At 43.5% G+C, this 71,848-nt stretch overlaps 1 protein-coding gene across 3 annotated transcripts; it reads left to right on the top strand.

Moving 5' to 3' along the window:
• Nucleotides 1-29,987: 29,987 nt before the first annotated feature.
• On the top strand, nt 29,988-59,912 carry CXCL12 (C-X-C motif chemokine ligand 12). 3 transcript variants are annotated; one of them, XM_061358842.1, is made up of 5 exons: nt 29,999-30,298; nt 35,262-35,379; nt 38,776-38,862; nt 42,486-42,583; nt 44,424-48,402. In XM_061358842.1, the coding sequence occupies exons 1-5, from the start codon at nt 30,238-30,240 to the stop codon at nt 44,453-44,455; spliced, it is 396 nt and encodes a 131-aa protein (XP_061214826.1). In that variant the 5' UTR covers nt 29,999-30,237; the 3' UTR covers nt 44,456-48,402. The 3 variants fall into 3 exon arrangements, with proteins under 3 accessions (XP_061214827.1, XP_061214826.1, XP_061214828.1); XM_061358843.1 differs by lacking the exons at nt 42,486-42,583; nt 44,424-48,402 and adding an exon at nt 59,595-59,912 and having other exon boundaries at nt 29,988-30,298; XM_061358844.1 differs by lacking the exon at nt 42,486-42,583 and having other exon boundaries at nt 30,040-30,298.
• Nucleotides 59,913-71,848: the final 11,936 nt, after the last annotated feature.

Below are 71,848 nucleotides of genomic sequence, written 5' to 3'. Positions count from 1 at the left end.
TAAAGAGATAGCTAACCAGCAAAGTTTTGTGATGATTCACTGCCAAATGCTGACAGAGCCACTGAGCTAAGCCTGTTTGACAGGAGAGTAACAGGGCAATAGTGAAAGGACGACAGGTGCCAGAAGTCACAGTAGATGTGATTTTATTTGTAGGGTAATCTCACTCTAAATAGATCCAAGAAGCCTAGAGAAGCTGTGTGTTTGACTGCCTTGACCCTCAAGGAGTCTTTGGAGTGGGAGTCATGCTCTCAGCCTCATGCTCATGAAAGGAAAGAGGATGCTTACACACAGTTTCTTCGTACTGTGTCATAATTTCCTTCCCATGTTGTTCTCAAGGTCTGACTTGAACGTTGCTCTTAAACAAGTAATCACCTTTCACAGATACGCTGTCCAGTATGAAAGCCATCATCTTTGTCTTGCTCCACTTTCTGTCTAAGCTATGAAGGCTATAGAGTTAGCAACCCACATCACATTTCCAGTATGCTGTACCCAATTTGCTTCATGTTCCTGTGCAACTCTGGTCAAGGTGCTATGAGTTTGTGTATATAACATGAGAAGATGTTTTCATCTCATGGCTCATCTAGCCCATCCTGCTGCCCTAAACCAAGATTAATTGTACCCATCCTTTTCCACAAACGTATTTATCAATCCATTTCCAAACATCTGGAACAATGAAAACTTTGAACTTCTTCAGGCTGTATATTCCAGTTTGGGTTTTTTGTTTGTTTGTTGGGTTTTTTGTTTGTTTGGTTTTTTGTTGGTTTTTGTTTGTTTGTGGTTTTTTTTTATTATAGCTATTGCAGATTTTTTTCTTGTTTTCGTTTTATTATTTTGAAGACTTGTGGCCTTCAGGTTTTCCTTCCAAAGGTTAAATACTAGTTTTAGAATTCTTCCCCTCGTGTAAGGGCTAGGGTTTAGGTTTGATGTGGTTGGTGGGTTTGGTTTCTTGGTTTCTTCTTCTTTTTTTTTTTTTTTTTAGTTTTTAGTCCTCTGATTATTATCACTGTTTTTAGAGAAATCTCCCAAATTAATTCAGATGGCCTGAATCTGCAGTCCATATTCCAGTTAAGACCTTGCCATTACCAAACAGATAGGAAGACTTTATTGCACAGACTTTCATAGGGCAATTCTCTTTATTTCAAGCTGACTTTTCTCACAGCAGGGTGGAATGTTGGCAGACTTCCACATTTTTATCCACTGCAATCCCTAAAACACTTTCTGCAGACCCATTGTTTTCTTGGTCATCTACCATCTCTTGATTTTTATGCAGCTAGTTGTTTCTACCTAAACATAGTATTTGGCCTTTGTCAATGCAGACTTGCAAACAGCTGATCCCCAAATTTTCTTTCCAATAATTCTTTCAACTGGTCAAATTTTGGCAGTGATTTTTCCGCTTTTTTTTCTTGCCTTCCTTAAATACAATGTCCATCCTTTATTCCCTCTGCTCCGTCTCTTATATGCCTGAATATGATGCCAAAGTATCATATTCAGGCTTTATAAAGGTAATCCCTATTCTATTGCCAAAATCATTAGCAGAAATGATGAGTAGTGCCAGAGCTAGAACAGACCCTTGAGTAATCCCTTGCAATATATCTTTCTAGGGTGAGTCTAAGCAATTGATAACTGTTCTCTAAATTATTTTTTGTGGAGATCATTTTGGCATCAAGTCTTGAAAAGCTTCGTTTAGACTGTGTTTCCCTCACTGTTTATGAAAATATCACATGGGATGTTGTCATAACCCTTGCTGAACTCAAGATATATGTCATCTCTTGCTTCTTGCTTCACCCTCAAGGCCTCAGAAAAGAACAAGAGGCAAGAAGATCGGGCATCACAGGAGATCTAGCCCAACCTAGTATCATGTCTGGGGGACAATAGGAGCATGAAGCATGTGAAATACAGCTCCCAGGAGGTCCTGCAGGGCCTCTGTGACAGAGCTGTTATGGTATCTAGCCAAATATTTTCAGGTTTCGAAATTTTACCATTTAAAGAAAGCGTATAAAGGATATTTTCTAAATGGCTGTAATGAGCTCCTAGACTCTGTGTGTACATGTTAAATAACAACATGCTTTATACTAGACTGAGAATTTAACTAGCACTCTCTGATACACTTGTTCCTTGGGGTCTGATAAGTGAAGTGCACACTAACACCGAAACCTCTGGTGAGAACTTGGCTGTAGCACAACAGGAGATGACAGAGGTGTGGTCAGCATTTTCCTCGATATTAAACTGCATACATTTTATGATCACTTCTGGCCATATTCAGGGCCCAGTCTTCTGATCTTGTAGTAGACTATCAAATGGAAATATATCCTTAAGTCCCCCACATCCTTATTTGATGAATACGGGTGACTCTTAAAGGATGTTGTCCTGTCACCACAAAGAAGAAAGCCTACCCTATAGGGAGCCAATTCTGACCAGCAAGCAGCTAAATGGCTCTTCAGAAGTACAGCAAAAGTTCTGGTCATCAGATGTGCTCCTGTTATTCTTGTTCAGTCTCTCGATTTTGTAATACTTTTGGGACACTGTCAGTCCCTCAGTCCTGAGTTTAATTTGGAGGAAGCTCAACATATCCTGGAGTTTTTCATATTCAGGGAAAGGAATAGGGGCAGGAAATAGTCCTCTCAGCTTGAACGCTGTATTTCTAGTTAAACAAAACATCTAAGGAAGGACAAATTTGAAAGCTCCCTATCAATGTTGCAACACAATATTTCCCATCTTCCATCTACTTGCCTTTAAGGTGACACAGATATGAATGCCAGGAAAAGAAAATAATTTTATCCCCATCAACAGTTTCATTTGTCGCTTGGATGGGAGAAACACTGGCTTAAGGAGGAGTAGGATTCATATGAGAGCTTTCATAGATGATGTCCTGTATTTAACTAGTGGCCTTTCAAGGTGGCTTCTTGTAACACGTGAAGGTGCAGAAAGAAACAGCTTGAAGACTAGGGCTTTTGACTATTGTGTTTGTTTTGACTGTGTGGGAACAAAACCACTGGTTGGAGAAGGTGTGGATCTCTGTATTGCTCAAGAATGGACAACTGCTCAGTTCAGACTGAAGCCTGGCATTTCTTATTGTTCAAATAAACTTGCAAGGGAAATGACCTGCATTGAGAACACAAGTGGAGAGGGATGCTTCCATCTGAGTTTATTTTGCTTAGCGGGTAAGATCAGAAGATGCCTAAACAAGGCTCTTTATTTTCAGCAACACTGATCCAGTGCTTTGAAGTAAGATCCAAAGAACACATACTCCCTCCTTTGTCCCAATTAAAAAGCAATAAAGGCTAGTTTCTTTTTTTTTATTTTTTTTTTTTAATATTGAAGGTAGGATATCTGCCAAGAAATCTCTTTTCCTTCACGGAGGGGCAGATATCAAATATTGTGAGGCCACATCCTCGTCTGGTGTCATCCAACATTGCTTCATTGAAGTTTGTCCAAGTGCTTGAGCTACACTGCCTAAACGCCTAGCTCCCCATCTGGCAGTGCCATTCAAAGATACAGCTCTGCAGAGGTCATGTGCAAGCACTGTATTTAGAGATAATGGCCCAACTCATTTCAGCAATTTTACCCAGCAAATGATATGACCTCCTGCTTTTTGGTGATCTCCTTTTCATCTTGAAGGCTCTAGCAGCACAAAAGCAATGCTCCGTACAAAGTAGGAATCAATTCCATAATAGGAAGGGGCAGTCATTCCTCAGTCAGGTCACTTTAACCTTTTCTTGGTGCTTGCACGGTTGAGAAGGAGAAACATCCTATCTGCAGCTAAAATAGGGCAGCTCATGGAGGCAAAAAAAAGGCAGTTTTCCACAGTGGAATCTAAGAAATCAAAACTGTCACCTGCTTTACAGAAATGTGTTTAAAGGTTCAGTTTTAGTTGGGAGCAACGGATCCAGTTAGTGATAGGCGCAACCTATCTTATTGTTATGGAAGACAAACCTTTTTTTCCTTTATTTTTTTCTAGTTTCTGTGACTTCATAATTAATCACAGATAGTTATATGGGACAGGCTTTACTAGGACTGGTTCTCAAAGCAAGTGAAGCACTCTCACACTATTTCTTCTTTTGCATCTTCTGCCCTCTCTTTCTGAAGGACTAAAAGAGTAATACAGCTGTTCACAGTGGGAGTGAGAAGGCTGTTAGCTCAGGGACGAGAATCAGTCAGACCACTTTGTTATTCTTAGAGGTCTGTAAATGCTCCTCCCACTTATCCTCATGTTTTTCAGTGACACACTCACTGGATTCAATGGAAGAGCACTGGGTTAAAGCCAGTAGAGGAGGAAAGGCAAAACAAAAATCCACTACTACAGTTTTAAATTGGTTCCTAACCAGAAACAAGACCCTGTCTGAACCTTAATCTAAAATCTGAAGTAGATTTGAATGTTTTCTGACTACCTATAGGCTTTCTGACAGAGACCTTGGATCATAATTTGCTGTTGCTCAGGTGTTTTGAACCCAGTGAAGAACCAATTCCTACAATAAAGTACTTGACATTTTATCACTTGTTGAACACATCTATGGGCAAATAAATACATAAATAAAGCTTCCAGTTTCTAGAATCCAAATCAAGCTCTGATCTTAGAGTTAGAGCCAGAAGCTGTCGTAGCAAAATACGATGGTTTTCAATAGCATTTTTAGCCTTTGTCAGGTTCAAGCAGTGTAAATGCAATTGTAGAATTACAGGCAAATTTAGATCAGAAGTCACCTCTGGGGCTTATCTAGTCTGCCTCCTCAAAGAAGGCTCAACTTCAACATTAGCTCAGGATCTCATCCAACAAAGTTCTGAAAATCTCCAGGGATGGATGTTCCATGTCATCTCTTGTCAGCTTGTTCCAATAATTAACTGCTCTCTCAGTGATGAATGTTTTCTGTACATCCAGTTGGAATTATCTTTGTTGCAGCTTGTTTCCGTTGTGTCTTATCCTTTCGCTGCGCACTTCTGAAAAGTGTCTGGTTCCACCTTCCGTACAAGACCCTTCAGGAAGTAGAAGATGCAAACAGCTCCTCCCCTCTCTAGTTTTCTCCTCCCCAAGTTAGAAAAACCCTGTTTCTTCAGCCTCTCCTTACATTTAGTGTGCTCTAGGTTCTTAACAGCATTTCTCGGGACTCTGGGTTGTCAGTATCACCCTTAGATAGGCTAGCACAAAAGTCAACTTCAATGTGTGTTAGATATTGATCCAAAGCAGACGGTCTCTAGATTTTGTAAGTTCCACCCATCACTTGCTGCATAAGGAAGTCTGCCAGATTGTTGTTTTCCTCATTTTACCTTATGTTCTTCTGATATTAAGACGTTGAGGAAACCTAGAAAAGATAATCTATGTGATTTTTAAGCTACTAGTGACCTCTGCACTGATAGCATCACCATCTTGCATATCTCTACTCCGTCTGGATGGGGATGAACCCTGGTGTTGCCCTAAGATAAGCAAGAAGAGTATCAGACCCATAAACTGCATGGGAGACCAGGAAGCTGTTTGGTCCACAAATTCCTTTTCCCCCCAGGCTACTTCTTTCAGAAGGAAGCCATTGATCTTCGGCAGGCGGACATAGTTGGGCATTCAGTCAATCTCATTGACAGGCTAACATAAAACAGTGGTAAACAGCCTCCAGTGATCTTGGGGAAGGGCTTCTTGGCTGGAGAAGCACAGATTCAGCATTCATTCAAACTAACTTTTGAGGAATTTTTTTTTTATTACAGGAAACAACAATGATAATAATCTGGGGAATCTCTGTCAAGAGAGCCTTTGGATAATCTCAAGACAAACACATCCAGGCAGGAAGTTCCACTTGGTTTTGTTCACTTAACAAGATCTTGCAGCTCTGCAGAAATAACCTTTTAATTTTTTTTTTTTTTCCTGAATGTAATTTATGGTGAAATAACAAACATTATTTAATTCAACTTTACATACATTTGAATGAGCACTCCCAGGACAGCCTGAATATCAGAGAAAACTGGAGATGATAGACAGCAAAGTCATCCTAGGATCTCTCTCATTCTGCCCTTGGAAGCTGAGTACAATTTGGTTTTTCTACTGCATATATATTTTTTAGCACTTTTTCCAATCTAGTTTTATGTATTTGAAGTTGCAGGGAAGACATTATTCCTCTGAGTAGTATCAGCAATTCCCTCCTGACAGTCATGCTGTTTGTAAGTCTCCTTTCTCTATCCCCTCTTATCTAGTCTTCTGGCACCTCAGTGAGTTTGTCTGTCCTCCATGGTACTTACACGCAGACTTTCAGTATCTGTAAACAACTGCAATGTCTCCACACCTTCCTTATATCATTTTATCAACCTAAGCAGTTCCAATTCCAGCAGAACACTACTACACATCATCATTGCAGCTTCACCAAAGCCAGTTTTAAAGGAGTACAAGATGAGTGGCTTTACTAGTTAATATGTACTGCTTCCTCCACTTCTTGGTCGCTTTTATGGAAATTCAGGTCTATCCTTCAGATGAACACATTGGCCAGGTGTATTATGCTGTGCATGTCCATACACTTGTCCCTTGCTCCCACAGCTTAGAACAGACTGCATGAAAAGAGACAACCTTTAGGGACCTATGCCTAGGTCTGGGTTCACAGGGTGAGGTTATGTGATATGCCTCCAGATGATACAGCACATGACTTCTTATCCCTGAGAGGGGTTGTGGGACAATGGTTTTAAACCACCTTTATGCCTTCCCAGCCACAGCCTACTCCAGGAGCTGGAAAGAACTGTGCCGTGATCAAGCCTGAAGTTAAGTCAGCCTGGCCAAACATCTGGACCAATGTGTAGCTTAAAAACTCCTCAGCACTGTAGGCAGAATTTACACACCAGAATATACCAATCATCCCCAACCTGAAATCCGACATAGCAGATCCTGAGAGGCAGCAGGTGGGCATGCTCCCACAACTGGGAATTTTGTCAACCAAGCCATACTGCTGTGATCCTCTGTAGGGTGTAGAGGTTATGACAGGAAGAGAAATCTCACTCAGAGTTACTCCTGCATTGGGCAGATGCTGGAAATTATCAGTACAGAGCCCACTCTGCCATAACCTGGATAAAACTGGTATTATTTACATTATCTACCCTCTCCCCTATAGCAGGTTTGCTGCCTTATTCCACTGAACTCTCCTTAGTTCTTTTGACTGGGAGAAGAGGCCGTAAACATTGTAAAGATAGGGTGGACCAAGGACATCTAAGGGATAATTGGTGTCTAGTGTTCATTTCTAAGCTTGCCAAACTCATCTGGGAGGTTTCTGTTGCAGGAGCAAAAAATTTTGGGGCTTAGTCTGGTTGTATGAGCAAGAACATAACAGAACTGGGTGTATGGTAGGACTTTCTGGGCTAGAAAGTAACTGTATTCTTGCAAAGAGCTGTGGCCACTGTAACACAGACCATATGGCATAGTATGAAGGGTTATGTAAGAATCTGAGCATCTGCACTAGCTTTTCCCTCAGCAAGCAAGGCCAGTAGTATGGAGGCTGAGGACTTCCCAATGTTCTCTCAGACAGCTCACTTAATTTGTGAACAGGATACAGACACTGCTTGGTGCATTGGTTAGTAGAAGGGCCCTCGCATTTTTGGTGATTTTTGAGGAATGGACTAATCAGGAAAGAGATTGTCAATGAATGCAGGATTTGGTCTGCTATTGGCAGTTTTAGCTGGTAATGCTACTAGGTGGTCATTTTGTGCGTTTGCATTTTTTCAGCTTTTAAATGATACAGTCTAGTCTGTGGACACAGGCACACATGTATGTATTGATTAATCATCTCTGTCCATGCAGACTGCACGCTTGATGAGTCTTCCCCACCAGTTCAGAGGCCAATGAATTGCCTGTGATCTAACATCAGAAAGAAAATGGTATCATGTTCTCATTGCATATTTGCAGGGGAGAAGCTGGTTACGTTACACAGACCTATGGGATCAGGCTCTTTGGAACATGATATGTGTGTGGGTGAACTTGGCCAATGAGGCAGCCAAGAACAAAATTTACTAGCCCACCCCTGAAGAACGTGATGGGACTCTAGGGGATGGAATCGGGGCCCCATACAAGTACTTAGAAGTTATTAACTTTTTTTTGTATTTCAGTGCTAGAATTTTAAGCCTCATATCAATTATCCTTCAGCAAAGAGTGTTTTACTGTGGAAAAACAATTACATGCATAGTGGGAGCCCTTCTAACTCTACACTGAAGCAGCAAGCGTGTTGAAATTTTAATGAAGACCTTCCTTTCATGCAGGGTTTCTCAGGTGTTGAGTTAAAGTACTACTAGTAAAAAGCAAACAAAACCAAACATAAAATACAAATACATGCCAAAACCTAAGTCAAACTTAATTTCAGCGTGAGTCTAAAGGTCAATGTCTTCCAATATAATGCCACCAATTCTGAAATATCCATGACATTCTAAGGTGGAAAAGGGACATTTGCAAAGATAGTAGAAAAGGGACACCTTTTATGTAACCAGGCAGGCAACAGCCAAGCTTCTACTCAGCCTAGTTGTCTTAATCCTTAGCTGATGTTAAGGGAGACTGACAGGGCCAAAAGGCAAGCTAATTTAAATGAGATAAATCCTTTTTAGAGTTGTGCCAGCCTCCCTCAGCTGTCACCATGCAGATACAGGCAACTTAGAAAAGGTGCTTCTATTGGATGCCTCATTTTTACACATCTAGATTTTGACTACTTGAGTCACAGACAAAGTGAGGTCTAGGCCTTTCATTCACCAACAGTTAACTTCTGTTGGAGCTTTGGCTTTGTTTTCAGCAGAGTTTAGGAAATATTGACTGCCCACGTTACCTCAGTACCACTCAGGATCTAGGACTGCAGGTCTTGCAAAAATATGCATTAGGCCCTACAGTGTCTGGTGAAGTCTTTCAACATCTGGGCTGGTGCACTGTTTTCAATGTCTTGAATTTCTTATTCAGAATTTGTGTTTCTGGCATATGATCCTGGTTTTCTTGAACAAAAAGGAATTTTCCCTTTTTTCTCCAGCGAGATCTGTATGTCATTTCCTACATAGAAACAAAACTGAGAAATAACTTTTTAAGTCAGAAAATCTTTCAGGTCTACTGTATCCATAATAAAGCAAGTATATGGTGAGGCTTTTTTCTTAGGTTGTTCCTAAGCAATGGAATTCGCTACTGTGCTTTAAAGATGTTAACCTGCTTCTGGTTAGAAAAGGTGGGTTCCAGGACACTGAAAGCTGCTATCCTTTTATCAAATACTCTTGGGCATCAAACCACTGAAGGGTCAAAGGAAAGAGCAGCATCTTTAGAGAAGGGTAATGCAGAAATAACTCACGGAAATCAATACTGTACTCGCACACTTCAGTGGGATTCAGACAGGGACTTTTCCCTTTCCATTTCCTCTCTAATCCTAAATGATGATTCATGTGAAAGTGAGGCCAGGGCTGCTGGTGGTATTTGTCAAACAAGTCTCCACAGTCTCTCCAGCCACTACATGCTCAATATTTTTAAGCTTTGCCATATCCAAAGAATATTGGGCCATTAAATCTAATTATGCACCTCTGGGAAATAATCCATACCTTGAGGCTTTTGAGGAAGGGAAAATTCCGCAGTTGCACCTGGTCAAATGGTTACACATGAAGGAAATGACCCCTTGACCTTTTTAGGTGCTCTGAACATAAAACTTGTTTAACCCTTTAGTGCCTGTACGCCTATAAACAGTATTGCTGCTCACAAATCTATGCAGCCCATTTAAAAAAAAAAAAAAAAAAACAAAAACACGAACAAAAAAGACAGTATTTGACTGGCTGGCAGCATCAGGGGTTCTTGTGGATGGCACAAGAAAGAGCTACAGAAGTTAAAACTGACTTAATCCTGAAAGTTCTGTAGGGTTAGGAACTGCCTGTTATGTAGGGGTGCAGACCTTACCATATTAGTATCCATGTCCATTCTGGAAGTCTCCAGGGTGAATACAGTGCAAACAGTGTAACATCAGCAAAGCCATGCTATTTGTCATGAGGAGGAAGCTGTCTTACTGCTTCTTCATATGTGATGATATTATCAGGGTGTTTTGTCCTCATGTGACTGGAGGCAGCAAATCAAATTATTATTCCATGCTGAATAATTTCATCAAGTTTATGGCAGGAGCATAACTTGCAAAGCCTTTGTATGGGAAAGCATTGGTTTGCTTTGTGTATTGATAAGTTTTATGAAGCTATATTGGTAAGAGAAGGTCATAGAGGGAGTTCAGATTCGTATGCATCACATCTTCTTTCAGTCTCCTTACAAGTGCATGATGCAGGAGAGGGTTGCTCTGGACTCTTCTATTGCTATTTCCACTTTGACTGCTTTGTATCACTTCTGAGTTTGACCTGAATTATCTATGAAATTACAGACAAGAGTGGTATCTTTCATAGGTTGGTGTAATTCATCACCTGAGCAGCTCAGAGAGCTAAAAATTTAAAACTTAATCATGCAAAAAGTTGTCAGAGATGAGTTTTCTGATTGTAATGATGCTTGATTTTGCCCTTAGGTATATAATTAGAGTGTTTTGCATATCTGCTTGGGGCTGCAGATAAGTGATAGGAAAAGACTAAGAAGACCATCTTACACTGTCTTGTACATCAGTCTTTGACTTTGGCCTGCAGAGGAATAGGAGCTCTGATTACTGATTACTAGAAAGAAAAAAAATGTAAAGTAAAAACTGTATCCTCCCACCCAGCCAAAGCATATACCTCAGAACAAACATGAATAATGAGGTATGAAAGGGCAGCAGTCAGGAGAGAAGCTGTGAAGCTGCATCAGCCCATCACAACCCATTCGTAAAGCCGGGCACTCGCACGTCAAGGTTACAGGTCTGCAGTTTCCCATGAGATGCTCTGTGTTCTCATGCTGCAGGGGAAGAGCCTGCCGCTCTGGCAGCATCAGTCCTGCCTGCTAGACGAGGCACTGTCACTGTTTCCATCATTTCTATTTCAGGGCACAATCTGTCTGCTGAGATGACTTATCCAGGCACAGGGCATCTTGGGCCAAAGTCAAAACTTCCCTTCCAAGGGGAGTATTTCATAGAAGAGATTTTTAAAGAAAGCAACATCCATTCCCACCATAGGGCTCTCCCTCTCCAACTTGCGGTGACACTGGTTGCCATATATGAGAGGAGCACTGGAGCATAAAAGAGCATCAGAACTGATGGGAAGCAAAGTGACCCTTTTTGAACATGGCAGGGCTTGCCAGCACAGGTGGCACTGGCTGAGAACTTGAGGCTTTAGCAAATACTTACCAAATCCCTCTGGTACTCTCTGCAGCTGGTATGATTTATGATTTATGCTGAGTGAATCCAGAGTGGCCACTGTGTTATGGACAGAATGACACAGGCTGCTGCTGAGCTCCAAGGTGGTGTGACTTGCTGATCTTGACCAAGTACATTCTTCTTAGTGCTGTTAAAAGGTGTAGCCAGCACTTTCTTCCTTGAGTCATCTACATAATAAGAGCTACTCCCTTGGATATACACACAGCTTTCAGTTGCATCAGGGCAGTACAGAGTGTGATGGAGGATGTGGAGAGTGCAAATGTGGTGGAGATTGATGCATCTATCTGGTGACAGCCAGTATCTTCACCTGTCCCAGGGCTGAGCAGTGTAAAACGGTTTTACAAGAGCCTTCTGTGCCTTGGCACAATAATAATCATTGTGTAAGCGAGCCCACAAATTAGCTAGATAAATCAAAATCTATGTGATGATGTGGGTACCTTTGTGGAGTGGTAACTTCATGGGTGCCTTCATTGGTGTCCAGTTAAACCATTACTAGAGACAGGTGGGGGTCACTGGCAGACCTACCTCAGCTGACATGGACTCTCAGGCAGCAGAGAAATGGTGTGAGTTAAATGGATTGTAAGGCAGTAGCAACGTTGAGAACCTGGGCTCTACAGAGCCCTCATGTGTACGGTATTTCTAAGTCCAGTATTGCAGACTTGGAGGGGTTGGGAAGATTTGGAAGAGTTTGTGAGCTGCTTTCCCAGAATTAATTCCTCACTTGGTAGGAGGGAGGAAGCTTGGACTCTTGTCTCCCATTTGCTGTTACTGGACACCTCTTCCCTTTGATGCACAGTTTCAGTGCAGAGGTGAGGGAGTATCTTTATTGTGATAATAATAAAATGCCCAAAAAAAAGAGAAAAAGAGAAATCTGAAAATTGGCATTTTCTGCCTAAGTGAACCCAAAGCCTCTCATCTTTCATACTCCTCTCTCTTAGTGCAAGGAAAACAAAGCAACAAAACATCACATCATTCAAACCTATACTAGATTTTCTGTCATAAAAGCAAGATCTAAAAGTAGACCCTCACATTTTTAGCAGGAGACACTAGCTGGAACAAACAGCCAGACTTCTTCACAGCCCGATTTCAGTATCATCACCTTTTGCTGAACAGGGATCTTTCCCAGCCTGGACACAGACACACCAGCTGGCTGGACTACCACCGTGAGTAAATATATTTGGAAATGACTGTGCTATTGCAACGCCTTATGAATACATCAAAGTGTGCTACATGCACAGCTGGGGTTTGTCTCCCTGCCTGCTGCCAGCAGCATGTAGAGTTCCAGCCTCTTCCCCTCAGTCTCTTCATCCATATATTCTCAGTCCTTCCTTCATCTTTCAAAAACAAGCTAAAAGGCATATTATTAATGATCTTTTAGTTTAATAGCCACACTATTATAGAAAGTCCACATGCCAGTAATCTGTCTACCAATTCTTCTCTCTTAGTGCCAGATGAGCATGCAAAGTATCTTTATTGCTGTTTCAGTTAAATTTAGTTCTCAGGCAAATGAGAGGCCCTGACTAGAGTTAAGGGATAGTGCTGGCAAGCAAAATGAGAAAGGACAAGGCATTTCAGTCTCAAACTTCATACTTCACAAGTGATATCACCTTGTGCTGCTGACTGTGTTAGGATTGGTCCAGCAGTCAGGCCTGGGGAGGAACAGGATTGCTTAGCATCAGGGGATTCTGTTCTGGACCAGGCACGGAAATTTTCAGTTCTCCAGTAAAAAATGTTGACGCTACATTGCAGACAACTTCCTGTAATCTTTGTGACAAAGTTTGTGCACCAGGCCCTGGAGAATCTTTTTGTCCAAAAACCTTCCCTTGGTGGATTTCCAATGATGCAGCTGGGATGCAAACTGGGTCCGTCTCATCTGTAGCAAGGATTATTGCAGTCTCTGTTAATTCTTGTTTCCTGTGTTAATGATTTCTTTCCGACAAAGTGCTCTGAGAATTTTTTATTGCAGCATAAAGGGATGAAAACCCCCAACCCCCACTGCCTTGGATCTGCTGCCCATTTCTGCTCAGAGTGAAGATGGAAACAGAAGTTTTTTGTCATTCTGAATTTCTTGGAAAGTGGGGTTTTTTGGTTTGTTTTACTTTGCTTTTCTCTATATGGTTCTTGGATACCTTTTACCCATTTGGAATTCAAGTCTCCTTGTTTCCTATGCTGATGATCCTGCTGCCTCCAGCTGGGATTCTGCAACACAAAGTACTTACAGAATTAAATACTGGAACCAGGAGTCTTTAACTGCCTTCAGGAGCATCTTCACGTACTCTGCAGCATTAGACAAATACCCGAACTATATGAGCTGGTGTAAAACCTAGATTCACCTCGGGTGCCCACACAGACCTCCCTGACACTATTTTTTTGCTGGTTTCAAGCTAGTGAGAACATTTCTCTGCCCTCAGACATCCCCTGTTTGCATTAGCAATGAAGAATTGCAGTGTAGACAAGCCCTGGGGTATGAAAGCATTTCTGAGGAAATGCATGGGGGAGATCCCAAACCCCCTGCCTAGCATGCACAGGTATTTTGACACTCGTAAGGAACATATGTCCCCAGTGACTGGGGCCATTTGGACACACATTAGGTTGTCTTATAAGTTTGATTATAATCACAGTCATTAGTCACTTGTAATCAGGAGGGATTTGGGGAATGGACCACTTAGCGGATAAGGAACTGGCTGGATGTTCACGCTTAAGAGAATTGTGGCCAAGTGGAGACTGGTGATGAGCGGTGTTACTTAGGGCTTGCTGCTGGGATCAGCGCTGCTTAACGTCTCTGTCAGTGATATGAACAGTAGGATTGATGCATCCTCAGCAAATTTACTGATGACACCAGGCTGTGTGGTTTGGTTGATACGCTGGACAGAAAAGGTGCCATCCAGAGGGACCTGGGCACATTTGAAAGGTGTTCCTGCCCATGGCAGGGGATTGGAACTAGGTGATCTTTAAAAGTCCCTTCCAACCCAAACTGTTCTATGGTTATGTTGTAGTAATTTGGCTGTGGGTTGCTCAGAAACTTTGCAAAGTCAATATATCACAGTCATCAGCCTCTGCAGTGCCTATCTGTTAAGCACTGGTAACAACTGAAGTGTTTCACAGCAGATGTTCTCCCTGAACAAGTGCCCACACAGGGTTTGCTGATTTCCTGGATCACAACTGTTTGTCCCAAATAAGTCTATAATTGCCAAAGGTCATTTGAGAGTGAATGCCCTTTCTTCTGGATTTACACTGGTATGAGCAGTACAGAATTTCACCTGCTACACTCCAGCCCTCCTCTCAAACACTAGCACAAATCAAGAAGGGAGTCAGTGGAGTGCAAAACAGATGGAAGTGAGTTCAAAATAAATCCTTCCACTTTTTTCTTGTAACACTTCAGATCGTGGATGGGAGAGCTGGGATGCAGACAAAATATCACAGGAGGTTACTTGAACATCTGGAGTCCCAACAAATGCTTCTTTATATAAAATAACTTTTAGCAAAGAATGCCTAGAAAATGTGAAAACTGGACCCAATCCTGGTCCCATGGAAGTCGCTGCCAACACTCTTGTCCACGTCAGCAGTCCTACTCTGATGACATTACAAATGTCGTGTCTGAGTTACATCCGATGGTAAATGGAATTTAAAACCTTTCTCTGACTCTTTCTGGTAGAATTTCCTTTGCCAAAAAAAACTTTGCATGGATATTTCAGTCAAGAACCAAATGTCCAGTATTTGGATTCCCTTTTCAAAGCCACAAATATCTATGAGGTGTCCAACTCCTCATGAGAGCCACTGAGAAACAGGCACTTAATTTCACTTTGTACCTTTAGAAACGTCCCATCTGATTTAGATTTTGACAGAGCTGTTAAAATAGCATGGCAATTTAAGGTAACACTCTTGTCCGACCATTTGTCATTGAACCTCTTTCAGTGAGAAGAGATTATCTCACAACTATTCAGCTGTGAAGCAGATTTACATGAGCACTCTTCATGTGTTTCAGTGCAACACCAAGCTGCCACTCAGAGATGGCATAAACTAGTCTGACTGGCTTTGCAATGGAGCTAGTGAAAAGCATCCACGTGGGCTGTTTTAGCAGTATAGTAAAAAGGTATGTCACAGAATCAAGCCAGCTGAATGTTAAAATCTCTGCCAGTGACACTGCTTTACTTACCCAGGTAAGAATATCTACATGGGGTCTCAAAACCAGCTTCCTTGGGAATCTGATCTTTTCCATTCATTTGGGAAAAGATGAGAATAGGATGAGAACAGAACTTAGTTTATGTAAATTTTTAGGAAAGGATGTGGTAATAAAGGAGGTCTTTGGATTACAGAGAAGGAATCTGGAATTCTTGATAGACAATTAAAGTGGACGAGGTCTGCATATCTAAGTAAGAGTTTATGATTTATATAATGAAGGACAAATAAGCAGCCCAGCCTTTACCTAACTGGAAATCTGTGTGTGATTAAGGGAGATGTGCTCCCTTCACTACCATTAAGTGGGGTTCTCCATTATATCACTGTCATGGACTGGGATCTGATTTAAACCACGTGCTGTAGCTAGTAACCTCAGATAAATCAATGCTCTGTGCCTTTCTAAGGTATTGTCTGTCACTGTAGGACATTTAACAAACTGCTTGTGTGGGAATAATTTGTTTAATCTAAAGCAGAAATACAACCATCTTGGGGTGGGGAGGCAGAAGCAAGACCAACAGGGCTCCTAACAAATGTGTGGGAAGTACTGAAGTAGCTGAGACCCTCCACTGCAGGTGTTGGTCTGCATTCATGTGGAGGAGGGAAGTCTTCTGCTCTGGAGGTCAGATATACGGTGCAGGTATACACAGCTGAGCTCAGTCCTTTCTGCTGGGTAAGGGGCATGGTGACTGCTCCCCGTAGGTTTACACCACTGTGTAGCACTTTTCTGAAACTGGAACCTAATCAGAACTACCTAGCTATGGTGCCAGTCACATTTCTCTATTGGGTGCTTTTGGTATGTTAATAAGATTATGCTGGTCTTGTACGCCTCTCAAGCTTAGGTGGTTGTCTGATCTGTTGGTAGGATTTTCTGGTGGCTTATATACTTAAGATTCACAGATCTCATTTTGATGCAGGCCTTTAACTGAGGAAATTAGATGGGATACATATTTCAAGCAGTTCTGGATGAACTGGGGTTCTTATTCAACTCCTGAGAAGGGCAGGGATGGGCAGTCAGTATAGAGGATTTGTTTTTTGGCTGTTGCCTCTTCAAATGTAAAATCTTCTGCTGTGATCCAAGGGGAGTAGCTGGCTTACGTTCAGATGCAGCCCAGGGGAGACATGTGCCTGTACCTCAGATAATTCAGATGTAACAGCATCCCTATTTTGCATTTCAGCTGCTATTTAAAGCAACCAAACTTATATGTGCCAAAGCCAAAGAAGGTGTCAGTAGAATAGATAAGTTATATACAATGTGTGCTGCCGTTAAATGCTGTTAATTGCCTTAGCTGGGCAGCCTGCTGTGTCCTGGTTAGTTTCTGTTGTGATTCCAGCCTTTGTTCCTCTTCTGCAATGGAAACACTTCTCCTTATTTATTTTTGCGTGAGAAAACATGTTTCCATTCTGAGCCTCTAGATACCACTCGGGTGCCCCCTGACCTCTCCTCGTGGGCCCAGCCCGTGTAAATGACCAGACGAAGGAATGTGGATGAAGGAAGTGCCATAAAGTAGAAATATCGCTGGCTCGTAAATTCCCTCCACCACAGCAAGATTTCAAAATAAACAGAGCTACAGTCACATAGGACGGCATAACTCAGCAGTGCAAAATTCATCACCGCCTCTTGCAATGGAGCGCAGCCTGACATCAAAATGAAACTCCTCCAAGAGTCCTGTCTGCCTCAAAGCCCTGGCACCAGACTTGCATTATGTTTCCACACACACTTCACCTGGCTTTGTTCTCCAGGTTACTCCTCTCTTCACAAGCATTACCAAACCGAATCCAGGGTGGGAAGCTGAACTACAGTTCTTACTAAAGTCATTGGGACTTGGTGGCCCTCGTATCCTCTGGATGGCTCTTATAACATACCCAACTTTTGTTTCAACTGTGCTTCTTCAGCCTGCAGCATGAATGTATCTGTATCTCCAGTATCCAAGAGTCAGCCATGAGTACTGTCAGCTGCTGGATGCCAGGATTGCGTAGGTGGGTTCAACATTCATCTTGCTGCCAGATCTGCTCAGCTGCAGATCACTGTTGCTTCAGCTCTGATGATACTTCTGTCTCTGTTTATGAGGGCTCAAGGCCCCTTATTTCTGAAAGCAGATTATCCAGACAACATGTAATTCCCCGGTGCTTGAAGAAGAGACAGGCTTATACACCACACAGGCTCTTCACTTCTGGGTGCAATATTCTGCTGTTGAGCACCCATAAGAGGAAGGTTATTCCTTGGACTTGGAGCTTTTGAAGAGAAGGGAGCTTTCTCCTGATAATACTGCATGTGCTTGCTCTGATAGGTAATGAGCAGATGGCCATGTAACAGTTTCCCAAAGCCCCATACAAAATCAGGAAGTGGGATCAAACTGAGATTCCTTGAAATAAAATTTTAACTCTGGTAAACTCTGCAAGTAAAAGTATGTATTTCAGGTTAAGATACAGGAACAAATCCCCACTCAGAAGTCTGTCTTACAACTAAGAGCAGTGGAGTCAACAGACTGGCAAGCAGGCACCAATTATTATTTTTCAGCACCTTTTTGGGTTGACACTAGATGTTTTCAAAAGTTGAAATTAAGGAACATTTGATGAGCTCTTGCAGCTTCTTGAAAAATATTCTATTTTGACACAAAACATAATGCCTTTCCACCGAGACCCAATATCCTTCTGCTCTTCTCCCCTGACTCTGCTGTTCTTATCTAAAAATAATTGGTTTGTTTATTCAGTGAAAAATTGAATGTTTCCAAGGGCACTGAGACCTCCTTTCTCTTCATGAAGAGCTCAAATGTCCACTGAAAAAGCTTTGATGAGAATTTTTCAATCAGATCCAGTGAAAAAAGAGAAGAGATGGGGGAGGAAATCATGACTTTTTCTTGTTGAAGCACACAGCAGAGTTCCTTGACATTGGTTGTGGGAATGAAGAAGAATGTGTCTTCCTTTGATCTGAAGGGAATCCTATAGTTTTCCTTAATTCTGCCAGCTGCTCTAATTCTGCACTTCCACCCAGACAAAACCCTACATTATGATTGAGCCTGAAACCAATATAAACAATCCTGTGCCCTTTTAGCCCCACTGTTAGAAGATGGAATATCAGTGGAGCTGAGAATTTACTCAATACATCTAAATGAAGTGTAACCTTCCAGAGTTAGATGGCACCAGCTAGATAACTCCATTCAAGTGGAAATAAATGAAGGATGACACCAAAGATTGCATGCTGGGGCCATCACTGATAGTCCTGCTTGTGACTTCTGTACTAACTGCACTGGACATACAAATACCAAAAGTTTTGTCATTACTGAATATGCAAAAACTCCAAAAGACTAGCTAGTCTTTTAGACTAGCTAGAGAGCTTTATTACATCATAGACTTTACTGTGCAAGAGCAAGTTAGGGATAAATGGACAAAAAATAAACTGAAGCAGAAATTGAAAGAAAGTCCTAAACTTTTTAAGCAGCCAGATTTTAGAAGAGCCTGCCAGCAGACTGGATAAAAAAGGTGTGGAATAAGAGGGTTGTTTGTGTGATAACAGGTTATGGGCTCAGCCCAGAAGATCCTTCCCTGTACTTAGATTCCACAAGCCTTGACGTACTTTTTAACTTGCAGTGTCCCACCTTGCTGATCTGGGCTGCTTTCCCTGATAATCATGACCTCCCCCTGCCTCCTCTCTCCCAGCCTTACAACCCCAGTAGAGTAAATTTGGGGGAAATTTGTGTTCCTCTTGTTTTGTAGCATCTGGAGTTAGGGCTGAATAAAGCCCTTCAGGCTGGGAGGTTTTGGAAGGAAACCCCACACTCACTGGGCCCTTTGCCAGTGAGTTAATCCTTTCTGTATTGACCCTTCTAGAAGCAGCAGTCCCAGGCCACCAAGGATCTGATAGCCTTGAACTCTCCATGCCTGGAACTGTGCTTGCTGCTTTTTAGTGCTGATCTCTTCCCAGCAATTTCCTTCCGAGGCCCCAGGCGGCAAAGCAGGCGCAATACAGATCAGCCATATCATTCCTCATTTTCTCAATCAATGTTCTCGTGCAAATGTCATTGTGTCAGTCAAGACAGAAGATGCTATGCCATTTGCTTCAGCTGCTTTTGTTTATGTTGCTACTGCCTTGCACGCGTACATGCCAGAAACTCTACGCTTCCCCATAGATACTTTCACAGAGCCATTGGCTGTAAGCTGCATAGGTCATTGCAACATCCCTTACCCAATGGCCCTGAGCATGAAGCTAAAATCAAGTTGGGCTTAGGCAGAGCTGAAGGTACAGAGCAGTTAAATTGTGCTTGCTGAGCTGCATGTGTAAATGTGTATATGTTCACAGGAGTTAAGGGCAACACAGATGCGTCCAGGGTAATTCAGAGCAATGTGCAAGAGCCTGCATGTGCTGTATGGATATTTGTCCTGTGTTCCGTGGGGGACTGGGGTCAGTTCCGTGACTTGGAATAGGTAAATGGAAAATGGAGGGTATTAATTATCTCTGGTAACATCTGCAAGTCTCTCAGCTTTCACAAGGAGCCATTGTAGCTGAGGATCACAGCAGCTATGGCAGTAAACTGCACCACTTGAGAGCCCAGGCTTAGCCTTGTCTTTAATACAGACTTTCTGTGTAATCACAAATTCCATAAATAGCTCTAGTGCCATAGTGCTACTTCAGCAGCTGTTTTCCAAAGGCCAGAATGCTCACACCAGGCACTGGAATCAGCTGGAGCTGGCAACACTCAGCATCTTCAGGAAGCAAGGTTTGGCCTCCCAGGCACTGCTTCACCCTGAATGACAGGATGCTCTTGCAGCCATTGTCCAAAATAACATTCCACCTTGGTTTTTCCATCCTTAAAATGGGAATAAAACTCTAGGACAGAATCCTTTGGGTCTGATTTGGGTACCTAGATGCAGGCTTCTAGTGCTGTTTGGAACAGCTTAGGTATACAGCATACCTACCAGATGATGATAAGCTTATTGTATTTCTGATATGACACCATGTATTTCTGATATGACACCTGGAGGCCTTGCAGTTGCCCCACATACCTGCAGTGACCATATGTTTACATTCAGGGAACTGACCCCACTTTCTTAAGGTCCACAAAATGCTAAGACATCCCCATAAAGAACTCCAGAACAATGTCTATAGAAAAGTACATTTTATACAGCCAACCCAGATGATTTCTTCTTCACTTGTATTGTACCAACTCTCTGGCAGGTTTGCTCTCACTGGCACATGCTAGGAAGAGTGCAGAGATGCATCTGCCACCTGGGTTTTTCTTCCACTAATAAAAGCTAGGCCCAAGGGTTTTTACGACCTTTAAATTACTTACTCTTGGTCCCACATCCCAGCTGCAGGCAGTCCACCTGGTCAGGGTGTTTGTTTGGGAGGAAAAAGCTACCTTCTGTGGGAGATCTGAAAGGCTTTTGTTTCCACATCAGATGTCCTGTTTGAGAGCACATGCAACACCTCCAAGAAATGTAAAAGGGAAAACTACAGCCCCTGCGGAACAGACAAGGCTGTAAATTCAAAGAAAATCTTCCTGTGTCATTTATGAGCCAGTACATCAGATATCGGCCTCTTGTGCAGAGTGGCTTGGTAGAGGCACATTCCTTCCCCTCCATTCCCCTGTTACAGGAGTAGGGGACATTTACTGTGGTGTTGTCCTGGGAAAAGGAATTGCAAGAAATAGCATTTACATCCTTAGATGGGTGCACTACAGAAATCCACTTTGTTCTTCTTCACAAGAATACCTAGTTAGCTATAATCTGCCAGCTGAACATAGGGAAAAATTCCATTATAACCTCCTGGATTTAGCATTCTAGGACCAATCCTGCAAGGCTAAAGCCTCTCTTTGCTCTGAATTCCCTGGCTTTCTCTGGTGCATGCTGTCCTAGCATCTACTGTGTTGGCTTTTTCCATAAGGTGATTGATAGGTATTTTATTGCACAGGTATACTGCCATCAGCTCCTGCTGGCAATGGAAGGTTCAGTATTACTGTTGTTTCCAGGTATTCTTGACTTTATTTTCAGGGTAGACATTTACTATTCTATAAGTTCCGTCTGCAGTTTTTCAGATATTGCAGGAGCTGGAAAAAGCTCTTTATAATCAGGAATGGGGAATGAAGCTGGGTTTTGTTTCACAGGAAATGTGGTACAGTGTTTTAAAAATGTAGAGTCTATCTCCTATAGTTCTTTATTTCTACTGAAGTTTCTGATTCCCTGCTAAAATCAAATGATGTGAGACCTGCTTGGAGCTGCTGAAATCAGTGGGAAGTTAGGAGCTCCACATCTTTGTTGGAGCTGAGCCCAGTCTCTTGGCCACGTGCCGAGAGGGCATGCTGCAGGAAGTTTCAGCCATGCTTGCCCTCCGCCCTTGAGCATCTGCTTTTGACCATGGCCAGAGAGAGGATTCTGGGCTATGTCGACCTTTGATCTGAAATAGTGCAGCCTTTGTACTGCTCTAATGCATCTTCCTCTGGGGTTTTTGCATCTGTAAATGTCGTAGTGTGAGTTAGCTGGTTGTGCTCTGTCAGTGAAGTCCTCCTCCTCTGTAACACACAAAGCTCAGGTCCAACACCAATCCTGCTCCCAAACACCCACCACCGAGGGAGCTGCACCATGACAGGATGAGAGAAAATGCATTGGGTGGACTTGTATTGAGCACTTCATCTCACCTGGGGAATTTATTGGAGTGAAGCTCCAATAAATGTTGATGCCTCTGTGCTGAGATTGCTCCACAGAGTGGGAGTGGGGCCAAGGATTGGGCCCTCAGCCTGGGATATACTGTCAGAGCTTTGAGCGCACATTTAATTAACATACACCAAAAAAGCTGTAAATCAACTGTGCTACAGATGTTGGGGAACTGATTGTGTACACGTGTGAAGGGAGTGACTATGCCAAATTCAAACACCTATTTTACTCCCTTGTGGGAGGCTGATGTTCTTAGAACTTAGCTTAATGTATACGTACTGAACAAGAAGACTCACATTTCTTATGAGAGAGAAGGTGCAGGGGTTTGCATATATACAAACATTTTGAGCTAGGTCTCTTTCCTGGAAATATGAGCAATCACTGTAAATGAGGACAAATGCAAAACTGTTTGACATTTTTTCCTCTACACTGTCATTCTGTTCAGATCAAAATGGCTTTTACCGAATAAAGCAAGTCTTGAGGAACTAATTCCTGCAGACATAGAGTAATGAATATACTGATTTTTCTGAGGTCAGTAATTCTGAGCAACTCGTCAAATTGAGATTACAAGGCCTTCTGACACAGTCTTGTCAAATGTTTGCCATTTGTACAATTGCAAAATTAATTGACCAGTCTGCTCAGTTAAAATCATGGCTGAATTTCTGGATGTGAAATTCAGTCTGGGTGAGTCCCTTACCTGTATGCTCTTTGCCAGGTTGAAAATAGCATGTGATTGGTGAGCTAACAAAGCCACAAATGTTTAAAAAATGTACAAACCACCAGCACATCAGCAAATGTCATTCCCTGTTTGTGAACTGAGATAAGAGCAACATTTTTGGGACTCATTAAATAATGTAGGTCAAAATGGAAATAGAAATAATCTCCAGAGAGGAATATTTTAAAGTAATAAATGAGCATAAGTAGAATTTTTACACTCCAGAAGAAGTTAAAAATAGAGACATTATGAAAAAAAAGTTTTCTGATGTAAGATGTATAGGACTATACAAAGGCCTCTGAAGGAAAGAAATAGAAGCTGAATCTCTAAAAACTTTAAAGCACAGATTGTACGTAATGCAACTAATTCTTGAATCAGAAACAACCCTGCATTGTGAGAGAAAAAGGGCTAGATGAGTTTACTTCTCCGAGTCTTGTAACTGAATGACTCTTCAATGCTTTTTGTAGATGGTTGATGTTTTATAAGCAGCTGGGTATCCATAAAAGATACTGCGGGAGTACCAACTGGTCTTATTCCCTCCGTGTTTCAGTACGTATGGTGATAATATCCTGAAACATGCATTCAACCCCAAATTCTGAAGCAGAAGTTTGGGACAATGTACTTCAGGGACTCATTTCTGGCCCAGTATTTCCCTCTAAGAGAGCAAAGCTTTAAAAGCTGGATTTTAAAACTTTAGTTTACATGATCAGCTATTGGTTATGAGATCCAATAAAGCTCTGTGCAAAACACAACTCCAGCAAGTAAGCAAATGGTAGGATTTGGCACTTCCCAGTCTCCCACATCCCAGTTATTTCCAGTCCTGTAAGACACATGTCCTTGTCTTGTGAGTGACATGTATGTTAAGTGATGTTAACGATTGTTTATTGCAAACTAAACATTTTTACCATCTGGCGACTTTAGATGACGAATGTCAGAGCAGTTCCAGCAAATGAAATGTTTCCATCACCGTGAACAGGTTGTTTGCTGGACCTTGCTTCAATGTGAGATTAATACAGCTGCCCCTAGCCCAGAGAACAGATCTCTAAATACAAACTAGATTTTGCTTACATTATTTGCCTCATCAGCCCTCTGTGCATTCACTAATGCCTAGCTCTGGGAGCACCACATGCTGTCCTTTCCCTCCCACCAGATTCTTGTTGTTTTCTTGAATGTTTTTATCTTACCTATTACTCTGGGCTTTTATGTGATGTAACTCTGTGGATGCTCTTTCCTAAAATGGCTATATCCATGGTTTTAATTGGCAATAGGACTTTTTCAGAACAACACTAAAATAATGGTCTTATTGAATTATAAATCCACATTTAAAAAAATGCAATTTTCACAAACTTCCTGAACATTAACATTATTACTAATGTTATATTAATAATCGTAAACATTAAAAGATAAAAAGAGGGGGGGAAAAAGAAAGTAGAAAATACTTTCAAAGCCAAAAACAAAATACGAAGCAAGTTTGAGGAAAAGATTTCACGGTGATTTCTAGCCAATGCCGACTCTCCTGTCACTAGAGGGCACCACAATACACGGAAACATGGCTTCTGCGGCTGTGAGACTGCACCACCATTAGGGTTTTATCTGGGAGCAGGGATGTGCTTTTGGAATGGGCTTCTTGAAGCTGTATCCCTATTTACGTTACATCGCAAACTTGTCTCTGAAGGTGTTATTTAGATTTCTTTAGGATGAAATAAAGTAAAAAAATGAACTCCAGAAGAGCATCCAGTTGCTAAACAGCAATTCAGTCCTTAGGACAAGACTACAGCTAGACTCAAGAAAAAGCCTTGAAATGATCACTTTGCTCAATAGATCTGTCCTTATTGCACCACACAAGTTGTTAATATAGACAAAACCATGAGGCCCTCAGACTTTACTGGGGGAGAAGGCAGCTGGAAAGTTTGTTTCAGAGCCCGAAATCCCCAAAGTGTATAGATATTTGGGTTATGGTATTTTGTTCAAGCCTATCTTAAATTAAAAGCAAATAATAATGATAATAAAAAAATGCCAAGAGACATGTGACTCATATTTGATTTGTCAAAAGAAAGCCTGAAAGCAATGAGTTGGGTGCTGTAAGGACCTCTCACCATTTTGACCTGGCTGTTGGGCTAGATCTTTTCTCTGAAGTCTCAAGTCTGTTAAGTTCTGATGCTTTGGTCCTCTGTGCATCAGTTTCCCATGGAGAGAGCACAACGGCAGTGCTGATTTGGCCCTGGCCAAGACTCCCAGGTGCCTCTTCTTGCCGGGAATAGTGAACCTTTATTATTGAGGTCTAAGTTCCCCGAAGTGGCCTGCAAGCTCAATGAACCTGAACACTCCAAGCGAAACCCAAGCAAAGCCACACAGTTTTAAACACTCTTGGAATAAAATCCCCTCCACAGCGTTGGTGTGGTGCTTGGGGAGAGGCAGAACACGCCAAACTTGGCTCTGCTTTACCCCAAGCTTTCTGAAAATGCCTCACAGTGAGACCAAGAGCTATGTTCCTAACAAAACTTAAACCCAAGCAAAATCTATCACGTTTTAAGTTTCTTCATGAAAAGGTTAGATCAACTTGGGATGTGCTCTGCTGGGATAAGAGGAGAGATAGATTCTGCCCTTAAGGGCCAATTTCACATCCATTCAAATCACATGCAGAACTCCCAGGGAAGCAAGATTAAACCTTTAAACACTGTTAGAAAAGCAGCTACCACAGTTCTCTGTCACTCTAGTTAACCATCTATAAACAGTTACTCACTTGACCTCCATTTGATCTCTCCCTCTGCCCTCCAAGGAATCTTTCAGGGCCAACACACATTATGGATATGTCTGCATACATGAACATTTTACTGCAATGAGAACAGACCTCTTGCAAGTCTACCTGAAGCCTGGCTATTTGGGGAATTGTTTTTTTCCTTCTCCAGAGCAGATGAACCCAACAAACCACTCAGTTTATACTGCTTTGTTGTAAATACTTAATACTAAAAGTCCTGTTTGCTACACATGTAAAGGATGAGCTTGGAACCATGACATGGCAACAGGAAGGGAAAATTTTCTTAGCACTTGAAACAAGAAGGTTCGAAGACAAGAGTCAAGAAAGATTTTCAGACCACTCCAGGGTTGTCCTTTTCTAGCTGCTGCCTGAATGTGCAGCAAGACTGGAAAACCGTCAAGCTTTCACCTGATTAACAGTCTTGGGGGTAAAAGTATTCATATAAGAATGTCACGAGAATAAGACTACTATAATAAGTCTACTATTTGGAAAAGAATTCTTAAGCAAAACAAGAATGAGAGTAAGATGGAAGTAAATCTAAGGGCATATAGTCAGTGAATGAAGAAAAACTTTATACAGATGCCTTGATAAATCAGAGAATTTAGAGTTAAGTTACAAAAGATTATAAACACATAGAAATACTGGAACACTTCAAATGTCCAAGCACTCTTAAATTTGCACCCATGCAATAGTTAATGTCAATTTTAACATTTAGGGTTTTGTTGTTTTTTTTCCTTCCCATCACAGCATCATGTTGTGTGCAAATAAGCAGTTTAAGCATGATTTAAAAAATATATATTTAAAAATAAAGAGAAAAAAAGAAAAAGAGAAAGAGAGCTGCATCTAGAGGCAGAGATACTAAACTGCTGTAGTCATTATCATGTGGGCTAATGGATGATGTTACAACAAGGCAAAGATAAGGTTGATTTGGTATCTTAATCATGCAGTCCCACAACCTAATACATACAGATTTCTAAATGTAATTATCCTTAACTCCAGATCCCTGAGTTTCCTGGCATTAACATGCTTGGTTTGTAATGTATTTTACTTCAAATTGCTGAGATGGAGCAATTTGCTGTTAATCTGAACTCCATTTAAACATAGATTCTGTGTGAACACTATGGCTGTCCAAAAAAATAATGCATTTAGTTACAGATAATAAGCCTAGGAAATATTACAGAAGATCACAGTCAAATAGTATTAGTAAGAACAAGATGAAAACAGGGGCACTATTTTGAGGAGGACATTTAGTTTAATTCCTAACTCACAAAGAAAGTTTCTTAATAATAACGAACTGTGTTTTACTGGCCAGGAATGGCTTACTTGAGACATGATCTGTGGGGATTTAAAACAACTTCAGATAATAATGATTTCATTCCTGGGTTATGCCAGTCTAAAATTCTAAGCAACAGAAATGTTGCCATCTCCTCGTTTAAGAGGAAATGTAATTTGAAACACACACACACTAAAAACTTGGAATATGGTGTTTTTAAAAAAGGCTGTCCCAAGCTGTGTTGAAATCAACAGTAGATCTATTTAAGGTTTCTGAATTCGTCCTTTCTTTGTTAGCATTCAGATAAAAGATTAAATTTACTGGCTATTACGGAGTTCTGGCTGCAGCTGGCTGGGAGGGTGGGGGTGTTGTTCATCCACCCTGCTCATGGAGGGATGTAGACGGGGTTTTTTGAGCATTCAGATAAACACTGGACAGTTTTGTGGGAGTTAACATTAAGTTGAAACGAACTTTTCAAGCAATGTAATACTTGACGACTCTTTTGACTTCCCTTCCAAGTGTTTAGATTTCCCTGAGTTCATATTTCTAGTTGAGGGGGTGCTGGTGGTGTAAATCATAAAAGCCGGTTTTTTTTGTTTTGTTGCTGTTTAAGTCTTAAACTCAGAAGCATTGTACCGTAGGAGCAATTTGTTCTTGATGAGGATAAAAAAATATCACCGTTCATAGAAACTGCTGACAGTTCAGAAGAGCTCGGTCACTGAGTGAAGGTCTCCATCCCGACAGCGGGAACATAGCGGGGAAGTGGTGAAGGCATCCCCACCGTACAGGGCAGTGTTTCGATCAGGTCTCCCGCCCCTCTCAGAGCTCCTGGGCTATGCGGGGTTGGGTTTCCTCCGACCCGAGCCAGACTCGTCCGCGGGAGGATACCCAGCGCGGGAAGGGCTGGAAACAGAGCATGCTGCGCTGGGCCGGTAAAGTCGCCCTGGCAAAATGACCGCGAAACTTGCTTTGCTCTCTGATTTCTTTGCAATAGAGAACATACCTTTGGGTGTATGCAGGTGTGTGCATGCTGGAGGGGAAAGAAACGGAACGCAAAAGACAAGCGGTTCATCCGGCACCCGTTGAAGCGGGACGACGGGGTCTCTTTTCCTCCGGTGCCAGGACTACTCCCTGGGACTTTTCCGGGCACCCGGGCCTCGGGTACCCCATCGCCGGGCTTCCCTTTCCCGGGCCTGTCCCGCCAGAGGGAGGCAGCTCCGTGCCTCCTCACTGCACCGCTGCGCAGCGATGCCGGGAAGCGGCGGAGTCGGCGCCGGAGCTCGGTGCTGGGGCGGCCGGAGAGGGGTGCTGCCGGGTAAGGTGTCCCGGTGCTCCTACCCCCTTCCTCTCAGGAGACTTGCTCTCGGGAGAGGGGCGGCTGTGGCAGAGAGGAAGGACAGCCGAGGAGAACGGGGAGGTAGGGCATCCTTGCGCTGTGAGGAAGAGGGTGAGAAGCCTGTTTGAAGCTGATCACAGTTACCCAAAGGCGCAGTGAGAGTACTCGCATCTGCATGCTGCTCGATTCAGCTCTGAAGTTCTGTCCATGTATTTCCTAGCATCCAACCAGTTTTCACCTTCTGTTACAACACATCTGCATGTCTGGGGATGCCGAGGGAGAGACTGCTACTCAAATTTAACACTGATTTTGTTCCACATCTATCCAGTCACTTTGATTAGAACTTTGGGCTGGTTTTCTCTGTGGCAATAGCATCAGCACACTCATGCTATTGCTCTTTTATATTAAGTGCCGTGTGGCTATCCCCGTGTGCCACTAGTGGGACAGCAGCACTCCTAGCAGTATTTGCAGTGGCATTATGATTTGCCTTTCCCATCCTGCAGAATATCACAACTGTCACGTTCCAGATGCGCCCAGGCTCACAGCACGAGTTACAATTATCGGCCCTTTAAGCATCAGATTCCTGTTGTGCTAGCTTACTACAAAGAAAAGGAGGGAGAACAAGATCAGCCTAAACAAATTCAGTACTCCTTGGTAAGCAGGGACAAAGACATACAGATACACAGATAACTAGATAACTAGGGAGCTGAATGCGTGTGCCAGGGAGGGAGCCAGTTCATGGCCCAGTATCAGCTCCAGCTTTTCTAGTGACCATTAGAAACAAGCTCTCCTCAGTGAAACAGCCACAGATTAGCACAGATGCATGGTTTGGAGCCCTGTTTTCAGCCTCATGAGCAGTGGCTGAGAGTGTGAAGTTAGCCGGGGTGTAAACCGACTGCATTGCTGTCTTTGGTGGCATCTGGGACCTGTCTCTTAAAGGTCTCCAGACCAGGATTCACTCTACCCACTCATCCCTTCTCTGTCCTGTCTGAAGGAGCCTGTTTTAAATGTAGCTGAGGGGTCCAAATTCAACCAAAACCTCGATGTTTATTTAAAGTATTGAATAGCAACAAACAGGGCCCCGTGGGCTTGGACTGCAGACAGGGAGGACATGCTTAAGTCAATTACACTTGACAATACTGTACTGGCTCAGAGTAAGCGGCACCCCTCGGATCTCCGGGCTCAGCCGCGCCGTCGGGGCTTTCAGCCGAGGTGCCAGGGAGCCCAGAGGCATCTGCAACACAAAGGAGGCGAAATGTGGCAGCAGACATACAACTCGCTTCGGCTAATACGGGGAAAAGGTTGTGTTCCGAGCCAAGCATGCGGAGGCAAAAACTGAAAGCATCCGTCTCCTACCTCCTCCCCTTCCCCCAAATGCCCACATAAACCTGGGGATATTATCTTTATATTCTATTATAATCTGGGAAGATAAATCTGGGAAGATGCCTCGTTTGAGGCTCTGGATCTGATGTCCAGAGCACCAGTGTAAGTCTAAATTCGCGCCCACGGGAGTGAAGGGGGATTTTTCTCATCCCGGTGTAAATACTGAGGTGTTACAGGCGCGTCCCCACAGCTGTCCCAGCTCTAGCAGCCCTGGTTCAAGAACAGAGCGGCCGGGGTGCCTAGAAAGGACCGTGGTTGGCATAGTTGGGGGAGAAAACATTTCCCCCGCTATTGGGGCTAGATGGAGTGTCCTTGATGCCGGCTCCCCACCGAGCCGCAGCCGTGAGGGGAGGTGTGGGGTGTCCCGGGGATAGGGCACTGCAGCTGCCGTCCCACGGGGGCTAGGGTCGTGGGGCTGTTGGGGTAAGCGCTTTGCCTAGGGGAAGACTGCCAGGCTGACGGAGTGCCGAGAGAAGCCCTCGCTCTTTTGGTTCCTGTCCAAGCATTTTTAACAGAGGAAGGATGTAATAACATGCCACGGGCAATAAATCATAGGTTAGCTACTCCCCCTGGCTCCCCTCCCCCAGCCCCGGCGGTCCCGGCCCCTCTATAGAGGGAGGGGAGGAGGGGACTCCAGCAGAGCGCTCAGCCGCCGGGACGAGCAGTGCAGCGCCTGCCCTGCGCCCCGCCAGCCGCCTCACCATGGACCTCCGCGCCCTGACTCTGCTCGCCTTGGCCCTGGCCATTCTCTCTCTCTCGGAGGGTAAGTGAGCTGCCGCTCTCCCCTCCGCTCCTGCCTGTGAGCGCTGCGGAGCCAGCCCGGCCGGGAGATGCCGTCCCGTGGCAAGCCCCGCTCTTTCCCTTCTCGCTGCAGCTTCTCCGGGCTCTCTCTCCTAGCGCTGCTCAGATATGGGGGACTGGCGAGCCCCGAGCCGTGCTGCGGTGAGCTGGAGGCAGGCAGGCTCTCCCTCCCGCTCTCCCTCGCTTTTTTTTTCAAAAGAAGGCTGGTCAAAGCCATCAGCTGCCAAACTTATCCCAGATTGAGATCGGCTGGGGGAAAGCATTCAGCAGCGTTCTGTCTGTAGGGAGCTGGTTGGGTTGCAAAATACGCGTATCTATTTCCACTTTAAAAACACAGCCTTTAAAGTTAACAAGAAATGAGAAACAGACGGTTTGCTCGGTTCCCTTTCTATCCCCTGTCGTGATCTATCTTCCCTCTATCAGGGCAGAGCTGAGCCAAAGTGGTCACCCCGCAGGAACCACCGGTCACCTCGTACCCCCTGCGAGAGCGCACGGGGAGCTGCGCGGATGTGAGAGGGGGGTCTGTACAAACGCCGGCTGGCAGCAGGCGGTCGCTGCTACAGCGGCGTTTGTCGCCGTTCGCACCGCGCTGCAGCGCAGTCTTGCAGCCCGACCTCCCCACGCCGAGCCCGCGGTCACCCCCGGAGCGCAGCCGCAGCTGCAGCTGGCTCGCCCGCTACCCGCTGTTGGGAGCCGCCGGACTCGGGCAGCCCCGGGAGCTCGGCAACCTGCACCTCCTGCTCCGCATCCCGTGGGCAGCCCTGTGCCGCCGGGCTCCGGGGAGAGGCGACTAAGCGTGGCAGCGCGGGGTTCCTCCCCGCAGCCTCTGGGCATCTCCAGGGCGTTCCTTCTGCGGCTGCCTTCTCGCCTGACAGAGATTTGCCGCCTTTTGTCCCCTCATCTAAAGCTTGCTGGGCTAGGTAAGGAGCGCCCTTTCAAATCCCCTCTCCCACCTTATTCTCCCGTTCTAGTGACCGAAACTTGGTTATTCCCCACCCAGGGCGACAAAGGATGCCCTCCGGTGCCCTCTTTGTGTAGCCTGAAAGAGTTAATTGTTCCCTATAATTTTCCCGAAACCTTCCTGCAGTACAGTCCCAGCAGCAGCCCCTTCCCGGTGAAGCACAAGGAAACCCGGCACGGAGCAAGTGCTGCCTCGGAGAAACTCCAATCAGCGGGCCTGGGCAGGTGGTCTCTTGGCCCCGAGACCCGCTGCTCTGGGGCTGCGGGCGGGAAGCTAAGGGAATCCAGGGACCGCAGGTGCTGGGGCCAGTTCCAGACCCCCGGCGCCTCCGGTCCAGCATCTCCTGAGCGTACGATGTTTCGGTGGCTCGGTCCGGCCGGTGCCCGGGGTGGGGGAACGGACTTAGAGTGGGCTGCCCTCGCCTCTGCAGGCTAGTGGGGCTCTGGAGCGAGCTGTGGGAGCTTTCCTTTATGGCAGGGCAAGTGCGCCAGCACCTGGCTACCTGAGTGAGGAAATGGTTTAAAAGGGCTGGAGAAAAACTAGTGTAAGGGGAGAGACCCCACCGGCTTACAGTGATAAAAGTGATTTTTTTGCCTACATCCTTTCATGTCATGTAATGTTCTCAACTCTGGTCGAGTTGAGGGCCTGTGAGGGCAGGCGAGCTCTGAATGCTTTGCAACTACGCTGGTAAAGCTCTGTCTGCCTATAACAGCCTCAGTTCCAAGGGAAATTGAGCTGTTTTAGTCTTAAAAAGTTGCTAGCCTTCTCCCTATACTGATAGATGCATCCTTGGTAGGATAGCGTAAAATGATGCTTCCTTCAGATGTTTTGTCCTTTTATGCCCAGCCTGTTTCCCTGCATTATAGCTTCTCGCTCCACTCAAGTGCCCAGTGCTTCTCAACCCACACAGCAAGTTATCAATGGTAACTGAATGTCCAGTTCCATTGTGGGTGAAGCAAGGCAGATCCCTACAGGGTGAAATAGGTATCATCCAATGTTGATGAATGTCTACTCTGAGAGTTTTTTGTGAGTGTTTTTCCTTTAGAAAAAGGCTGTTAGAAGGAGCAAAACTCAGGTTTGAGTTGTAAAAGAGTAAAACTATTATTTAAAAAACCCCAAACACCCATAAGAGCCCTTTGAACCCTTCTGGTGGAAACTAATGTTCTTTTTTTCTTTCTAAGGAGGTAAGGCTGAAGGAATGACATTGCAATGACTGAACAGTGTCTAGCTCTTCTGTCACTTTTGACTATATTCACCCATTTTAAACAAATGTGCCAGACAGAGGTCTCAAAAGCTTTATGTACCCTCAGTTTCACGAAAACTGTTTTCATGTAACAGGGCAATTAACAGGCTACTAATTTGTCCTACTGAGAGGATGGCTTCAGCTGGTGCTTAGTGTTTATTAGACATCAGAGAACCCACAGAGCATTAACTCCTGCAGTACAGATATTCAGAATAATTGACTTAATCATCTGTACTGTGAATGGAACAATCTGTTTCTAATTCTTAAAGGAGATAAGGAAGACTTTTGTCTACCTCAGAAATGTCCCCATCCCAAATTGTGAGCCCCAGATGGCCCCTTCCCCCTTCTACTTTGGGATGATAGGGGTTCATGTATTGGGAGGTGTCATACACAACAGTTTTCCTTGGTTTTCAGCTTTGCTGAGAGCAGCGAGCCACAGCCAAGCTTTTGGAGACAGAGTGGAGGGCAGTGACAGGAGATGCTGGTTCGCAGTTAGGGATGCTGAGAGCTGGCCCAGCTGATGCCTGTGCTGCTGGTCCCAGGTGTAGCAACAGAGGCATTAGCCTGTTGCTGATCATGCAACAAGGGGTACAGAGACACCAAAATGATTCTTGTGCTGGGAAGGCAGTCGTCATTCCACCTTGCATTGAGATAGCAGAACATCAAATGCTTCCCCTTCTTGCTTGCTGTGATGGATGCTCTTTCTTGGGCACGAAACAGCTTTGGGACTCAAGGACATGTTAGTCACAGTTAAGCTTTCTCTGCTCCTGGTTTCAAGTGTTACAGGATCAAAAGTCCCTCTTCCAGTCTCAGAAAGGACAGAATTGTATTCTCAAATCATAGATCTGAACAGTTCATCTCTCACTGCTGTTTAGGATAAAGCTTGCTTAAACTTGGTACAAGCTTGCAGAGACGTTTCCACCGCAGCCGTGATGAATGCTGTTCTATGACTGCATTCAGTTTCAGCCTCCCTTTCCAGTACAAACACACTGATGTGCAGCTGTGAGGCACATAACTGCAGTGGAAAACCCTAGCGGTTTTCTCCCTCCCTTCCACATTAGCACTAGTCAGCCTAATGCATGTTCAGAGGCTTACTCTGCAGCCCTTCTTCCTCTTCCCCTGCAGATGGGAGATTCTCTTCTCATTTATTAACTCATAGATGATATCACTGTTTGGACTGCCATAAAACTGGTATAAAAAGTGCTCCAATTTTGTTACCTTTCAGTCTAGATCCTGATGTGAATCTGGAGCAACTCTGCTCCCACGGATTCCTCTGTCTGCCCATCTGCCTGTGGGATCTGATTCTGGCTCATGTCTTGGTTGAGGCAACTGAAAAAAAAAAGGGTTCCCTCCTTAGGACAGGGTGATTTCACCGTGTTTTCTGGGGTTATATGTGCTACAGACAGGCACTGTTAAATATGCAATGAACGCAGATCTGCTGCACTTTGAAAAGCTGTCTCTTTTCTCACCTTCCTAGATGGCAGTTGAGGGATTCCAAGCCTTTCCCTGCTCTTTAGATCTCCATCTGCCTTTAAGCTATCTGGGTTTGGATGCTGGGAGTGCTTCTGTGTGGCTAAATAAACAGGGTGGCAGATTGCCATGTAGGATCTAAAGCCCTATCAGATATAGATCTGACCATCTACAGCATAAACCAGACCTTATGGATTAGGTGTATGAACTTAATTCCTCCCAGAGGTTGAAAGTGTTCCACTGGGAAATTGTTTAAAATCTTAGCAGCTCTTTCTAGGCTTCCAGGCAAGGCTTCTGTGTTTGTATTTTAGTGTTCATGGAGCTTCGAAGCTTACACACAGAATAAGGACCTTATTTATGTGCACTTGTTTGCCAGTAATTAAGTTCTCCCATGGAGAACTGGGTAGCAGGGCTTCATCAGAGGCTGTGGTGAGTGCCAGGCTGCTTTTCTCTGCATGTGTATACATGGCTGACTTTTAGCCTGGGAGGCTACACTTAAATCTGTCCATAGTGATGCCGGTGACAAAACTCCCATCCATTCGGGTGGAGCCCACCTTGCCCGGTCCCTGTCTTTTCGATTGCCGTTACTTTGCCACAGGTGGGGTGCTCAGAAGACTCCAGATCTCTCCTGCGAAGCCTGCTGTGATCTCCGTCTCTGAGTCGCACCTCTTTGTGCGAGTATCTCTGTCTGGGAGTAAAGTTTGGCTGTAGTGGGGAAGGGTCAGTCCTGGGCCCTGGGAAAGCCTAAAAGACTCAGAGCTTTTCTGTAGCCAGTAAATCCTCCCTGAAAAGCCTGCACCTGAGCCGAGCTGTTTTGATCTGAACTCTTTGGAATTCGTCGCTTTCTTCTGGCTACCTTCTAATTTGGCCTCGGGTCAAAATCGTTTGACAAGAACAGCACTGAAGACAAGTGCCCCCTCTTTTGGCCTTTATCTTGTCTAATTACCAGGAGCATCCCCGCACAATGGAGCGGCTCTTTATTCCAATCTCTTCTTATTTACTTATCTTCATTTTCTTTCCCTCTTCTTTTGTCTTCCAAAATCCCACGCACTATTATTGAAAGGCTGGGTACTGGGGTAAAAGGATTGTGCTGTGAGCTGTGGGCAAATGCTCCCACAATACTACAGCTTTTCTATTGCTTTTTTTCACCTGCATTTTTGAAAGGCGTTTCTGTCAGCCCTGCTCCGTGTATCTGTGCTGCTGACCGGGAGCAAGAGGGAGTAACGTGTCCTTTCTCTCCGTGTCCCACAGAGAAACCGGTCAGCCTGACTTACCGATGCCCCTGTCGATTCTACGAGAGCAACGTGGCAAGAGCCAACATTAAGCACCTCAAAATCCTCTCCACACCCAACTGCTCACTTCAGATTGTGTAAGTCTCTTACCCTTTTCAGCTGGGTGCAAATCTCAGGTGTTAAAAAGAAGAGTAACAGAGCTGGCTCCTGCTTTGATGGCTGCAATTTGGTCTGTCTCATGCCATTCTTTCCAATTCATCTCTTCACTCCATGTGTCAGACACAGCTGGCCCCTGCTTTCCCACACACAAAGATGCCCAGGTAGATTTTTCCCAGCTGTGTTCTACCTCTGTGATCTTCCTATGACGATGTGATCCCATGTACTGTTCCCCCATGGGTATGTGAGCAGGAATGTCAGAGAGGCTGTCCATTGCCTTTGGATGTGGAGCTTCACACTTCGGAGAAAAGGCTTTACAGTGGTATTAGTCTTCTAATGCTCCACTTCTCTAAAGAGAAGAGATAAACAAGCAAAAGGAATTTCTGGCTTTCATGCAGTTTCCACAGGAGTTACAAAGTCTAAACATATGCTGGCCTATCTAGGGACATTCTTACCAGGCAGTGACTGTCTCTGGTAAATGACAGATCACATCATGCCAGAAATGATGGGTTCCAAATAGAAAATGACCTCTTCATTTTTTTCTGAAACAAAACAAAACAAAACCCCAAACCAGTCAACCCACTGATTTTCAGGAAAAAATCGGGTTGTAGATTTGTGTGTGCATGTTTTAAGGAAAGTCTTTTTTGGTTCATTTGTTCATTGGTGACCCCCTCCCTCCCCTCACAGAATGCAAAATCTTTAAAAGGAAAAAAAAAAAATAGCACTCATCTTTTCACTGCAAGGGAGCCTTATTACTGTCAACTCCCGTTGATCTTTGTAGGAGGGTCTCAGTGACTAGAATGGGTTTCTGTGCAGTGCTCCCATTACTAGTTCTCTCTTCGATCCATGCCGAGCTCTTCCATTTTCAACTGAGATGCTGTAGATATCCGCCCTTTTTCATCATTTCTGCACTTAGAAAACTGATGTGGTTTCACGAGATTTGTTAGGAATGTACGGATATATTGAAGGGCATGTATCTGTCCACGAACTGGTTTTCATTCATATGTTTTTTTTCTTGTTTGAACCACTCTGGGTAGGTCATATACATTTTCTCATGCATACATCTGCCTTAGGATTTGGTGGGGGACAGTGAGAAAAATGTAAGCCTCAGCTGAGAAATAATTTCTTTTCACAGAAATGACAAAACCAGCTGTTACTAACTCTGCTCTCTACCTATAAACAATTTTGGAGGCAAGCATCCAAAATACTGTAGTGTATGGATTTGTGCTCTGGGACTTCAGTGAATATCATCAGGGTCCCAGCGCTAAGCCTTTATAGAGGATTTGGAATTTTCTGGAGTAGTTTCAAGAAAGACAAGGGTAGAGTACATTTATCTCTTAATTAAGATGGGATTATAGTTATTGCAGATAGATAACAGCATAAACCAGCTCATGTTCTTGTCCATTCCTGACCCAAATATATTTGTTTTCAATGTGATTTATGGCACATGAAACACATGAACCTGTTGTTCACCACCTCTTTGTTAGTTTGAAAAATAAAGTTTTTACCCAGAAACATCCTGAGTGCAAACTAGGTCTTTATTGAAACAGAAGCTGAAATAGAATCAAAACTAACATAAATTTCTCATCTTGATGGTTTTAAGCACACTTTGAATGTAGTCAACATGCATTGTACAGTGGAGATGTAAGTAACTTAACAGATACCATTTTCAGGAATAGAGAATCTCAGTGAAATCATATCGTTTCAAGGAAAGACTGTTTTTTTGCACTCCCCTTTATAGTTGAGCAAAATTCTACCTGAGCAAAAAGCCTAAGAGCAGGCTTTTGTCTTTTCTTCTATTGGAAGTCATCTCTCCAAACTCAAATATCCTCTGTCAGTGTCTACTGTCACAAAGCCCACCCTAAATTCCTTGTTTGTTGGTACAAGGAAATAAGTACTTTTAACATGCAATTAATTGCATCCTAAAGCAGACACCTAGACCAGTTCAGATCAACACTCTATACAAAAACCTTGGTCTCTGCTGTGACTAAAAGGAGGATGGGCCGATAGGCTCAGAAACAACTGTCAAAAAAAAAAAAATTAAAATCAATGTCTTAATATTAGGTGAGATGAATTGCATTGCATTCCTCTGGAATGGTGGCTGGAGGCTGGTTACACATGCTTTCGGTTCTGTATTCTATGAGGCCAGCTCAAGAGTTCCCAGGCATTGCTAACATCAGCAAATCCATTCTTACTCTCTGTTGGTATCACTTCACTGGAAATATTCCAGCTTGGCATTGCTGTAAGGAAAATATGAATTAGGCCCATTCATCTCTTTATTGGCACAAGGTTTGCAAGACTGCATCTTCTATGTGTTTATGTTACAACTGTGTTGTTGCATAACTTCAGACCAAGGAGCATTTTTGACCTGTTATTTCTTACTCTGTAGTTTTATATTCAACAGATTTCATTTTATAAAGCAGGAAACATTTTGGCTTCCATCCAGCAAAATGCTTAAACCAGTACTGAACTTATTCCTATGGGCATTTCCATGAAATTGCTGTTTTGGCACTTTTGCATGGCAGGCAGGCTGCTTAAGGGGGAACTTCTGAGCAGCTGGGGCAGAGGCAGGGTACTTCTGGAAACATGGGAGATCACAGCACTCTCAAGAGGCCTTGAGATCCCTGGAGGGTAAGACCTGCTGATGCGGGTGAAGAGCTACTTGTACTGCTTCTGTATGAAACATGCAGATAGCACAAATGCCAAATTCACAGGGAATTTAGATTAGCTGAAGAGACTGGTGTGGAAAGTAGAGCTTGTTCATCCAGGAGAAAACCCTCAGGAGGTTTCTGCTTTTGTTTCCAGTGCTAAGAGAAAACTTGCCTCTGGCACTATGGTACTTTCAGTTGTCTTCCTGCCTGCAACCTGTTTGTTCAGTCTTGTATAAAACAAAAAGCAGAGTTACCCTTTCAGAACATCCAGGAGGTATGGTTTGGTGTCTGTCTTCAAAACGTGTGAAGTTCTACTTTTGTGTGGAATCTGAAAGCTGTTCCTAATTCCTTCCAAAAATGACCCACATTTACCATGTCAGTATTTCCAAATGAAGCTTAGCCATTGTCAGCACTGAACTCCTAACACCCCAGGTATGAATTGGAAAACTTTGATTCAAATTCTATGTCTGTGCCAACCCCACATGCATCCTAGTGCAGACCACAAGAATCATCATCAGAGGAGACAGATGGTACCAGTGTTTTGAAACCAGGTATACTTGTAATAGGTGCCTCGAGGATGGCAGGAATAACACATTCTCTTCATGGGTTAACTGAGAGCAGTATTGACACCCAAGGAAAACAAGACATTAGGGAGGTGGGTGGCTGGTGAGTGCAGGCTGAGGAGCAGTTGTCCACTGGGCTCACTCTGACTTTTCTCCTTTACAGTGCGAGGCTCAAGAGCAACAGCAAGCAAGTGTGCATTGATCCCAAGTTAAAGTGGATCCAGGAATATCTGGAGAAAGCTTTAAACAAGTAAGGCAAGAGACAAATGGACTTAACAGCTAACATCCTGAGTTATTAAAGGGTAGAACATTAAGGGCTGGCTTTCACCATGTGGACAAAATACTCGTGGAATCAGATACTGTTTTGAAGAAGGGTTTGGAGTTGACCTAGTCTGTATTAAAACAACATCTTATAGCATATTCTAAATGTTAAAATAAGAGTTTTGCCAAGGTTTGAGGCAAAATTTCTCCTAATGAATCTGTTCTGGGGTCCCCAACTCATCTTCTTTTAAAGAAAAGCCGTTCTCCCAAGGAAAATGTTTCCCCAAGCCAAACTACAGTTACTTTAGAATCTATATTGTTCCAGTTTCTTTTGACCCCCTTCTCCATGTTACACTGGGGGTCTGTTTGCACAGGCAGCTGAGGCATAAGGGGTCTTGGCTCTATAGATTGTTTCTCTGCTGGCCAGTGTGGAGTGCTACTAATATCAGCCAAGGTGAGATGCACTGCCATGAATAATGCTCTCACACGAGGCCAGGGGAAAACCAGCGATACTTGGCAAATTCAGACTTTTAAAATCTATTTTTATTCCCCTTGAAAGTGGCTGATCATGACTACTCTGAGGTGGACTCAGCCTATCTCAGCTCAGTTTCACGGTTAGCAGCACACAGAACATTTCTGTGAGCAGGGGAGGGCTCCAGGCTTCCTGGGATGGAAGATGAGACAAGTAATGGTACAAAGCATTTTGTTGCTTACCCTGTGTCCCAGGCTGTTGTTGATCCAGCAGTGGCATTTTGGCCAGCAAACCTACCTGTGCACTCAGTATCCCTCCCACCCTTGTGACCATATTCCCACCCTCAGTAACCATGCTGTAACCCTGCTCAACCTTGTCCCCCTGCAGCTATAGGGTAAAGGCAGGGCTGGAATCCAGTCATTTGCAAAGGCACTGCTTTCTCGGAGAAATGTGCCTGGGTATGGCCCCAGGGCAGATGTGAGGCTGTACAGGCAGCTGAATGCCCTTCACTGTTCACTTTGTAAAGGTATCTGCCAAACAAGGTGTAGTTAAAAAAACCCTAGCTCTTTGTTCCCGTGTGTTCTTAAAATAAGCAATGGGAAAAATGATACCAGAAACAGAGAGATTCCTCCATGTGGCCCTTTTGGGACCACAGTGGGGCCAAGAGTGAGGAGGAGGAGGGAAGGAAGCTAGCTAAAAAACTTACTGTGATTCCAGCCCTGACAGCTCTTCCCATCTCATCTGATGCTCAGTGCCTTCTTTGCTGCCAGTACTCAGTCCTCTTGTCTTTTGGTCATATTCTCTGTAGTGGTAATCCAGGTTCATGATGCCAGGATGGCTTTGTATTTAGGCATAACTGAACCGAAGAGCAGGATATCCTCCATGCTGACTGTCCTAGGGGCTTGAGCAACTTTGTTTTCCAACTTCAGGAAATCCTCAAGTCCCTGCCTAGATATCTGCTTGCTGTCGTCCCCAGTGGAGCCCTTTGTGCTGTTAATAAGACCTAAAATTTAGGAGGCACTTAAAATTTGTAGGGTTGGGCAAATGGGTTTATGTGCTCATATCCTGCCTGCCCGATTTAGGGGAATAAGTCAGCTGGAACACATCCTGCTCTCACTTCCAGTAGAGAAGATTTTGGGCCAGCTCTACTGAAACCAGTGAGCCTGTGCCTGATCTCCAGCCGGATTCTGGGTTTTGTTTATCTAACACTAATCCAGAAGCAATTCTGCTAATTTGGTGGATTATGTCCTGGTTTACATTAAGTAACAGAAGAGATTTTGGTCCCAGCTCTATGAAATAAGATGACAGAAAGCATATATCTCCATCACCTAATCCTGTAATCATGGCATTATTTTTGTTTTCCAACTAGTAATGCAAGCACCAGTGGCATTTTCATGCTTCACAGACAGTGAGGGCTCTGTCTGTAGGATTTTCACAAGGCATGTTTTTGATATATTTTAGTGCACAGCTTTGACTTCTTCAATGAAATGTACTTTGGAATATATTTATAGCACATCAAACAATTCATATATTTGAATTGGAGCCATATGAATGTTGGTAGTTTAAAACACCGATATCCCTCTAAACTACTAACAGCTTGTAAAATAAATCTATATAGATCTATAAATGTTAATGTAGCTATCAATTTCAATCAGCCATATATTATATTTTTTCACTTGTACTGAAATTGTATGAAATGTGACGTTACCCTATATGCACTAGCAATAAAATGGCTAATTGTTTCGCGTTATCAAAACCCAATTGTACATGGGAATTTATTTTTCTGGAATAAAAGCAATACTTTTTGTAGAAAGGGCTCTTGTAATTGCTTAAGTAAAATCTAAACTGTCAAGACATCCTAATCTATATCAGTGCTTCAATAGAAGAGTATCTTCTGTGTTATAATCTGCAGCTAAAGTAAAGGAAAACTTCATAGAATATGGTAGTCCGATACAATAGATTGTGAAACCAGAGATGGTTTTTAGTATGAAATTTTTTTACTCACTAATTCAGCTTAGCCTTTATTATCGCTTTATATTCATCACATCTCCATGTAATATACACACTTATTCAACATCAGTAAAATACATTCAGGCTGTCAGGAATACAAATTCCTTAACTGGCTTTAAAAATCATTGTGCAGCTGCTGTGGCCAACATCATTTCAACATTCATCCATTTTATAAGCAAGGGGCAAATCAGTCCTTCCTTGAAATAGCTAACAAATCCTTTATCACTTCCATACAATCCCAGTCATCATTTACTGTACATCAACTGTCTTTTCCTTCTCCCTTCACACAAGGATATGCAAAATCAGGCCCTTGCAGAGAGAACAGAGCCTAAAATAAAGAGACAAAGTTGTCTCCTGTTGAGTTAATATAGTCCCACCTTAAAACTTCCCTCTGTCCAAGATGCTGGAGTCCATTAAGCTCAGTGCCTACCCTTGGCACAGACAAGAGAGCTGATGGATCTGGAGAAGATAACAAACTCAGATAGGAAAAACCTTTCCCTTGAGCTCTCTGGGAGAATAGAAACTCCCAGCTTCTAGAAGCTGGTTGCAATAGGAGCCAAGTGCTGCTACTGCCTTCCTTCATAGTCTCTGTAAGCACTGGTGTGGCAGCTCTTCCTAATTTCTGAGCTTATCTGTAAATAAGGGCTGAAGATGCCAAAACAACTGCTACACCAAGTGTCTGCTGGGTGGACAACTCACACAGTGGGAGACAATATAGGTGACTATCTTTATAGCCTTGTCTTAATCCTGCTGAGTAGCCACCAGTTCTTGTTGTTATCAGTGGGAATGCTGGGGGGGAAGTAAAAAATCCAGACCCCCTCTGCTTTCATTGTACCTCAGCAAGTACCATGTGGATGGTGAGTTTCCTGGCTGACCATATCTAGCAGGAAATGGGGGAGGCTTTGGTGTTTTGGGGAAAAGCATGGTTCTGGCCTGAGAATTGAATGTCCTGTCACCAGGGCACTTTCATTTGTGTAGTGTTTCCTCTGAGGCAAGGTTATATGAAAGGGGATGTTATAATTGTTTGCACCCTGCCAGCAAGGTGTGATGGGGCCATAGAATAAATGTGAATAAGGCCTTTGTATGTGGATAATTTATGGCAGTCTTTTTGTATTTTTCTTTTAATTTAGACCACGTCATCGCACTCATAAAAAAAAGCAACAGAAGAAACGGGGCCCACTCTGCCCTTCCCGAACAACACCACTAAAGTCTCCAGGGAGAAAGAATGGTAGGAGGCATTAGTTTCTGAGCTGGGGTACCTCAGGTTTGAGTCCCTGCTCTTCCATTGACCATCCTATGTGACATTGAGCAAATATATTAGTTTATCCAGACCTCCATTTTTCCCATATTTGTTGAGGATAACACCTGTACCCTCCCTGCAAAGGACTTTTGTATAGATAAAACTCCTAAAACAGTGAGAAAGTTCAGCCATTACAGAGGTGGGAATTTTTTTCCCCATTTTATAGATGGGAAAATGGACACCCAAAGAGGCCAAAATAACCCTGAAACAAAGATAGAGTCTAAAACAGGGTAAAGGTTTGAACGCCCTATTTCTTTTAGCTGGCCATATTCCTTCAATACGAAACTGATAGAGTTAAACTATAAATAACAGTTGTGAATTTGTCACTGATGTTTTTTTAATGAGAAATGCAGTACTGAGTAACGGCAACCCAATTTGGTGCAGTAGTTACTGGTTGACACCTCTTCTATGGCAAGTCCCAGAGAATGGTTTTATTTATGCCAGAGCTCTGGATGACTCATTTGCTTTTTTCCCACCAGGATGGTTTGTCCTGCTTTTCTGCACCAAAAGAAACAGGGGTACCTGTGTGGAATATTGGAAAAGATATCTTCAAAGAGGAAAATTTTGCTTGTGCCTTACTCATCTTTTTTATGTCTGGATGATTTTTCTGGGACTACCTTTACTGAGAGTAGCCACAACTGTCTCTGGTTGTTAGCACACTATCATACTTGTCCAGCAGACATTGAAAAGGATGTTTGTGCTGATCCTGTACGCTAGACAAGACATTCTGAACACCAGGGTTTTTAGTTTTTAAATACTTGGTCTCTGACACTTGTAATTCAGGCTTAGTGACCACTTCTAGATGGCGAAAGCCAATCAGCCTGGAGCAGGAGTAGGAGTCACTTCAGACAAAACCTGGAGTCCACCAGCAGGGACTGGCTCCTTGTTCTGAGTGAATCCTGCACACAATAGACCTGCACTTACTGTGATGCCTAACCCACTACTCCCCCTGGGTACCATGCTTACACCGAGTATGGGCAACTCCATTTGTCTGCCTCCTACCCTGAGCTCCCTACCTCTGCACTTAATGCCTCACACATTTACTGTGCTGCTCACCCACCCTGTCACCCCACCTGCACTGGGCAGCTGGTCACCATGAGCTGTGACATGCTGCCCAGCTGCTCAACACAGGTGAGGTCCCAGGGCAGGGTGGCCACAGTGATGGCTCCTGGCTGAGCAGCACTCATGGGATCTGCTCTCCAGCCACTCCATGGGAGGAGCTGAACACCAAGAGCAAAGCATGAACTGTCCTCTGTGTTCCTTCATCCTCACAGAGATCTGGAACCCTGTGGAGCTTCAGTTCATGAATCTCCAGCAGAGCTGTGGGGCAGGGGGAGGTAGAAGGAGCATTCCCAGTGCTACTTGCTCCACTACTGGGGCTGCTCACAAATGATTAATCCCTCCTTTCCCTGCTGGTGTTTTTTGCCAATTCTCTTTGCCCATCGATAATTCTCTGCTCTGGCTTTCAAGTCCAGAATAAGCTTCCTAGCTAGCCTTCCTCCTGTGTTAAATCTGAACACCTTACTAACTGTGATGAGCACAATCTGCCCAAAATAACTCGCATTGCTGGGTCTACCCTGCTGTGTCCCAGTAGCTCCTTGTGGAGAACTTCCCCAAAAATGTTCAGCAACTACTGTTTGGAGGGGCTGCAAAATAAATGCCTTTGGGTTAGTCCAGGCACAGATTTGCTGTTTGACTAGGCCTGATATCAAAGCTTTTGCAACTAAAATCAACCTTAATAGTGTTTCACTCTGTTCTTCATCAACAGGAGGTTCAAGATGTAAGAGGCAAGCATTGTAAGCCGTCTACAGGATTTCTTACTGTAGGACCCAGAGAGCAGATAACCAGTATTAGGGAATGAATACATTTCACTGTTATGATGCAGCACAAAAGCAACGCTTGATGCATTTCCAAAAGTTGTTTCTTTTTGTTTGGGGTTGTTTGGGGGGCTTTTTGGTGATTTTATTTTTCCCACCCAAAAATTGGCTTCCTTTCACAGTGCTATTTTTATATAATAAGATGTAACTATTCAAGAGAAATAGTTTTTATAGAGGTTGGTTTATTACCTAGCACTGAGGGCATATATGAATTCAAACTAACCCTATGTTATTATATAATATTTTATTACCTTTGCTATGTAGAGGTCGTGCTTTATTTAACTTTCTTTGGGTTCATGCAAGTCTCCTGGAGTTTTAAACCTAGAAGGACATGAACTGTACAGTGCAATGATGTTGTGTAAGTAATGAAGGAACTCCTTGCCTCCAGAAGTCATCAAGGCCAAGAACATAGGAAGGCTAACCACCAGACGCTGATGAAAGTGGGCAGTATCACCATGCGTGACATTTATAGGTATTTGGGGTGAGAGACTAAACTGAGGGCTGCAGGGCTAAAGCCCTTCTCTGAAGATCAGAGACCTTGATGACAGCTATGAGCAGCTAGGTTAGTGCTCCTCTGGTATTGCAAGGTGCTAGTACTTGGTTTGCAGTTGTATGTGCTAGGAGCCACAACACTGATCTGATGTCACCTGGCATTTCCTATGTTCCTGTGTTTCTGATGACAAATTTTAGCATAAAAGACATGGGTTATTCTAGGTCTAACCACATGATCATGATGTAAGTTGCTTGAGGAGTCAGACACGCTGCCATGGACCAGGTATCTCTTCCCACCCATCTACAAGAGGTGGCTTCAGCTCTCCTGGCTAGATTTGCACTGAAGTAGGCAGAGATGCATTCATATAACCCTTCACCAATGATGTTGTAGCCTTGGTTACTGAACAGTCACAGGTTCCTGAGAGCAGTAACACCTTTGATTCCTCCGGAGATACCTAGAAGACGATGTCTGGCCACACCTGTGGAGAAAAGAGATGCCTGGGGCAAGAGAGGGTCGGCCCAATTTGTGGAAGGAGTGGTGTTTCTCAGGTGTGGAAATGAAGGCCAACACTCACTGTTCACCAGTGGTCATAGTCTTGTTTGCTGGTGAACAGGATAGTCTGGAATTTCCTTTGCAAAGTACCTGTGGGGACAGGCACCATTTTACGCAACAATCCTCTCTCTCACCCAGAAATCTCTTCCTCCCAATTCCTACCTGTATACGCAATATCTTTGCAGTATAAAGTAAGGAAAGACACTTGCAGTACTGTGATAATCACACGATGCTGCACACTGGGATCTGGGGGAAGCACATTTGTGCAGCACAGTAGTTGCATTTGTATGTACCTGTGTGTGTATTGTAAACAAAAAAATGTTGTGAGATTGTATGTTTTTTGAGCTGGTTGCTTCAAAAGGAATTTTCCGTGCAGCCTCTCAGGAACACTGAGAGGGATGTTTCACTAAGCACTCCTTTTTGTGGCAGGCATCTTCAGTGTCAAACAGGCACTTTGGCAAGCCAGGGACTATCCTACTTCTGAGTGTATTCAGGTAAAAATCTTGTATATTTTTCTCTGCAAAACAGTGCTATTACAGAGAGTGCTTCAGCTGGGACAACATCACCTCATTTGTTTTAAAGTAGAAACCAACTGCTGTGCCTAAAATGTATGTATGTATGTGAGATTTTGACATTCCTTCTATTGTTATTATTACCAATCTGGTGCTGTAAGTATATTGTGTCTCTGTTTTGAAAGGTCTGGGACCACTGTACTTGATGAGAATTGGAGTGTTGATTTAATGTGAGTAGGTTTATCTGTTGTTAAGAGTAAAGACAGAAAGAACTTCTATGAGAAAACTAGAGTTTCTTGTATCTTCCCTGGTCTGTGCTTTATATCCTAAGGTTTATCTTCTGTCCCCACACATGCCCCTGCAATTGCTGGTGGTTTGCCAGAGGTGGACATGTGAATGTCAAAGCCAAGAATGACTTCAGGGAAAGTGAGGAAGAATCTTGGTTCTGACACAGACATGGAGCTTCTCCCTTCACCCCAGAAGCTGCAGTCTTCACACATGCTTCCCATCAAAGGACAGCTCGAGGTCTGATTAATTCCCATCAGAGTAAACAGAGAATTGAATAATCCTCTGATTTTGATTCAACAGCATACCTTGTTAATGATGATTGAAGCCATGAAGATTCCTTTTCAAGGTGAAATGTCTTTCCAGTGGAAAGGTGGGGTGGGTGGATGTGACTGGACAGCCTTGCCAGAGCAATGCTGCAGTCCTGCTTAATGGGTACTGCATCTGAGGTCAGCACCAGTAGGGAAAGGTCTCCGGGCACATACCAACCCCACATTACAGTCTGGGCATGCAGACTGCTTTAACAGAAGCATTGAAATAGGCAGTCCTGGGAGCAATGCATGAGTAGCAGCAGGAATGAAAGGGACTCCCTGCAAGGCTAGGGAACTTTGACAGCCAGGTGCTGGCTGTCTGCCTCTGGCATTTCTTGTGACACACAGTTACCTGGGCCCTGACACTGCTGGTGACAGTTCCCTACTTGTGTCGCTGAGACCACCCAGGGCATGGGGCTGCTTTTGGGTACCACCACCATGTTCTTCCCTTGCCTGAAAAAGGTTGAGCACAGCATGAATGCAGGGGTGGTACAGAACTGGAGGAATACTTCAGTGAGAACCTGAAAAACCTTTCTCTTGCTTTAGACCAAATTTCAGCCTTGAGTGGGAAGCTTTATTCTTTGCCTGACATTATTTGCATGGTGCATTAGAAGAGCAGTTGTGCAGTTCGTACTTTGCTGCCTCAAGCTCCCTGCACTATCCAGTGCATCTCACGCTGTTCCTCGTGTGCACACCATGGTAATAGCAGGCTGAGAAGCAGCACTAGCAGAAACCTGCTTGGGGAGAACACCTGATTTTCCTTTTTGCCTTTAACTGTTGACCAAAGACCAAATCAGGAGAAGAAAGGATAGGGAGATGGGAGTGATGTAGGGACCACACATGAGGAGAATGCAAGAAAAGAGATAACACTGAACTGTGCTGAAAAAGCAGCTTCCATAAATGTGAAATCATCACATGTGGTATTTTCAGAGGGCAGCTGTCAAATCCTAAGGTTGGATTTTAATATTTTTTTTTCTTTAAGACTAGATGGTATTTATTGCTGTGCCAATTTATTTATACTAGCTTTATACTTGTCCGTATCGATATCTTATCTGAATTCTGCCTGAGGAAGGATGAAGTGTGACTCTCTGATGTGTTTTTAACTAAGGTGTTTGAGCAAAGTTGACTGCTCATTTTGCAATGAAGGCTATATTTGAAGTTAAATATACACATTTCATTGAAAATGCAGTTCCTATAGAAGTTTTTCTTGCTATTTTCCCTTTTTTAGCATCTAGAGGGTCCTTCTTTTCTCTGGCAACTTGTTTTGTGTGATGTCATTTATACTAACCAGGGGTTTCTGAGAACTTGTCACCTGAAATCTGATATTCTTTTTCTTTACCAATCCCACCAAGACAGATCTTATCTGCAAACATGAAACTCTGGTAGCCACAGAGAAGAAAACATATATCATGATGAAAGGGCTGCATGAACCTCCCATCTTCCACTCCTTAAGAACTCAGTGTTGTCAGAATGTGGTAAATACTGTACTTTATATTTTTACTCAGTAAAAAGCAATATCTTCCCAAATAATGTGAAAAGGGTTTTGTATTTGTGTTCCTGTAAGGCAGCTTTTATGGAGGAGTTATATTATGCTTTTGAAATTACTCCTTTCATAGAATATTTTGAAGATAAACACTTCTATATTGTCATAATTTCTCCTATAAATGTGTATGCACTTAAAATTTTCTTAATAAAAATGTCTATCTAAATGAAATTATTACTTGTTTCTAATTTTTTTTTGTCCTCACATACAAACAGCTAAAAGCTCCACACCAGTAAAAAGCTTCTGGTGTAGTTTAAGTCGCCAGTTTCTAGGATGCTTCCATGTAGCCTTATGGGCTCAGACTCTGCAGTGAACCTTAGGCAAAGTGCCGATAGGGTTTGACATGGAGCAGCAGCCTAGGAGATTGAAATGTGCTGTCTTAAAAAGGAAAAGCTTAACCATTTCCTCCCAAAACAGAAGCCCAACCTTTTGGGTTTTTAGTCTTTTTTTAGCCCTTAAGGCTTTTCTCCTGCAGCAGGTTGACTTCAGTGGCACTGGAAAGCTGTTTTTACTCCAACAACAAGGATGCCATAGTCATCTGCTGGGGAAGGGATAAGACTTTCCCTGAAGAGCCCAAGGGGTGACAGGGGATGCTCTTGGGGTTGGTTTTCCGAGGACTCAGCACCTTCAGTTTGAAGGTGGGAAATGGTTACAGAGGCTTGTAGGACTGGCCTGAGATCCTGGCGGTACAATCCTAACTTGGACAATGTTGTAGGGAATTTGCTGTGAGTTTCAAAACCATGAGTTGGAAACTGGGTTTTGTCAGTGCCTCCCCTCATTTCTGAGTCCCCATGGCAGGTGGAAGGTGTTTTCTTGTGTCACCCTGCTCCTTCCACAATGCCCTGTTCCAACATGCCACTCCTTTTCCATTCTTACACTGGAACAACACAGTAAATCCCCGCACCATGTGCAGCTTTGGCGGGAGAAAAGGTTAGGGATAATTTAATACTTCATAACAGTGAAATTGCTTGAGTCTCACCAAGCTTCTTCTCCAATAAATATTTCTTGGCCAAATTGATGCAAAGAGAAAGACAAGCAAAAAATGGAAAAAGGTAACTTGGATGACAAATGATCCCTTTGCAAATCCAGCAATGATTTAGTAAGAGATTCTGAAAAACTGAGTAGGTAATTGTGAGTGCAGATGGTCAGTGAGAGGTTCCCAGGCCATTGGGAAATACACTGGGAGTAATTAGCTACAAAATTATACATTAATATTAAGGAAAGGCCCCATGTTCTGTGGAGAACTTTGCTGTGCCTTTCATCACATCTTTTATCTTGAATGTGAACATTTTGGTTCTTATTTCCTCAGCAAAGCATCACGGCTGTGTATCCATGAACTGCCTAAGAATTAGAGGTGAACCCCCTTATTAGCACATCTGGCTCTCTTCATAGGCAGCTTTCCAATATTAGCAAGCTGAAGGAAATCAGCTGCATTCATGGCCTCAGCCATCCTGACATTGATTATGAGCTGGATTTATTAAGCACTGGCATGGTATAGGTCAGAAGACAGAATGGTAAATGCCTCTGCTTCTTGGAACCAGCTGAGGATGTTACCACTCAGAATGTTACCTAGGAGCTGCTGTGATGCTCCATGATGGGGGCCAGTCCTAGGTTCTGGTGAGCACCTCCCTGTTTTATAAAGCTACTTGCTCTGAAGTTATCCTGAGAGCCCCTCAGACTAAACAAATATGTAGCTTTGAGATTAGCAAAGGCAAAATAAATAAATAAATAAATAATAATTAAAAAAACACCCCAAACCACAAAAAACCCCAAGGTCTAGAAACTGAAGCCAGAGAAATTTAAACTGGAAACAGATTTCTAAGTGTGGAACTGATTAGCCTTTGGAACACATTTTCCAAGAGAGGGGGGAAAGCCCTGATCCCTCCTATGTCTTCAGAGGGGGGCTGCCATTGTGGCGTTAGCCACATACTGCTTTCTGGGCTGTCAGGGGACAGAGGGTGAAATTGTCTTGCCTCTATTACCATAGGGTCAGACTAGATGAGCTAACGATCCTTATGGTCTCAAATTCATACACAGAAAGTGCTGGTTTCAAGGGAGCATTCCCCAGCCTGTCTGTGATTAGTAACACCAGTACATCATCAGCCATCCCAGCTCTGCTCAGATCCAGGCTGAGGATGGCTCCTGCTGTTACACAGGAGACAGATTTAGGGCAAAAGACCTCTATTTCTGGTCATGAAGGTTGCCTTCCAGCTGGGGGGCAGAGGCATGTAAAAGAGAGAAGGCTGCAGCCCTGTTCCTGGCCCATATAACTCCTGATTCTGGAAGGGTGGTCTGCTCACATAGGTCCCCTCTGGTAGGAATGCTCACATTGGTGGTTCTCTTGTAGGAACTCTCTGAGTTTCTTCCTTTGTTCCTTTTTGTCCTGGCCCTTATTTGTCCTTCATTTATTCTGTTGGTTCTTTGGGGGCCTCTTCTTTCCTCTAAATCCCAGTTGTAACAGCTCAAATGGCAAGTCTTGGTGATCTAAAACCATCTGACAGTCTGTCAGTCATCAGCACCTTCCTGCTTCCTGTTCCTTCATCCTTGTTGGTGCTCTCTGGAAAGAGCCAGTCATCCATTTTCAGTCTTTGAAAGAGGTGGTAGGACATCTCCTTTCTATTCCTTGCAGCCACTGTATCAGAGCAGGATGCAGGGTCCTTTTGGAAAGGAGCTGCCTGACTGCTGCGGCTGAGCTGCTTGGCTTATGCTCTTGGGCTCATTCCCATCTGTAAAGCCGGATCTGTCTTCTCCTGCCACCCACAGCACCACCCTTTGGCACATCAGTGTGTCCTCAGCTCACATGCCTCCCACCACCTCTCTTTACAGCCTCAGTTCTTCAGCATAGATGCTGTTGAGAAAAAATGGTGACCCGCTATTGCTTCCTTCTGCCTGCCAGCAGAGAGCTGAAGCCAGTCCCACCAGCCCTGTGAACTGGTGGAACCCAGAAGGTGCTTTACACTTTCAACAAACCCAAGCCAGGCCACCATGGCTTGAACAGAAGGTGAAGTCTAGCACAGCCTGTTGAGAGGTGGAAGAACACAACTTAAGAACAGGACAGAGGTTTAAAATGCTGCTGTAGCTGACTGAACCCTCCAAAACATGTGCAATCCTTCCACCCCAGAGATCTGCAATCACTTCCAGCTGCCTAGTGCGCCACATGATTTATTGCAGTGCCTGGAAGAAGATTTTGGCTGTGGTGAAACATGTTTGTACGCTGCCTGTAAAAACAGCAAATCTGAAGAAAGGACTCTCTGGATGTGGTTCAGAGGGTGTAACAAAACCCAAATCGCCAAGTCCTTCCATACATAATACCACAGCAATATATTAAACCAATGTAAGTTTAATATCTAGCACACGCTATCTGTTTGCCTCTGAGTACCAGAGAGACCTTTAAAATGCTTTAGAATATGCTATATAATTCCTATGCAAAGGGAAGACCCCTTACATGAGCAAATGCCAAGCCCCACTGCGTAGCATGGCCCATATTTTATAAATTAGAACCTTCCCACAGGGCAGAGCACAGTAAAATAGTTCTGCACCAAATATTTGGAAAAGAAGGAGCAAAAAGAGAGGAAATACGTCTTTCTTTCCAAATATAAACAGTATGAATGCAAACAGGAATCAAACCCCGTATGCCACATCTAGAGCCACATAAGAGGTTAGATAACTACCATCGTGCTGTTTACATTCAAACCTAAGGTCCTCCTAGTAACTTTCAGTTGGTTTCAGTGCTTTCCTCAGCCTAGTTGTTCCAGTGTTTCTCCTACCTGCATTATTGCCTGCTAAGCAACCTACCCCAGACCTGTTACTGAGAGATTTGGTTCCCTTCTGTGCCTCCTGGGATCTCCAGACATCTAGTCTTGCCAAGAAAAGAGAGAGATTCCAGGGGCATTTCCAGAATGTATCTGTTGTACAACCCTGCACTCCCCTACTCTTGTATCCTGTCTCTCAGTCTGATTTTCTGTCTATCATTATTATAATTGGGACAAGGCCCCACTGTGCAGGAGTTGCACAAACACACAATGATAAACATGGTCCCTACCTGATAGATTTCATGCCCGAAGATGCGCTCTGCTGGGTTCTTAATCGAACATACAAGATGAAAGGAATGCAAGTCTCTATCTCTTCGTTGAGTGTTGGAGAAGCATCACACCAGAAGCTGGATGGTTTGTCAAGCAAGTAAAGAAATGCAGATCATCTAATTTCACATTCAACTCTTTCACCATATGCAAGATGTGGCTAACAGAAAGTATTTCAGTTCCTTGGAGGGGTGGAGTAATGTAAAAAGATAATGGAGAAGTGACAAGGAGAAACAAGGCTTCCCAGTCATTCAGTTGCAAGAGATAAAGTCTGGAGAGGGATGCTCTGTGGGCAGGAGATGACTAGGTCTGAGCTATGCAGCTTGCTCTGCACAGTTCCCACGTGGTTTGCTCCCATGTGAATCGTAGCAGCACTCACCCCGTGTATCACTGGTTTGGGCACCCAGCCATCCTCACTCCTCCCCTCCTCTCCCTCCCCTTCCCCTCTCTCCTTCCTCACTTTTAACTACTTTAAGATTTCTCTTTCGTGATGCCATATTATTTGTTGCTGACTTTGGACATTCTTTATTGCCTTTCATCAGACTTCCCAGTGCTCACACAATCTGTGATGGTTTGGCCTGCTCTGCCTTTTGTCTGTGAGAAAACAAAAGCTTTATCTGTTGCCCAGATACCATGGTGATTTCAGGGTTTTCCCAGTGCCAGCACATAATTACAAACAAATGGAAGTCCCCAGCTATGTCCCCAGTAATACTGTGTCTTGGGTGGGAGGGCCTTATTCTGCTCTCTCTGCACTGTGGGACTGGTGAAATGCTTGTGATTTACTGCAGTGTATCTCAGGGTGTCATCTGGCCTTCAGCAATATAGCTGCTTTGGAGGAAAAGGCATGAAAGGCACACGACGCTTGTGACATGAATATCTCAAATGTCTGTTTTTCCTTAACGTCAACGAATAAAGGGTAGTTGATTGCAATGAGCAACATGGACACCATTCAGAAAATCCTCACAGAACACAGAGGCAAATGGCACTCCATTTCCGCTCCACCCCTGACTCCCTTTGAAATTCCCAAAGGTATGATCGCCCCAATGGCAAGGACTGCCAGAGAAGAGGCATACAAAGTAGGGCTGGAAGTGTGTGTCTCACATGCTATACACAGACACTCCTCTGCCCAGCACGCAGAGCTGCTTGAAAACTGGATCTTCACCCAGGAGAAAGAAGGAGAGATTCCCAATACTCTGATATTTGTTTTTATTTCAAAGCAGGACAGAAAAAGTCTGGATATCATGTTTTCTAGTGAAATGGATAGTTTGGAATAGATTCCTTCAGGAAATGACAAAATCATTTGTTCTGCTCAAATCAACTGAGAGCTGGATCTGCCTGCGTGTCATAGTGACTCATAGGAGTCGTAGTTCCAACCATCCACCCCATCCTGGGTTTCCTAGGATAGATTACATTGCCTGGGCCGCTTTGCTGTTGCAGCCTATCTATGACTTAAAACATGTCAGCCAAGGGTGTTTCATGAGGTTTATAGTTTCTCCACAGCACCTAGCTCATTAAAGATATTGAGACCATGAAGAAGAGCCTGGAAGCCAGACACTGGGCATGTCAATTTAATATGAAATCTTTCTGTCGTGATTTTTACTCCCAGCAGAAACCACACAAATTTCTGCAAACTTCCCCTGAAAAACTTCTATTTCATTAAAACTACTTTTAATTGCATGAATACTGTGGCAGAAAATTCTCCACAACCTCTGCATTTCCTGACAAGCTATCACCTAGCTACTGTTCATTATTTTATTTGCCACTCTTTAGCTTAGTCAACTTTGCTGGGGAATCATTCTCAGATATTGATCAGCAGATAAACACTACCAAGTCCTGCTAGCATTATTTGTTCCTTTGTGGCCCTCAAGCACCTCCTCCCCCTTGGAGGGCTTCCCAACCTTCATGTGAAGTACTTGCTTCACATGAAGACATCACTCCTGGGGCTTATCCCACTCCACCTCTTCCCCACGGCACCTGCATGTGCTTATCCTGGGAGTCTGCACAGGCTCATCCCAGACAGCAGTCCCACCACCCCATGTGAGAGCAGGTAGAAGAAAGAGGAGAGGGAGGATTATTCTTGCCTGTTCTCTAGCAAACAGATCTGGATATTTTTTTGTTCTGTCATACAGATTTTCTTGGAATCCAAACATTCAGTGGGAACACGGCCATGCTGGTTAAACTTTAGTGGGAAAGTCCAAATACTCTGAGGTGACTTTTTCATTCTTTCTCACTATTGCTCGATTGTTTAATTTTCATACTATTGAAACCTCTCATTCTGATAAGGTAAAACAGCTTGCTTTGACTTCACTATTTCAAATATGATCTGATAATATAGCACAGCAGAACAACATCAAAAGTAGATGCTTATATCTTCTTGAAATTAAATGTATTCCCAAACCAAATATTTTTAATGGAAATAGTCTTCCTGCAAGAAGTTATGATATTCTGACTTCCTCTGAGCCAATTAGTAATGGAAATAAATGGCAAAATGCCAGCAGTTCTCAGGAAAAAGAGATTTATTTTTCTGACCACTTCTAGCAGCCTCTCAGGACCATGGTTTGGAGAGAGGAACTGAAGAGGAACAGAAAGTCAGTTTTTCCACCCAGCCACACCGAAGCACTGAGGACAAGTCTCTGCAGTGCTGCTGGAATCTCTCCCTAGCAGCAGGGAGGCTTGGTGGTTAGAAGGTGAAGGTATGAGGGTGCCCAAAAATGATGCCCTGCAACATCAGTTCATGATGACTGTGAAAAGTGATATGTGCATCAGCCAGCCTGCAAGAGTGGAAGATTCTTTTATGTACATTCCCCTTTGGGGGTTGTTCTGTGATTGATTTGAATTAGGCTCAAGATATAAATCTATAAATGTGGTATTTTTGGTCATGATGCCTGTTTTGTATTAAACTCTGAAGCTAGTTTCTTCTTCCTTTTTTAATTTTTCTATTTTAGTGGCTGTGCAGGGTGCAGAGCATAGCATTGACGTCATCAGAAAAAAGGATAGGAGAGTCAGGGAAGTAGGGGAAAGGTGTGATGTTCTCCTGCCAGTACAGTTATTTGGAGTCTCAGTGGTCAGTTTGCTGAAAGAGTGGAGAGATGTTAATCAAAGGAAAAAGGCAAAATCTCACATTCCAAGTCCCAACCATGTTAAAAACAAGGAAGAGCATCTACAGGCAAAAAATAATAGGGATGGTTTCTGGTTTTCTGTGGGTCTTGGGAAGAAGCCCATGTTCAGATGCACATAGTACATTCATGACCTCTAGGTCCTTCTTTGTCTGTAAAGTCAGGACCCAGACCAGCAAAGAAGCAAATACTGTGCAAGATGGACATGCTAGTCCCTGGTAGGTGTCCTTTGGGGCTTTTTTTTATTCCCATCTCTGGCACAAAAATTTCTTCACAAGCAAACGTGAAGAAATGTTTTCTTAATGCAATTTTATTTCAAACTGAGAAAAATCTATGCTTTTGTCTTACCTGTCTCTTGAATCAGATATATCAGTAAAATTGATCTGAAAACATCACATCTGTATATGAAATTGATCTTAATTTTTTAATGCAGAGAGAGTGTCTCTAGCACAACTGCATGCTTTTGCTCATCATGCACATCAGGCTCTGTAAGAGCAGAATCAGATCCAAATGACTGCAAGCAATTTTGTACCACTAGGAAAAAAAAAAAACTAAAAAAAAACCCTAAAAAATAGCCTAACTATTTTCAGGTATGTGGATTTAATGACATGGAGAACAAAGTCTATGGATTTATTTGGGATTTATACTGTATGAGCAATATTAGAACTTGGCCAAGTATTCTCCCCTTGGACTTTTCATCACTTTGTTTTACTAGTTACTTAGGACCTGTGGATCCTTACTCTTTGAATATTTGCCCTCAGAGGAGTTAAATTAGATTATTGGTAGCTTTCATCCTGCAGTCACAGTTGTTCAGACTTTGGCAAATGTCCTTCCACAGAGGAGCAACCTTTGGGACCTGCAGAATAAAATGCAGAGGAGGCTGAGACAAAACACATATTAATACACCACGACAAGTAACTAAGCAAACCACCAAAGATGGAAGTCTTGCTGCTTCCCAGACATAGAAATATGCCTGGTCTTGGTGAGTAGGACAGGTGCTGTCACTCTCCATTGCAGCACTGGGGCTTGATGCATGTCAATCTTAGATGCTGCAGGAGTGACAGTTCCGGTAGCTCCTTTCTTTTCTGAGTCACCACACTGTTATTAAGCTCTTAAAATCTCCTTTACTTATTTCCAATGGGCTGGAACAACACTTATTTTTCCCTTAAAGAACTACCCAACTGCTTATGTTATGAAGTGGCTCTTGAGTTTGAAATTAGTCAGGAACTGACACAACCAGCATAACCCATCAGTCCATTTCCTGCTTGCTGAAAGCCAGGGAACTTCTTCCTTCCTATTATTTTCTTCTCCAAGCAATGAAAAAAGAAACAACATTAAAACAATATGCTTGGTTGTTCTTCCGTGAAAATTTATTCATATATTTTATATATAAATTGCCCTGGGTTTAGCAGCAGCAGTTATTTTTCTCCTTCTTGGTAGCTGGTGCAGTGCTGTGTTTTGACTTTCGGTCTGGGAACAGAGCTGATAACAATGATGTTTTGGTTTGGCCAAGGACTTTGTGAGTCTCATGCTCTGCCAGGGAGGAGGGGAAACCAGGAGGAAGCAGAGACAGGACACCTGACCCAAACTGACCAAAGAGGTATTCCATACCACAGCACGTCATGCCCAGGAGGTAATGGAGAGTTACCCAGAAGGGCTAGGGGACTGGAGGAGGTATCGGTTGGTGCTTGGTCAGGCTGGGAGGGCAAGTTATCGGTCGCCTGGTGATGAGGTGTTGTATTCTCTTCCCTTGTTATTTCCTTTATCGTTACTATTATTGATGGTAGCAGTAGTGATTTATGTTATGCCTTAGTTACTAAACTGTTCTTATCTCAACCCGTGGGAGTTGCATTCTTTTTGATTCTCCTCTCCGTCCTTCCAGGAGTAGGGGGAGGGCAAGAAGGGGGGGAGTGACTGAACAAGCTGTCTGGCTGGGGTTAAACCACGACATAAATATACATGTTTCTATATTTATATATTTGTAATGTCACGTGGACACAAGTGCTGCCATGTTGGAAAGGGCACAGATGCAACCAGAAGGCAAATAAAAGGCACATGATTGGGTCCTGGTGAAAAAAACATAATGGAGACTGGCTCTTCTGTTTGTTTTCACAAATGGAAGCATTCCTTCAGGGAGTCTGAATTGAGCACTGAAGAGCAAAGGACACAGCAGCCCAAGGAGAGCAGCATTTTAGATATGCAAAAACACCAAACCAAAATGTGAAGAATTCCTGTAGCTTGAACTCTGATAAGAAGACCAAGGACCAGTGAAAGTGGAGAAGCCTCCCAGTGCAATGGACCTGGGGACTATGAATCTTCACTTCCATTGCACTATCTGCTGGGACAACAGTTGCAAGGTGGTGGTGATTGTGCCTGGTTAGGTCTGAGGTCCTGTGCACATTTCAGCACAGGCCCAGGTGCCCCAGTTTCTTGCAACAGTCATCTCCCTCAAGCACCTGAGCTAGGATGTGGAGCCACTCAAAACTCTCCTTCCATCTCCTCTCTTGCATAGCCACAGCCTACACAACAGTGAGGCTGAGACAGATCTAGAAGACACAGAGGAAGGGTAGCAGTTAGCGGGTGCTATAGTTAGCACCATAGCCATAGCAGTTAGAAGGTGGGAGATGGTGAAAAAAAAGTGAGAGAATAAGGATCTGAACAAGTTATAGATAGCACATGAACTGAACTTACCTGACTTTTTCTTTGATTTTCAAGTCACCCTGTAGCTTCAGTTCAGTTTGTTCTTGATTCAGCCAGCTGGCATGCTATGAATGCTAAGAAAACCAAACCAAGAAGCAGGTCTGAGCTTATTGCTCTGAAATTTGCAGGCATGCATGTAAATTTAAGCAAGGTCACCAAGTGCTTCAACACTTGCTGACCACTCAGTTGTAAAGAAACAGGAAGTAGTAATAACACCAAACATTTTTCCTAAGTAAAATGCTTGTATTAATCGTGTGTGTATAGATGCATACATAAATGTATACTTAGACATATATATAATTGTATACATATAATACATTTTACATGCATGTAAAAGGTGTGTGTACAAACCAGCAACCTAACAGGCCAATAAAATTGAATCCCAAGTGCTCTAGCTATAAAGCACACAGAGTTTTATTAATCCTGCTATAGAGTTTGGCATGTCAATTTGAGAGTATTCAGTACTTGGAAGGGACACATGAGATGTATATTAGTCCTTCCAGTGGGAGCATAGGAGAGATTGCAAACGCCCAGGCAGAGCTGTGCTAGGGATCTGATGGAAATTAATGCTTTTCCCCATTGGAAAATGGAGTTGTGTGAGGATCGAAGCCTTTTGGGGAAACAAAATGATTTTTGGCAGCATCTTCCCTCTGAGAAAAGTGAAATGGACGGCTTAGAACTGGCAGTCGTGTTTCATCCATGCCAGTCATTCAGTGCTCCACACATTTTGATTTCTCGAGAGACATCACACCAAGGCTGTGAGGGGGTATTACACTGCACACCAGGAGGGTAGAGACACCTGGGGCTGAATTCAGCATGAGTGGGACTCGGGAACTGCAAATCACCACCACTGCAAAAGGCAGAGCATCATGTCAGCCAACAGCAAATAGCTCCCCAGTGCTGAAAAGAGCTCTTCAATTGACCTCTCATTCTCCATCATTGCTTTTCCTCGCAGTTCTGGATGAAACTGTGAAAAGTACCAGAAATGCCTGAGGGAGATTGCGTTTCTGGTAGATTCTAGCTGATACGGCGTTTGAAGAATTGTGTTATCCATGTAAGAATACTTTTTGGAAAAGGCTCACTTACTGTAGTAGTAAACAGATGTTGTAGGAGGCCATTGTTTTATAAACCCATATGCATTGAACTTCTGGCAAATAGACTAATCAGGCTCTAAGATAGTTTATATGTGTATAACAAGAAAACACCATCTACTAGCAGGACCCTGTGTGGACAGAGAGTTATTGCAGTATTTTGGCTAAGCAGCACTCAGCTATTTTTTCTTAGGTTAGCCTAATCATCGTGATAAAGTTCACACCAGCAGAACCAAGTTCAGATACATTCTCAGGACATCCAGTCCAAAGAGATGCTTAATCAGACTATATTCTACTTCCAGCTCTGGTCTGCCCTGCTTGTGTGCTAAATATCATTTCACATCTTTTTCTACCCTTCTTTTATCCTTCCTCCATGACAGGATCACCACAGTTGCTCTGAAAGCCCTTCATCTCCCTGACATCCTCCTTCCATTTTGCATTGTAGACTGCTCTGCAGAGAAAGGAGAAGAAGCTGGAAAGAGAGTTATAGCATATGACAAGTAGTTACAAACCTGCTCTTATACAGATGCTGCCAAGTGGAATGGGACATGGTGTGTAACAGCTAGGTCTCTGCTGTGTGACTCCCAGTCACTGCCTATGGTTTCTTCTCCTCTGGGGTGACTACATGTTGGCAACCACCACTCCACATCTGTCCCTCAGTGCTGCATCGTGACAGTTCTTTTTTTTATAAGCACTACCAAGGAACAAGGGTATTGAGACTGGGCACACGCTTGCCTGAATCCAGTCAACAGTTTCAGATGAAATAAATAAAGCAAGCTTCAGAAGTACTTCAGCATTTCAGTTTGTTATTTTAAAATTAAAATGCCTTGATGTTTCCTTTTCAAGGAATCTTCCTTGTTTGAAAGTTAATTGAATCAGTAAAATAACTTGAGAGAAAACAAATGGTTCTGTGTTGATAATCCATTTTTTGTACTTTTCCATTAAAGAACTTCATCACAGTCCAATTTGATTCTCTCATTCCTTCTTAAGTTTCCTAGCACAGATACCAATATGTCAGTCACTTTCTAGTTCCTCTTCAGCCATACTTTCAGTCCCAATCTTCTTCTTGAACTGACCACTCACTGCTTACCAAGGCTGAATGACTGGACTACTTAATTCCTCCTTTGGTGAATGCATCCCTTCACCATCAACCTCCTCAGTTTTCTCCAATGATTGTTTCTAACATCCAGGTCTTGTTAGTACCCCTGCTTTAATTTGGACATCAAACATCTGTCCTAGCTCATTCTAGGGCAGAGTGTGTCTTCAGGACTGATCATTCACAGAAGGATTTTTTACTTGTAAGTGTGATAATGGCCAGGTACTCAACTTCTATAATTTGGAACAGCTCCCATACCTTCACTTGGGTCTTGAGGTGTTTTACACTCCTCTGAAGAGGTGGTTCATCCAGAAAGACCACAAGATACTTTACATAGGGAGAGCTAAGGGTCACATTGCCTGTGGCTGACACGTAGCCAGCTTGTTCTGTTATGTCTATCATGTTTATTAGACTTGCTTGCCTTACAGGCAAACCTCTTGCAAGCCTCCTATTTAAGTAATCTGCTCTTCATCACCTTGTGTATTTAAATCCTCATATTTACACTACTGGGGCTGTGTTAGAAATAAGATCCACATCACCCCACATCTGTACTCCCACTCTGGAAAATATTTCACTGCATTGCTGTCAAGAATCATTACAAACCTGGGAAGCCAATGCCCTCATATGAATGCCTTCAACTTGCCTCCAGGACCGGAGATGATGTATGAGCTGTGTTAGACTCTATTCTTTCCCCAGTGCTTAGAAACGCAACTCCTCTCTGGAAAGGAAGATGTTGCTGCAGAAGTCTAAACACATCTGCACTCAAGGAACAGAGAGCCTCCCATCACTTGATGTGCTCCACAAGCTGTGCAGCACAAAGCACTTCAACAGAGGTGTATTCTCGCAAAGAGTACTCCCAGTTAGGGAGGGAGTAGATACTGGTGAGATATTGTATCAATAAGTCATGACTCTGTCCAGGACTGATGGATGGCATCTCGCTTGTGTAGTCCTATGGGCTGGGGAGGACAGTACTCATCTTCCTGCAGGCAGCTGTACTCACCTGCTGAGTTTATACAGCAAGTTGTGATGGTGATGCAAACTGGTGCCGACATTGTATAGCACTCACTCACTCTGCAGCTACTGGTACACATAAGGATGCTTCCTAAGACCTTCCTGCAGGCCTTCTCTTTATGTCTTAGGTAAAATAAGGACGACAGCATTTCCACACCTCACAAAGGTATTAGGAGGATAAATGTCTTAACGTGAGAATGCTACAGTCTATATGAATACTTCAAACAGATGCTGACTCTGTTGAAACCCAGTTAAGCAAGGCACAAAAAGTCTGTGGGTTTATTTTAAATGCACAAGCCAGTTTCTAAGTTTTTGCTTTTCTTTTCCCTGTTCACTATGATGGGTAAAACCCAGCTCAACAATCTTTTCTTCCTATAATTGTGTTTAAAAGAGAAGATGGGAAAGAGTAAATACCAGTGAGAGAAAACAGAATATTTCCCTGCTTGGTTAGCCTTCAGTCCTCCTTTCTTCACCAGGAATTTATTGTGTAAAGGAAGTTTCAAGCAAGAATTCAAAGAAGAGCTGTTCCTTTCATGCCTCCTCACCTGTGCCCCTGCAGCCAGCAGCACACCTCTGCCTGGACCCATACCTCCTCCTCCTCACCACACACTGCTCAAGGGGCCTTAGGAGAGACCTGAGAGGAGATACGGTGACCCTTGCTTTCCTTTTAGTACATGAAACCCAAACCCTCTTTTCTCCATCTTTACTGCCCATGTAAAAGTGTTTCCCTGTTTTATGTCAGCTTATGGATGACACAATGTCACATTCAGAATTAATGAGGCCAGTGAGGCTGGGAGAGTGTCATTAGGCTAAATGCAAATGCAGTGCTCAGAACCAGCCCAGACCTTTGCCCTGAGGCCAAATGAATTCAAGGCTAAATCTTGGATGCAAATTGCCCAGGGCATGACCCAACTGTGGTTCAGACTAAATCCAGACCTTGAACTTGAGAAAACTTTGTTAATTTTTACTTTTAATTTTCATGCACTACTTAGTTTCTGTCTGTATGCCAGACATGAAAGAAGAAATGCAGAAATACTGCAAAGGAGGTCATTCTTCAGCTCTCACCAGTCAGACCAGGAGGGAAAGAGACTAAAAAGTCTGGATGTGTTTGAAAGGTTTCCAGCATTCATTTGCAGACTCCTGGAATATCTGGATCAATTCCCAGTGATCATCTAATCTGCTAGGTCTTTCATGCAAATCGATCTCAGCAAGGTCTACTCCATCACTGAAAAGACACCCTCTTTTCTGCCTGAATGATGTGTCCCAGGGCTGAAACAAAAGGGAATGGAAATAAATATTCTCAGAGAACCTGTGCACATGGATTTTATGTGGCTTAATTCCTCTGAAATGAACTCCAAGTGGCCATAGCCTCTAGCCACTCCACAGCTTCTTCTGTTGGGTAGGTGAGCAGAAGCCAGATTTTCCAGCTTACATATAATTCACTTTTTTCCCCCCTTCATTCTTAAATGGAGAAAAAGCCAAAATAAACAAGCAGGAGAATAGGAATACTGAAAAAGAAAGATGAAAGGGAAAGACAATCCAATGCAGTTTTTCTAAACATGAAAGTTCCTGATGATGAATTTTGGCCAAAGGTTTCACTTTCAAAAATGACAGTTTTCAAAAAGAAAAATTGTTTCCATGCATCTTCTGTGACTTTTTATTTGTTATAAAATGACCAGGGTTAAGCTTACTTTCCCTTTTGATTGCTAATTTAGTTTGATGTCTTTTTTCTTTTTTCCTTTTTTTTTTTTTTAGGCAGTTTGAATATGCTCTGTGTTGAAGCCCTTGTCTTTGCCTCCCTGATAGTTTCTTTCCTTCTCTACACAGAGATTTCCATTACTGGCCCAGAGATGAGCATATTTTCCCAGAGTACCCCCAGTTCCTACTGACCTCAGCATCTTAACTGAAACTAAACTGCTGACTTCTAAAAGTGTGCAAAACAAAGGATGGGGCATAGGTGTCTCAGCTGCTAGATGCCAGGCTGTAATAGCTTTGCTAGCACTGCCCTCCATAAAGTAACTCTGTATCCAGAGACCTGTAAAGTGAATAACCCAAGGCACAAGGAAGTAGGTTCTCTCTGAAAGCCCTTCATAAAGCTTGCATCTGTACATATCTTTCTTTTCTGGGGGTCTGCTTTTATTCCTGATGGCTTGTTGCCAGGGCAGGGTTTACTAGTGAAAATTCACATGGGAGCAGTTTTGAAAGCCTAAAAATCAATCATGACTTTAAGCTCTTTTCCCCCACTCTTCTGTAGGAATAACACCCCTCCGTCACCCTCCCTTCTCCTCAATTTGCATTGCTCTGGTAAGTTATTTATCAATAAAAATTCCACAGCCAGCACATAATTGGATTTCTATAAAAGCTTTCAAAACTGAGCTGCATTAGGTTACAAGAGGCAGACAATTAACTTGACAGAGGAGTTAGCACTCCCAGCTTTGCATCTGTTTTCACTGCCTGCTTCTTTCAGAGCAATCATTTTCTCATTTTATGCTGGTTGTGGAAGGAGCAGGTGAAAACAAGCCACACTTTCTTTAGCAGCCACCTCTGGTGGTTGGCTGATGCTCGTTGAAGTGGCAGCAAAATAATGCACTAGGAAACACTGCAGTGGCTTTCAAACTGGTGCTTAATGGGAGCAGGGTTTGAGGTAAGAGAAGCACACACAACAGGATGCAGACTAATTTCAAGGTTTCTCTATTTAAGGATACACCCCATCTGGCTAATCCAATGTCACAGGTGAGACGGGGCATAGAAGCTGGGGAGGCACAAAGGGTCTGGGTTTTACCCCCAGCAGTAACACTGATTTACGTGAGTGTCTTGGCTCTGATGAATGGTGTGAAGCACAACCACAGAACACCGCATCCTCGTTCTGCCACCATAGGTGTTCCCACAGCACAAGACAAACATCCAAACTGCTCAAGACAACTAGCTAGTGCAATTGGCTCAAGTAGCAACACATACAAATCCTTTCCAGTTAGCTTTCTCCTTCTTTGCTTCACTCCATCTTTTCAAGCCTTTATATTAGAGAGGCAGAGGAGGCTACACTCTTCCTTGAGGCAGGTAAGTGATGGAGATGGAGATGCAGACGGAGATACAGATGGAGTTGCAGATGGAGATTTAGATGTAGATGCAGATGAAGATGCAGGTGGATGGCACCAGCAGTCTGACTGTTCTCTACTCCCTTCACAGTCCTTTCTCAACCATTGTCCTGCCTCAATGGGGCTGTGCATAGCCCAAAGGCAGAGGTTCCCCAGCAGGAGGATTTGTACCACTAAGGTACACAGGCAATCCAGACTGGTGGATAGCTAGTGAAAGGCAAAATATCACCAGTGTCACTGGCAGCACTTGTCATCAGCACTGAAGATGGCAGTGTAACCAGACATTAATGTCACCATCCCACCATGCCCAGCAAAAGAAGAGCAGGGTCCTGCTCTGATAAGCTACACAATAAGCTTACAGACTTCATTATATGATCACAAGAGAGCAGAAGGAAAACTGGGAGTTTCTTTGTGCTGCTGGGTAAATCACTCTCACCTCTGATCTCTCCTGCTCCTCCCAAGCTCAGCTCTGCCACTGAAGAGGTTCCTGTCCTGCTGGGGCTGGGCTGGGATGGGCTGAGCTCCCTTGCAAAGAAGCACCAGCAGTGTGTCCTTTCCTTTGCAGCTGATTCCACCACTTCTCCCACAGTGGCCATCAGCTGTTCCTTTCTCCATCACCTACTCCAAGAGTTTCTCTATCTCAATCTGGGAATGACGGTGACAGAGCTCTTCCTGTTACCAAGGGCCCTTCCTACATCCTCCAAGCATTTGCTCCCCTCTGCCTGACAGCATCAACAATCCCAGATCCTTCTCTTTTTCATCTTTCACATAGCAAGCCCATTCATCAAGCCCTGACAAGGGCAGGGTCTGAGTTTGATTTCCTAGCTGGCACCAGGAAGGGGTGGACTGCCTTGGGGCTGCAGGAACGTGCAGGCATTTCTAAAGAAGCAGGCGGAGGTTACAAATTAGATTCAGGTCTAAACCAAACTGTCAACTCCAAACAGTTCTGAAAGGAAGCTCGGGACTGAATCTGGGCTTGAACTTTAGTTTGGTTCCTATTGTGAAAAGAAGTCAGAGCACTTTGGAGCTGGGTTGTCTTGAACCCTCTAAACATAAGGATATTTCTTATCTCATCTGTATGAGGGTTGGGAGCTGCACCTCAGAACACCTAGAGGTGGAATGTTTTCTTAGAGCCACTGTCTTATCCTGGGCCACCCACCCCTATGTCCTTCTGCTAGCAGTGGCCAAGAGGAAGACTGGTTCTGTTGCAGGAAACTTAATTGCTTTACAACTTGCTTCCTGTTTGAACAAAACCAGAAGACCAAATTACTAAACTGTTTTAAAGGCAAAGAATTTCAGGAGAATTGAATTAGGGATATGGAAACAACATTTTTTGAGACATTCTCAACAAAGATTAAAAAAACAACAGCAAAATTGATGAGAGCAGCTTTTTCCATCTCGAATGAATGTTTTGAAACAAAATAACTTAATTTTGCTCCAAAGCTCAAGTGGAGGCAAGTTTCCTTTTTGCTTCATTTCATCTCCCTGGAATATTGAAAAACATCTGTCACAATGGCCAGGTCCCCTTGCCTCCCCACAAATATTGCTTTCACTTGAAACCACATTTTCTGATAGGAAAAACTTTTCAGGCAAAAAGACAGTCTCTGTGAGAATGGACACGGAGCTGTCTGGGAACAAGCTGTAACTCAGTGCAGCGTCTCCATTCATGGAGAACTTCTCCAGCCACTTGGTTTCCCCCCAGTACACAGGCTTGTAAATAAAACACAAAGGCCTCCTGCTCCCGGCAGATGGAAATAATCTGCGCTGGTTGTGTATCATTTTACAACCTGGGGAAATCAAGCAGGTGGTGACACTGTTACCTTTAACCGGGACTTTAAAGCAATTGCAGTCCCCACGGTGCCCAAGGGCAGCCTTTCCCTCCAGCCACAGAATGAATGAGTGTGTGATACACGTTTTCTGTGACCTCCTATCACATGCCATGTTGATTCTGTACCCCACTGGCTGTGGCTGCTTGAGGGGACCTCTATTTCACTGTGCTGCCTGAGACAGTTGCTCACTGAAAGGAAACCCCTGCCTTTCAGCTGGCTGGAAAAAGCCTTCAGAGAGGTTTCACCATCCACAGCAACAGATACAGCCAAGGCTAGAATGTAAATGTTGCTTCCAATCTCTAACCTAACCTTTTTTTGCCAGATTTCAGCATGACAATTCCCAGTCTAGAAGTGTATTTTTCCTTACTGCAAAATTCAGTTTGGAGTTAAAATTATTCCTTCTTTCCTTGCAAATGTTTTTAGCTTACTTATTCATATATTTCTGGCAGGTCACCCTAAAAGGCAAGGGTTAGGTGATGCAGTGATTTTCAAGTGAGACCACTCAGATTTGGCAAGGTCTGTGCTCCCCACCCTTGCTCCCTGTGTTTGAGGAGGTTCAGGTCAGGGAAAGCTTGTGCAGAGATGACATAGGGATGAGGTGATGTGGGACCTGCTTATTCCTTTGCTAAATGATTAGAAAAGATTTCAGAGCTCCCCCATCTCTGCCCCACCTGTTGTCTTTGGAAAATACATGGGATCTGGAGGGAAAAGTCTGTTATGTTTCATCAAAATGTCAGTTGGTTTTGTAAAAAAAGGAGAATAAATCTTCAGTCTTCTTCCACTCTTCCTTTTTTCAAAAAGACTCATGGAAAGGGTAAGAAAAAAAATGAGTGTGTGTGTTGGTTTTTTTTTTCAAGAAATGATTTAAATAAAAAGTTTCAAGTTTCATATTCTGTTTTTCAAAAAAAGAAAAAAATCCCAACCTTAAAGCAGTAAAATAAAAAAGAAAGAACAACAGGGGAGTGAGGATTCAGAGGAGAAGGAAACTCACATTCGTCTTTGTCCAAAGTCAAAATCTGGTTTAAACACCAAAGATCATGCAACCAATCCCTCTGCCCATCATTCTCTTCCCAAACATAGACAGACATAAACAAAACCTTTATTAGCACAGGATTTGCCTACACACAACTGTGTTGCCTTAAGAGAACATGTAAATGATACACATCCCACTCAATTGCTGTACATTGTTTTTCTTGTACAAGTGCATCTTTGAGCTGGATTGTTCATTCCAGTGGACAGCTGGGGATATGCTGCACCAAGGTGCGGCAACTTCACTTTGATCTCATTCACATTGCAGGCTGCACATCTCATCCATAGGTGGAAAAAGCACATTCCTGACCTAAGCTCTCATGGGGATACAGAGCTGGCCATAAAACAAGTCACCCATGCTACACAAAAAGTGTGTCCCTTGTGGAGGCCCAGTCTCTGAGGTCTCCAGGCCCTCCAAACCATTTCTGACTCAAGCAAAGCTACCAAAGGAGAAAGCACACTTTTTGTTTATAGTTTGATCTGTGCTAGGGTTTTTTTTGACAGTGATTTCACACTGCTATCTCACATAGTTACAGCAGAAAAGCTTTAGGCCAAAGTGTATTTCTCATGGTGAAAGGAAAGCTATCAGGCAGATAATACCAACGCAGTGCCAAGAAAGGGCTGCTTCATTCACGCAGCCTGTTGGATTACCCCTTTCAGCACTGTTGATAGGATGGAGAATAATCCAGTCAATAGCATAAAGCTATTGCATGTACCAGTGGGGACCCTATCCTAAAAGGAAGCTCTGGAATCAGAAGCATGATTAGAGGCAGGAAGAGAGATTATAGTCCAGGAAAACATTGAAGATACTGAAAATAGTGAGACTCGCTTCACAGTGGAGATAAAAACCTAGGGATGTTATGGAAATAGACAGGACTATCAGAGCTATATCTAAGCCAGATCATCACAAAGCTTCTGATGGTGTCTCCTAACACATGAATATCCTGGATGTGCACAGAATACTCCGTGAAGTCGAGTCATAACTTTTAAATGTAGCTGTAGGAATGATTTCTCCACATGTTGCAAATAAATGGGAGGTTTTTGATTCCCGGAGATTAGAGGGGGTCAGAGTAAAACAGGACATTCCTCAAAGCCATGGGAATATTCACAATGATATTAATGCAGTTTCATAAATAAGTTTGGGGAAAGTTATAAAACATATTGGCAGACAACTGCTAATAAAGTAAATTGGTAAGCAACTTCCCCAGCGGGCAGTTTCTCTCTTCCTTAGGAGCACCTGGTTCTGAATAGAACTGGAGTCGGGATATTGGCCCAGATGTCTCAGGCAATTTGGCAAGCCTGAGGTTCTTCCTTGCTGAAATAACTCCTGTAAGTCAGCTAAGGTTCAAAGCACTCAATTTTCTGTCTTACCTCCTCTGTATTTTCTCCATATCTATTGCTGCTTTCCTTACTCACCAGGGTTCTCTAACTAGCATCCACACTTCTATGAGCTGTGGAATCTGAGTTTTGTGGGAAGATGAAGAATATTTTTATACAGATTTTTGGTTTTAGTCAAGACTGAGTTCCTCTTGTGGCATTTCCAAACCAATCACAAACCTCTGGAGGAAGCTGAGGCTTGAGAGATTTGCAACTTCATTTTGCTCACTGTAGAAGTTGGAATAACTTGGATAAACATTGGCTAATCAGTACAGCTCCTCGTGCTTATCTGCCACAAACCCAGGCTGCCTACTCCTTACTATTCCCCCAGCACTAACTTTTGCCAGACATAATCACAAACATTCCTGTTTCCTGATAACAGAGGGGAACAAAGTTGATTCAGAAAAATCTTCTTGTGTGTGAGAGTGCAGGCAGCTGGGGCTGCAGCTCCTGCCCAGGGCTGCTGCTTGAAGGGGCTCACCAGAGCAAGCCAGACTTCCAGCCAGCTGTAGAGATAGGGAGCTGAGGAAGCTTGACTTCTGAGGTGCAGAGATAGCCTGGGATAATCACTTCTTGTAAGCCACTGCAGTAGGTCTCTTGAATTTCACTTCCTGATAGCACTGTGAAGTATGTATGTGAGATGGTGACACTTACAAGCAAAATAAAGAAATGGCTGGAGGAGTTAGATGCTTCTGAACGGATGCTGGAGGGTAGCAGATTTTTGGTGAGCCTGGTAAATTCAGCAAATTTTACAAAAGTTTTAAAAAAGTTTGCAGAGGGAACAAAGTTATTTCAGGTGTTTTCTTCACCTGAGGAAATGTTTCCATATAAAAAGTGTATGGGAAATTCTGAAATTTGTGGCAACATTCCTTGTTCACTTTTCCAAAAGAATTAACTTTTATTTGGAAATATTTTATTTAAAAATATGTTAAATGGGGTATTTTTAGTTTGGATTGAATCTGATGCTTAGGTTGGAATATTCCCATTCATTTTATCTTTAAATGGAGCTAGAAAAAAGTATGAATTTCAGCCTGCCTTTATTTTTGGTCTTCATTTCAAAAAGAAAAACCAGAGGTGAAGACATAATGTGGACTAAGGCATCAGTCACCACTCAAAGCATCACACAGCTTTTCTGGATCGCTTTTTAGAAACCACCTCAGGCTAAGGGACAGCTCCTAGCTCAGCCCAGGCTTCCTGAGGCAAGGCAGGCATAAACATCTGAAAAAGATTAATCTTGCTCTCCCTGTCCAAGGAAGAAATGGAGCATTTGCCTGGCAGTTTCTTTCAGAATATTCTGAAATATGATTTAGATAATTCAGAACAATACTTGAATAATACTTGATCAATGCACGGTCTGTCCTCTCCAAACACATGTTTTTGGAAAGGATAGGGAAAGAAAGACGGCTAATGCGATTAGCTCTGTTACACAGTTTGCTGCTAAAAGTCTCACAACAGGCGTGCTGCTGTGATGGGAAAACAAGGGGCACTTCAGCCGTCCTGCTCCTTGATATCTGCTGGGCTTTCCTCACACCATCCATAGAGGCAGAGCTCTGCAGACATGGACACCCAGCCCTCACAGGGTCTGGGCCCTCAGATCCATCAGCTTCACCTCCCCTTTTTGCCTCCTGCTTGCTCCCCTGTCTCTACCTTGAATTGCCATGTGGTGTTGTCAGCTCATCCCTACTCCCCGCACTCCTGACCCGGGGGCTGGATGTGGGGAGCTCGGTGCTCTTGCAGGCGCAGATTAGAGCCCTGGATTCACAAACTGCAACGTGGCCGTGCCGGGGAGCTGCTCAGGCTGGCTCGGTTGTACAAGGCACCCGCTGAGGCTCGGCCAGCAAGCCTGCTTGTTTCACGTCAGATTGTTACCCTTGGATGCTGAGAGCACTGGAGTGTAAATCCTGGACTGCAGGAGACAAGATTACATCTTCACACACATTAATTTATGTCCGTGTCTATAGTTCCGTTAGCTTTTTTTGAGGACACTTCTATTTATTTATTTTCTCATGTTACCAGAGGCATTAATAGCTTAGCACCAGCTGCTGCCAAAGGAATGATCCAGTTTACAGGCCCAGTGATGAAAGACCTCTTACATTATTTGAGATAAACAAATCTTTGTTCCCTAAGCAGAAGCAATTATTTAGTTCAGAAAGGTAACTCAGCAAAGAAATTATTTCCCTCAAAATGGGTCAAGTGCTAGTAATACAGAATGCAGTGACCACAACAGATTTATTTAGCTGGTTTTCCCTCTGTCTCGTCATAGACTTTTAAAACCAAGCTGTACTCCCAAAGGGACCAACCCACAAAACAGTTATAGTAAAAGTTAAATCCAGCCAAAGCAGATGGAATGCAGATAGTACAGGATACGACAGGGAAGCAGATGCTTTCTAATCATTCCTGCATCATTCCTGGTCACTAGCCAGTTGTTCTGGGATTACCCAGTCCCTACACACAAGCAGCATGGCTTTGCACTGTGCAGAGACACGTGTTAATCCAGATGCCTACTTGGGAGGAAAACTGGGAGACTCAGCACCAGCATTTTTATGATGCCTTGCTGTTGCACCTCATTTAATTTTTGTGCTGATGGTAAACAAAGGGAGTGAGTATCAGAACTTAAATCACACTTTTCACAGCCGTCTCCAGTACTGGTGTGGCTCCTCTGGAGCCCTCTCCATCTCCAGGAGAGATGCAGCAGCCCTGCAAGGTTATGTGTTGAGTCTTGCAGCCTCCTGGCTGTCATCCCTCAATCCTGGCCTGGGACAGGATTCATTTTTGCATGCTCACTGTGATCTCTTATGTTATCTTTTGAATTCTATTAAATTTCATGGGTTTTGTTTGTTTTGTTGTTGGGGTTTTTTGGTGGGTTTAGTTTGTTCCCCCCCACCCCACCCCCCCCACCTCCCCACCCCCGCAGGACTAAATACCTCTTCTATCTGAATTCTGAGGAGAAACCACTTTTGTCTTCATTTAGAGAGCAGAAAAGATCCACATGGTTCCTAAAAGAGAAAGATTTATTCCAGACAGACCTGCTGCAAGATCTCTCAATTCATTTACATCCATCCATCCATCCATCCATACATACGTGTGTAGCTACAGAAATACATAGATGCCCATATACAGCAGCTATATCTAGCTGTATATCTGTGTACACACATAGTGCACTGTGAAGATATGTAGAGACAGCCCCATGACGCCTT

The sequence above is a fragment of the Neopsephotus bourkii genome, unplaced genomic scaffold (genome assembly GCF_033783945.1).
Source record: "Neopsephotus bourkii isolate Nb327-2 ecotype Australia unplaced genomic scaffold, CSIRO-AGI_Nbou_v1 NB_951, whole genome shotgun sequence".
In the NCBI taxonomy this organism is placed as follows: Eukaryota; Metazoa; Chordata; class Aves; order Psittaciformes; family Psittacidae; genus Neopsephotus; species Neopsephotus bourkii.
This window is presented reverse-complemented; position numbering and strand designations above follow the sequence as displayed.

Excerpts from the sequence above, each read along its gene's own strand:
- CXCL12 (XM_061358842.1), top strand. The coding sequence starts at position 30,238 with ATGGACCTCCGCGCCCTGACTCTGCTCGCCTTGGCCCTGGCCATTCTC. Across the intron at positions 35,380-38,775 it reads AACTGCTCACTTCAGATTGT|TGCGAGGCTCAAGAGCAACA; the intron begins GTAAGTCTCTTA and ends TCTCCTTTACAG. Across the intron at positions 42,584-44,423 it reads GTCTCCAGGGAGAAAGAATG|GAGGTTCAAGATGTAAGAGG; the intron begins GTAGGAGGCATT and ends CTTCATCAACAG.